Source organism: Emys orbicularis, chromosome 15 (genome assembly GCF_028017835.1).
Source record: "Emys orbicularis isolate rEmyOrb1 chromosome 15, rEmyOrb1.hap1, whole genome shotgun sequence".
Classification (NCBI taxonomy): Eukaryota; Metazoa; Chordata; order Testudines; family Emydidae; genus Emys; species Emys orbicularis.
The window spans coordinates 11,882,072-11,953,711 of record NC_088697.1 but is presented as its reverse complement, the minus strand read 5'-3'; the positions used below and the strand labels follow the sequence as shown (position 1 = coordinate 11,953,711).

The following is a 71,640-nucleotide window of genomic DNA, read 5'->3' as shown; positions in this document are numbered from 1 at the left end:
GAGGCCCAGCTGGGAAGCAGGGGGGCTCAGGGCTGGAGAGAGGGGGCAGGCAGAGCCCACCTGGATGCAGGGGAGACTGGGATGTGCTGTGCTGAGGGAGGCCAGGCCTGAGAGTTTCCTGTGCTGTGTTCAGACGCTCAGTAACCCCTCCTGTTTTACGCTGGCTGAAAGTCGCTCCGGGCTAGAGAGTGGGGTGGCATTATTCCCTCTGGGAGTGGAGGCCCGGGGGGTCCAGAGCGAAGGGACTCCCTGAGGGGGCCCACGGCAGAGACAGACGTGCTAAGGCTCAGAGAGGTGCGGCTCCAGGAGGTGGAGGGGCCTGACCCCGAGAGAGAGTGGACCCCCGAGAAGGGCTGTCGCACTGAAGGGGGCACCCCCCATGGACCGCATGGGGCCAAGAGTGGGCACGATCTGTGAGTCCGTGACATTAGGCTTGTCAGGGTTTGCTGTAAATCAATAGATGGTCGTAAATGGGGACTTCAGCTGGCGGACTGAAATGAATGAAAAACAGAACCATTGGTAACAGGCAGCTGGCACACAGCCTTCCCCACCCCTCTCCCCGCCCCGCCCACCCCCGATTCATTTCCAGCAGCTGTGAAAATAAAAAGTGAAAAAGAGAAAGAAAATAAAAATCTGAAAAATAACCATGGATATTAATTGTCACCATTAGAAGAAAATCACTGAATTCTGCCGAGTGCAGTTATAAATAGGGTGACCAGACAGCAAGTGTGAAAAATCGAGACAGGGGGTGTGGGGTAATAGAAGCCTATATAAGACACAGCCCCAAATATTGGGACTGTCCCTATAAAATCGGGACCTCTGGTCACCCTAGTTAGAAACCCATCTCTGAAGACAGCCCTGCGTCACCAAAGCAAGAGCGTGTACATATCTGCTGTGAGAGGCAGGTTTGTTGAGAAGTGTTTTGAAAAGAAGGGGGGGAATGGGGCTGACTTTCTTATGGAGACGCGTACACTACGTATTATGGCCACATTGCAGAGTCGTGGGACTCAACCTTTCTAGACAGCCGGGCCCCGTTCAGGTCTTACGTACCCCCACGTCTCACCTCGCTTAAAAACAGCTTGCTTGCAAAGTCAGACATAAAAACCACAAGAGTGTCACCGCACGCGATTACTGAGAAAACACTGACTTTCTCGTCTTGATCATACAAGTATAAAATAAATCCATTGGAATATAAATATTGTACTTCCATTTCGCAGTGGGTCTCAAACTTTTGTCCTGGTGACCCCTTTCACATAGCAAGCCTCTGAGTGCGACCCCCCTTATAAATGAAAAACACTTTTTAATATATTTAACACTATTATAAATGCTGGAGGCAAAGTGGGGTTCGGGGTGTAGGCTGACAGCTCGTGACCCCCCCATGTAATAGCCTCACAACCCCCTGAGGGGTCCCGACCCCCAGTTTGAGAACCCCTGGCGTATAGTCCAGGGGTCGGCAACCTTTCAGAAGTGGTGTGCCGAGTCTTCATTGATTCACTCTAATTTAAGGTTTCACGTGCCAGTAATACATTTTAACGTTTTTCAGAAGGTCTCTTTCTATAAGTCTATAATATATAATGAAACTATTGTTGTATGTAAAGTAAATAAGGTTTTTAAAATGTTTAAGAAGCTTCATTTAAAATTAAATTAAAATGCAGAGCCCCCCGGACCGGTGGCCAGGACCCGGGCACTGTGAGTGCCACTGAAAATCAGCTCGCGTGCGGCGTTCGGCACGTGTCCCATAGGTTGCCGACTCCTGGTCTAGTATATAGACCAGTATAAACAAGTCATTGTATGAAATTTTACTTTGCTAGTGCTGTTTAGGCAGCCTGTTGGAAAACAAGACAAATGTACCCCCCCCCCGGGAAGACCTCTGTGTATCCCCTGGGGGGTACTGGCACCCCGGCTGAGAACCCCTGTTGTAGATGCCTTAGGGTGAGTTTCACAAAGCTACTTGCGCGGCTAAGTCCCAGCATTGTGTAAGCAGGGGGACGGTCCCGCTCTTCTGGGCGACTTTCCTGGCTTCTGAACTACCCTGGGTGGACGTGGCTAGTGAAAGGATCTGAGCCTTTACCCGGAGGCTACCTGCTAGGGGCACGTCCACCCTCCAAGTGCCGCCAGAAAAGCCCGAGCGGAGGTCTCTTCCCCAGCTGTAGCTCTGGCTTAGGGTGACCAGACGCCCCGATTTTATAGGGACAGTCCCGATATTTGGGGCTTTTTCTTACACAGGCGCCTATTACCCCCCCCCCCCTCCACCGTCCAGGGTTTTTTTTACACTCGCTGGCTGGTCCCCGGGCTCTGGCTTCCCATCTGCGCTGCCCCCCAGCCAGGCACCAAATTGTAACATCCCTCCAGTGGGTCCCTGCCCCTCTCGCTGCCTGGGCTGGGGGGTCTCCTGCCTCCCATCTCCCGCGTGTCCCAACCCCCCTGCGTGGGGCCCGGGGGCCGGGCCAGACCCGGGAGGAGCCGCCCCTTCCTGCCCCCCCCCCCCCGCCCGGCCCCTTTGTGTGTTTGCAGCGGGCCCATGGCCGGTCCCGGGGGCACCGCGCGGGGGCTGCTCCGGCCCTGCAGCCCGCGGGGCAGCGCGGTGGGTCCGGGGGTGGCGTGGGGCGGGGACACGCGTGGGGCGGACACGCGGGGAGGGGCCCGGAGCCCGGCTTGGCTGCGGAGCTCGGAGCCCAGGCGGGGCCCGGGAGCAAGGGGAGGGGGCAGCCGGGGGGGGATCTGGGGGTCAAGAGCCGGGCGGGGGGGTAGGGCTGGTGCTGGGGTCGTGGGGCGGCTCGGAGCTGGGGTTTGGGGGGTGTCGGGGGGCAGATCGGGGACTTTGGGGGGTGTCAGTGGGGGGCAGAGCTGGGGGTTTGGGGGGTGTCAGTGGGGGGGCAGAGCTGGGAGTTTGGGGGTGTCAGTGGCGGGGCCAGAGCTGGGGGTTCGGGGGGTGTCAGTGGGGAGAAGAGGGGGAGTTTTGGGGTGTGAGGGGGGAGGGTGGGGGGGGTTGGGGTGTCAGTAGGGGGCAGAGCGGGGAGTTTGGGGTGTGTGAGTGGGGGGCCAGAGCTGGGGGCTTGGGGGGTGTCAGTGGGGGGGCAGAGCTGGGAGTTTGGGGGTGTCAGTGGCGGGGCCAGGGCTGGGGGTTTGGGGGGTGTCAGTGGGGGGGCAGAGCTGGGGGTTTGGGGGGTGTCAGTGGGGGGAAGAGGGGGGAGTTTGGAGGGTGTCAGTGGGGGGGCAGAACGGGGAGTTTGGGGGGTGCGAGTGGGGGGGCAGAGCTGGGAGTGGGGGATGTCAGTGGCGGGGGCAGAGCTGGGGGCTTGGGGGGTATTTGATTTGCAGGGGTGGGTCCATGTTCAGATCTGGGTGTGGGGGCGTTGCAGACGGGGAAGTTGGGGGCAGTGTCTGAAGCTGGTTGCTTGGGAGGTGGGTGGGCGCAGGGGATATTGGGCGCTGGCGGGGGGCGGGTTGGGCTGCACCCCGGTCACTTCTCCAAGGGGTCCTGTGTTTTCCCTGGGAAACCTGGGCCCCTTTTATTTCCCCCTCTCAAATCTCCCTTGTTGAGGCTGAAGAAGACCTGGGGTGAAAGTCTGAGTCCCAGGGACTCTGCTTGGGCATCTGCAGGGCGGGACGGGAGCCCTTTGCAGCAGCGTGTAACCCCCTCCCCCGCTTCTTCCAGGAGCCCCCACCAGAGCGCCCGGCCCCTCTGCCAGACGAGGGAGAAGCCGCCAAAGCCAAGGAGCAGCGGCAAAGCGAGGAGCTGCTGGTAGGTGCCCAGGGCCCCCTGCCCCTCAGGTTCACCTGGGATCCCAGAGCCCTGAGTGACGGTGAATGCAGGGCCCGGCCTGCCGGCCTCAGCCGGAGACCCATCCCCACGGGAGCCCCGGGAGAGGCAGGGTCAGGCACGGGGGTGACATGATGCCCTTAGGGGGCAGGAGGCTGCTGGGCAGGAGAGGGTCAGTCTGTGTGAGCCCAGAGCCCCTGCCCACGGGCTGGCTGCACGTCACAGCGACCGGGGATCCTTTCTAGTGCCCGGGGGGATGGGGAGGAACTGTGGGCTGCAGAGATGGAGGATTTAGCCCAGGGGAATTTGATGAGGTTTGGGGGGGAACAGTCCCCCCCTGTGAGCGATGTACAGCTCACCCCTGCCCTGAGCCCTCCACCTTTCCTGGGGTAAATGAACTTCCCATCCCCCAGCACAAGAGGTCCCGTGCTCTGGTAAATAACTCCCCTACCTGCCGGGAGGTGCATTTCTGTTTCTCCCCCGGTACCGACCCGCCCTCTCCCTGTGGCTGCAGAAACAGACGGCAGCCGAGAGGCGGAAGATCGTCTGGGAGTGGCAGGAGCTGCGAGGGTTTCTGGAGGAGCAGGAGCAGCGGCTGCTGGCCCGGCTGGAAGAGCTCGAGAGAGCCATTGTCCAGAGAAGGGATGAGGGCGTCTGCAGCCTGTCCCGGGAGATTTCCCTGCTCAGGGAGAGGGGAGGAGACGAGGGGCAGCAGCCGCCGAGCCAGTCCCTGCAGGTCAGACTGTCCTTGCAATGATCATATGCAGCGTTTCTATGCGAGCATCTCAGCCCCGGACCCCAAAGCGCTTTACAGAGTGGGCTCAGGGGCATTATCCCTATGGGACAACGGGGGGAAGCGGGGCAGAGCCCTGACCGAGGTCACACAGTGAGTCTGTGGCAGAGGCAGGGATGGGACCCAGGAGTCCTGGATGCTGCAACCCCAAGACCTTCTCTCCTGCCCTGGAAATGTCTGGCTGCATTTGCACCTGGAGGGTGAAATCCCCTCCCCGATGCAGAGGTCCCAAGCCAGGCTTAAGGCCCCGCTCCCACCAGGTTAATGGGTTACCGGGGTCAGGAGGCTCTCAGCCCTGGGGGGAATTTTACTCAGAGGAACATTTTCTTCCTGTAGAGTACGTGGGCAGGAACTTTCTCCCAGCCAGGACCCCTAGGGCTGCTGAAAACAAACAGCCCTGCTGGGGGCATGGGGGCGGCAGCTGCTCTCTGAACATGAACCTGAGAGTCTGAAATGCCCCAAACGCCCGCGACTCCGATGGTGGCCACCTTGCCGAGCAGGAGGCCTCCCCAGCCTGCAACGCCCCCCCTGACGGCCTCTCCTTTCTCTCCCTCTGCAGGGTGCCGGGAGCCCTGGGAGCAGGTGAGTCCCCGGCTCTATTTCACTCCCACTCATGCTCAGTGACGCTTGGAAACTGCACTGAATATTGCATTTCCCCCGCCCTTGCACTGTGACACGCTGGCTCGGTGCCTAGGATCACGTCTCCCTGTCTCTCTGGCCGCTAACGAGGTCCCACCAGGGCTGTCCGATATATGGCCCATGGGCCAGAGACCCGGCCTGTCTGTTGTATTTTTGTGGCAGCATCGCGTAGTCACAGTGTGCAGAATCTCAGCTTTCCATTTATTTTTTTTAAGTAAGTTTCTATCCCTCCTGGTTACAAAGAAACCCTCCCAAATGCAGAGGGGGACGCTGTTGTCTTTCTAAAAAGAACGAGGCGTCCTTGTGGCACCTTAGAGACTAATAAATTTATTTGGGCATAAGCTTCTGTGGGCTAAAGCCCACTTCATCAGATGCATGCAGTGGAAAATACAGTAGGAAGCATGCATGCATCCACTCCATGCATCCGATGAAGTGGGCTTTAGCCCAGGAAAGCTTATGCCCAAATAAATTTGTTAGTCTCTAAGGTGCCACAAGGACTCCTCGTTCTTTTTGCTGATACACACTAACACGGCTGCTACTCTGAAACCCGTGGTTCAGACGGGTGTGACCTCCCCTGTCCTCCGTTCATCTCATTGGAGGGTCAGCTGAAATAACGACGCTTTAATGTCAACATTCAGTATGCCATGGCTGGTCACTGGGGGAACGGGGCGGGAGTGGGAGTCAAGCCCTGGAGGGGTGGGAAAAGGGAGTTCCCGTAGGGAGGGAAGAACAGAGGAGAGACACAAAGACAGTGAAGAGCGAGAAATGGAGAAAGGAGGGTGGGAAAGGGAAGGGAAGGAAAGGTAGAAATAGCAGGTGCAGGAGGGGACTATTTTCCCACACTGAGTGATACCGATCGTGACAATCAAGGACTTAATAAAGAACAGTAACTAATTGTTGGTGTGGGGATCAGGCCCATTTCTCACCCCTCCTTTCCCCAGCAGGAAGGACGGGGCGTTTCAGAAGCCGGAGCCGGGGTTTGCGGAGCTGGAGAAGAGACTCGGCGATTTCTCCCTGCAAAGCGCCCACCTGCAGGAGGTGCTGCTGGGATTCAAAGGTGAGTTGGAGTCTGGGGGTGGCGTCTCCTCTGGTTAGAGCGACCCTCATCCTGGGGAGAGTCGGGGACTCTAGTGATGTCACTGACCCCGGGCTCCAGCTCACAGCCCCAGCTCAGCAAGTCGCCCTTCCCCATGGAGCAGCCCTGTGGGGCTGGCTCTGTCTGCAGCGGCTGCATTATTGGCCTCTGATCTCTGTCACCATCTCGTAGTTAACAGCAGTTACATCAATAACCAATGGGAACCTCCCCTGAATTCTCACCTCTCCCGTCCTCTCCTTCCCCTAGAGACGCTGCGGCTGGAGCTGGGGAGCGACACAGGTACGTGTCTGCCTCTTACGGGCTGTGGGGAGGTTTCAGACCCATAACCATGTTAGCGACAGGGGGACGCTGCCTCCAGCCCCGACGTGCAGCTGGAAATGGTGGAACAATGTGAAGCTGGGTGCGCCCCGTGACTGACTCACTCCTGCTGTGATGTCAGATGGGGATTCAGAGCGAATCCGGATCTCGGGGTGTGTGTGTGTGTGTGTGTGTGTTCCCTTAGGGGCAGCAAGGAACAGTCACCTGAAAGGTATGAGATAGGGTGAGACAAGGATGAACTGTCCATCTGCTGAGCATCCCGGCAGCTTTTAATGAGTGACTGAAGATGGCCACGGGGGGGGCAGCGAAGTCTTAGGTGAAGCCCAGCTGTGTCCTGTATCGACTGACCTCAAATGCAAAATGGGGCTGTGACCGTGTGTGCAGACGGGCTATGAATGGGAAGAGAGCACTGTGCTATACATGGTCTAATTTTGAATGAGAAGGGAGCTGCTATCGTTATGTCTGTGTTTCTCACACTTTTCCCAGTGGTGATCTGTTGTATTGATTTTTCAATGCTTAAAAGGTTAAATGTGTTTATAAACTTTTATACTGTTTAATATTAAAACAAAGAAAGTTTTCTTTCTTTCTTTCTTTCTTTCTTTCTTTCACAGAGGCTTTGCTTTTAGTTTTCTTTTGGTAAATTCTTAAAAAGCATTTATTTTAGCTGAAAGTGTCATGATTGAGCGTGAGTTAATATTTTCACTTGCCACGCTGTTTAGTGCACTGTTTGTTTGGCAAGTGTGTTTGTTTTATTATTGTTTAGACAATTTGGTTTATTTGCATGTGTGTTTTTTTCCTCTGTTTTTTAAATAAATGGTTCATTTATTTTTTTTGAACAAATTGAGTTAGTTTAAAATGTCTGCTTTGTTTTCTTTTAGCGTTTTAGAATTTATTGTTATGACAGGTATGAAGATAAAACAAGCAACTACTCCTTTGAATTTGTACATAATATGAAAGTTGACACGTTAGTTTTTATAGCTGATTTTAAGGCTAACAATACAGCAACCATTTCAGGATACTGGCTGGTGACAGAATTTAGTTTAATTTTAGAGATTTAGAAAAATATATATTTTTATATTTGCACCAGAATGCTGGCTCCTGTTTTGAAGGAAGGAAGGAAGGAATAGCTATTTATATATGCAAAGGGAAAATTGACACAAACATTTACTTTATAAGATTGTTATTGCAACTTTTGTGGACAAATAATAATGACTTTTTCGTTAATTATTGTCTCAAGATTAGTGTCCTGACATTGATGTAGTCAGGTTAATTTTTTTGCTTTTAAGAATGTTTATTTTTAACACTTATTTTTTACTTTTTATTTTATTGCTGGAATTTAAGAGGTTACTTTGGCACTTGACACTTTACTTTTTTTTTATTTGTTTAGATTTTTGGTTTAGATTATAGGTTTCGATTTTTTTTATTTGTTTTGTTTAGATTTTGAAAGAATGGTGGTTGGCTTGAATAATGACATTTTAATTAATGATGTCATTGAAATGTCGTAGACCTTAAATTGTTACTAGTACTTTTTATAGTTTGAGGGGTGTTTTAACAGTACTTAATTGTTTATTTACATAAGCAGCAGCTTGGGGTTTTGAGTTTATTTTTTGATGCAACTCAGCACTTACACTATGTTCTATCCATGCAATTTTTAAGTTCATTTTTTTGCCTTTTTGAGGGTAAATTAAGCAAAGGGTTTGAGTTAATCTTGTTTTTAATTGTTGTATGGCCTGATTTTTGTGCAGGTCCCCAGTCCCAATCCTGACGTACTTGTAGTAATTTAGGGAGAGGTCTGGTAATTTTTTGCATATGCTGGGATGAATTCCCTGCAGGAACTGTAGATCCCCAGAAAACTACAGATTGGAGTGGGGGTTTAAATTCATTAGAGTTTGCACTTTATGTACTTGGGGTCTTAGACCCTAAGCAAATTTTAAAGCCAGAAGACCTTACCCCTTTTTTGGATCATTGACTTTTCCCCCAACATTTTTACGTGTTTTAGCAGATATTTGTTGGTTTTTACATGCTTTTTTAAGGTTGAACTAAACATTAAAACAGTATTTACATAAGTAGTTATGCCTTTTTCTCTCTCTCTTTTTCACACACACAATTCAGCCTGGTTTTGGAAAACAATTACTTTTGAATTTTTTTAAAATTCTTTTTGTAAGATTGAACTATTAGCAATTTTGTTAAGTTTTTCACTTGTGAGAAATTATGGGCCACTTTTGGGGGAGGATTTTTTTGATTGTTGAACTGGTATTGTATGAAAATTAAACAGGATTTCATTGTTGTTTTTTTTAATTTAACATTAATTTTTGCTGTTTAATTAGCAAGGCATGGGGAGATTTTTTGAATAAGTCAAACTGAAAGTAAGGTTCAAGATAACAGCCTCTCTAATAAAATTTTCAGGGTTTAGTTTTGGGATTATACCAGTTGTGGTGACTGATGGGACAAAGTTTTGTCATTTCCATGTGGAAGAAAACACTGTATCAATTAAATTGTGCAGGACGTTTACAATGGATTATGCCCTACAACAAAAGCATTGCCCTCCTTAGAATTTAAGAGATGAACATTTTAAACTAATATTAAGCTAATTTCCTGGAAATTTTGAGTGTTCTGGAAATACCTCCTCGGGCAGTGGTTCCCAAACTTTAACAACCTGTGAACCCCTTTCACTAAAATGTCAAGTCTCACGAACCCCCTCCTAAAAATGAATATTTCCAGGGATTTTCTCCTTTACCTGAGTATAGCTTATAAAAGCAGTGATCTTGGAACTATAAAATTTGTTGTTATGACATGCTTATTACACACTCTTTATTATTAATTATTATTTATCATTACAGTATTTTTATTACATTATGAAAACGGCAACACTCTTCCAAGATCTCACGTTCGTAGCTTGTATCACTTTGAATAAGCCTGTTATAAGACAAGGCTCCTAGGTTTCATCAAGGAGTATCAGATGTGAAACAGCACGAAGGGATTTAAGAAGCCAACTCATAGAATCATAGAATTCTTCTGCTCTACTCTGCGCTGATTAGGCCTCAACTGGAGCAGTGAGTCCAGTTCTGGGTGCCACATTTCCGGAAAGATGTGGACAAATTGGAGAAAGTCCAGAGAAGAGCAACAAAAGTGATTAAAGGTCTAGAAAACATGACCTATGAGGGAAGATTGAAAAAACTGGGTTTGTTTAGTCTGGAAAAGAGAAGACTGAGAGGGGACATGATCACAGTTTTCAAGTACATAAAAGGTTGTTACAAGGAGGAAGGAGAAAAATTGTTCTCCTTAACCTGTGAGGCTGGGACAAGAAGCAATGGGCTTAAATTGCAGCAAGGGAGGTTTAGGTTGGACATTAGGAAAAACTTCCTAACTGTCAGTGTGGTTAAGCACCAGAATAAATTGCCCAGGGAGGTTGTGGAATCTCCATCGCTGGGGATTTTTAAGAGCAGGTTGGACAAACACTTCTCAGGGATGGTCTAGATAATACTTAGTCCTGCCTTGAGTGCAGGGGACTGGACTAGACGACCTCTCGAGGTCCCTTCCAGTTCTTTGATTTTATGATTTACAGAGCGCAATCATAGGCCTCCTCAGGTTTCTTTTTGCTAGAGTAAAGAAGCCCAGATCTTCCAGTCTCCTCTCATAAGACAGGCCCTCCATTCCCCTGCTCATCCTCATAGCCCTTCTCTGCCCATGTTCCAGTTTAAATTCATCTTTCTTGAACGTGGGTGACCTGCTTTGTGTAAAGGCATTTCAAAGGAGGTCTTACCAGTGCCTTGTGTAGAGCCTTTCATGCTTCTCTGTCTCTACTGGAAATAGAAACATTTGTCTTTTGCACAGCTGCATCACACTGGTGGCTCGTGGTCACTCTGTGATCAACCAACACACCCAGGTCTCTTTCCTTCTCTGTCACTTCCAACTCATGAGCCTGGCCCAGCGTGTAGCAGAAATTCTTATGATTAGACACTATGTGCATGACCTTGCCCTTTGTACTATTGAATTTCATCCCGTTTCTGGATAAAATTCCAGTCTTCGAGGCCATCCAGATCTGCATAATGTTCTGATCTGCCTCTGTTTTGACGATGACTCCCAACTTAGCATCACTGGCAAATTTCATATCATTTACTGCATCAGCACTGGGCAGACTTTAAAACAAACAAAAGGAAGTGTTTCTTCACACAACTCCCAGTCAACCTGTGGAACTCCTTGCCAGGGGATGTTGTGAAGGCCAAGACTATAGCAGGGTTCAAAAAAGAACTAGATACATTCATAGTGGATAGGTCCATCAATGGCTATTAGCCAGGACGGGCAGGAATGCAAAACCATGCTCTGAAGTGTCTCTAGTCTGTTTGCCAGAAGCTGGGAATGGGCGACGGGGGATGGATCACTTGATGATTCCCTGTTCTGTTCATTCCCTCTGGGGCACCTGGCATTGGCCACTGTTGGCAGACAGGATACTGAGCTAGATGGACCTTTGGTCTGACCCAGTCTGGCTGTTCTCGTCCTATACCTGCCTATGCCTAGTCCCTGTACTCCAGGAGAAATGTGCTTCCCTCAGGGACCATGTCAGGGTTGTAAAAGGTCTCCGTGGGTTTAGCCCTGGTGGGAAGAGTTGTGTATGTTCTGTAATAAAATAATAGAATGACTGATTATTTTCCCAGGGAAAGCGCTAGGGGGAATCAAGATGTGACATGAACTAAGGTGCCTTCTGAACTCTCACCTGTTCTCCCTCTCACCCCGACAGGCTGTAGAATAACACCCACGTTTAGTGCCAGATTGCCTCATCCTCCCAGGAGAAGGAGAAGGGGAAGGGAAATGGCTGCGGAAGAGGAGGCTCAGGTAGGGACCACAAGGGAGTTGTCGGTGTTTTCCTGCTGGAGGGAGAGGGGCAGCAAACACAGAGGCGTTTGGGGCTTCTGCGGGGTTCAGTCTGGAGGTGGGGCAGGAAGTCCACAGGCTGGAGAAAGGGAGGGGATCAGGGGGTGACAAACCTGCTGGGACTTGTTTTACTTGGGGACTAGATTATAGAAACAGACCCCCAGGGGTTATGGTGGAGATTCCTTATTTGTGGAACAGAAAACAACCCCCTGACCTGGGGCCGGGAAAAACAATCAGGTTCTCAGTGTTGGAGCACGAACCTAGTACGCGGAGATAAGAAGGAGGCACCAATGAGACACCCCATCCCCTCCCATCCAGCTGCTGGCAATGGGGAGGGTGTTCTGATTCCCACCAGGGAGTTGTCTCTGGTTCCTGCTGGGGGCTCCATCCCCTGTATCAGCCTATGGCTAGTAGGTGTGTGATGAGTGTGAGGACCCCTGTCCCCTCTCTCTGCTGGGAGGGGTGAAGGGCGCTCACTTTCTCCCCTCACCCTGATGCCTCCTGGCTGCTCTGAAGAGGGTGGGACTCTGGGCCTCCCAGAGCTTCTAATTAATTGGCTTTGCTGCCTCACGAAGAGTGGGGCTGTGAGTGGGGCAGCAGGTACTGAGTGGGGGCTCTTGCTCTTTCAGGGGCCAGTGATCTTCGAGGAGGTGGCTGTGTATTTCACCGAGGAAGAGTGGGCTCTGCTGGACCCCGCTCAGAGAGCCCTCTATGGAGACGTCATGCAGGAGAACTACGAGAATGTGACCTCACTGGGTAAGGATTCCCATCCCCTCGGTTCTTAGAAGGGGAAATGCAGAGTTAAGGTTCACGTCACCTCACAATGTAACCTTAACTCTGCCCTGTTTCAGCATCACCCCGACATGCCAGTGACACACACACCAGCTTTCTCCCCTCCCCTGCTACACAACACTGCGGGAACAGAGCCCAGGAGCAGAACAGCACAAATTCTAACATCGTCTTTCTACTAAGGCAAAACTTGGGTTTAGCTCCATCCTTGCAAACAGAAGCTGCTTATGCTCAAACACGGAGCCTACTTCACACAAACCATCTCAGACTTGTAAAATGTTACCCTCTCTTTACCGTCACCCCGAGAATTCCTTCTGCGTCGTCGCCTTCACGTACCCCTCACTGAGCCCTGGAGACCCCTAGCGTGTATCCCACCAGAGCGCTGACAATCCCCCTGACAAGAACGCACCCTTCTGCACCTTTAGTGACACAGCCTACAACACTGAGCACTGAAATGGGGCAGACTCGGTCCCTCAGGGTTCACCTGCACCTCTCTGCATACCACAGTCACAGCTCTGCCAGGCTGCTCCAACTAATCCCTCCACCATCCGATTACAGCTACAGCTGACCCAGGGCACACAGCCGGAGGGCATGCGGATAAATGCTGGTATTCCCATCTCTGGATCACAACACAAACAGTAGCATGTTCCCTTAGTCCTTCCTCATATTGATTATAGATTCATAGGTTTTATGGCAAGAAGGGATTATAAATTCATCTAGTCTGACCTCATGTGTAAGAAGACAAAGAATCTCATCCAATTACTGTGGGATTGAGCTGAATAGCTTGTGCCGGACTAAATCATCCTCCAGAAAGTCATCAAGTCTTGACATGAAGATTTGGAGTGATGGAGAATCGGCCACTTCCCGTGGTAGTGTGTTAACCTTTGGAACGGGGGCCACAGCAGGAGCTTTGCTGTGGCAATCCCGGTCACCCTTAAAGGTTGGGAATCCCACATCTCCTATTATCACTTTTCCACTTCTTATTACTATGGTGCTATAAAACAGAGGAAGACATCAGTGACAAGAACTTTCATCCAAGTCCGGACACAAAAGAGTCCTTGTCTCTGCATAAAAGATGAAGGACTCAGCTCCCAAACAGCAGGGCCTGCGGACCCCAGTTTGAGAGATGCTGCACTGACATAAGAACATAAGAGCGGCCAGACTGGGTCAGACCAAAGGTCCATCTAGCCCGGTGTCCTGTCTTCTGACAGTGGCCAATGCCAGGTGTCCCAGAGGGAATGAACAAAACAGGTAATGATCAAGTGATCCATCCCCTGTCACCCATTCCCAGCTTCTGGAAAACAGAGGCTAGGGACACCATTCCTGCCCATCCTGCTAATAGCCATTGATGGATCTATCCTCCATGGACTTATCTAGTTTTTTTTTGAACCCTGTTATAGTCTTGGCCTTCACAACATCCTCTGGCAAGGAGTTCCACAGGTTGACTGTGCGCAGTGTGAAGAAATACTTCCTTTTGTTTGTTTTAAACCTGCCACCTATTAATTTCATTTGGTGAAATTCTAGTTCTTGTGTTATGAGAAGGAGTAAATAACACTTCCTTATCTACTTTCTCTACACCAGTCATGATTTTATAGACCTCAATCCTATCTCCCCTTAGTCGCGGGTCAGCATCCCCACCAGCTGATGCTGAGTTGACTAAAGCCACAACAAAGTTTTCTTGCCTCAGTTAAACTCCTGATGTGGTCACCCAAACAGACAAGAGTTCAATTGTGGGCAACAAAAGCAGAAAACGGCCCTGTAGCCTTTGCACTCCAGTTCCCACCCAGGGCAGATCAGCCCTGGACTATATGGCATGGCCTTAATTCACTCTGCGCAGGAGTTGGCTTATCTAGAGATGCGATGATCAAGTGAGGCGACATCACAGTCCCCAGTGGCTGGGAGTGTGGCTGAGAGACTCAAAATATGAAGAATCTGACCTGTGATGCCAGCCAGCTCCAGGGCTATGGGCTGGGGGGCAGAGTTAAGGTTTCATAGTAGGGATAGCGTGAACTTTAACTCTTCATTTTCTGGGTTTCAGAGATTTAAATGTAGCCACCTTCCATCTGGGAGGGCGCGTGCAGAACTGGGCAACTTGAACTCTGCATTAAAGTTGTTTATGATCATTTAATTTCTGTGTTTTAAACAAATGAACTTCCTCCTACCGCCACTATAACTGGGTCTGCACTAGAGATTTTGCTGCCATATCTGTGTTCGTTGGGGATGTGATCTTTTCCGCAGCCCTAACGAACCGAGCTATGATCACAAAACTTTTAAGTACAGATCAGGCCAGAGTCTGCATTTTAGAGCAATTTAAAAACATTTCTCGTAACTCCAAACTGTTGGTATCATGGAACTCCTGCAGAATGAAAGACCAATGCACAACCCACGTGGTCTGAAAGCGATCAGTGGCTGGACTCCAACTCCAATGAATGGGTGTCGCTTAGGTGGAACGGCCACAGTATGTCCTCTTAAAACCAGTTACTGTGGCAGCACATTGATGGAAAACCTCTGGCTGTTAACAGAGCCGTAATCCACGATCATTTCAGTCTCTTCGACTCCTCCGTTTGGCTCGCGCCGATCTGAATTTCCAAACTCCACAGCTTTTAACTTTGTCAATGTTGCTTCCCCTGCAAAAGGCAGTGGCTGCTGTGTATTAGATGAGCTATATACCCAGGGACTCAGATCAATTGGTGGTATCAATTAGAAGTATCGTTTGAGCCTCAGGGGAGTGCAAGAGCATGTTGTAAGAACAAGGTGATTTGTAATCAGCTTCTTGGATGGGGGGTGCTGTGTCTCAGGAAACTCTTGATGAAATAACCCCTTTTTTTGGACCACTCACCCTGCCCGGAAACACCGCGACAAGCACCAACTTTCAGCGCAATCTGAGTACGAATATGGATGTTAGCGCCATTAGAATAGACAACCTTTAAACAGGAAAGTCATGCAGAATCTTAACAATAGCACAGCTGACGCACCCCTCTAATAACTTCGCAAATGCATGGAGGATCTAGTGGTCAGGTTCTTATTCAAGAGTCCTTGGGAGGAAGGAGTCCAGGGAGCAGTGGGAGAAGATGACGGGGAGCTGGTGCTCGTAAGGGTGCCACAAAGCGGGGAGGTCTGAGAGTAGTGGCAGGAAGGGAAGGGCTGTGTGGAGGATTAGGACGAGAGGGAATCAGAGAGGGTTGGGTCCAGTGGAAGAAAGAGGAAGGTGGGAGTCAGGGACAGGAGGTCCTGGGAAGCGGTAACGGGGTGGGTTGGGGGAGTGAGAGACCGGGAATGGGGGGAAAGGGGTGGAGGGCCCAGCAGTGGTGAGGGTGGGGAAGGATTGGGTTATTTGGGAGTGAGAAAGACTGGGGCAGTGGGAGGAGAAGGAAGGGGTTGCAGTGGGGAAGGTCTGGTAGGGGTGGGAAGGGAAAGTTTGAGGAAGCAGAGATTTAGAGCATTTCGCTGAGACTGTTTTTGCCAAAGTCTGTAACGACTTCGCCCTAGGCAAAGCTGAGAACCAGCCCTCCGTCCCCCTCCTCCTTGGCCTGTCAGCCACCTCTGACCCCACCGACCATGCTGTTCTTCTTGAAATCTTGTTTTCTCTTGTCCCCTGATTTTCTTCCTACCTCTCTAATCTCTCCTTCATCATGTCCTCTGGAGGATCCCCTTCATCCCCACTCTGGCTTGCTGTGTGTGTTCCTTCTCCTCTTCTTCCTTCTACACCTTATCTCTGGGCAATCTCCTCCACAAACACAAATTCTACTACCAGCTCCATGCCGATGACTCACAGATCGACCTCTCTGCTCCCGACCCGTCTCCTTCTGTCCACGTTAAAATCTCAGCCTGTCTCTGTGACATCTCCTTGCGGGTGTCTTAACCATCAACTCCGGCTGAACGGATAAAAAGACTAAAACAGAGATCTTAAAATGTTCCCCACGCAATCCTGACACACCTGTCTCTATCCCTGCAGACAGCACCAGCATCCTTGTCACTCAGGCCCCTAAACGGGGAAACATCTCTGACATGGATGTCCCTATAGGTCCTCACATCCAGGCTCTGTCTACATCTTGCATTTTCATTCTGCATACGGTTCCTAAGGATCTCTTGCCCAGGCTCACCTCTCCTGTTTCAAATACGGCAGCGTCCTTTTCGCTGAACTTGACAAATGCCGTCTTGCCCTGCTCATGTTCATTCAGAAGGAAACAGCTGCAAAGCTGCCTCGTTCCCCTCAAACGCCGAGGAGGAAAAGGTGAAAGAATTGGGGATGTTTTGTTTTTAGAAAAGAAGACTGAGGGGAGACCGGATAAACATTTTCCAATGTGTTCAGAGTCATTTTAAAGACGATGGGGATCAGTAGTTTTCCATGTCCACCAGGGTGGGACAAGAAGTAGGCTTGATCTGCAGCAAGGGCATTTAGGTTCGATACTAGGGAAAGTTTTCCAACTATGAAGATAAATAAATATTGGAATAGGTTACCAACAGGAGTTGTAGAATTCCTGTCATTGGAGGTTTTTAAAAACAAGTTAGACAAACACCTGTAAGGGATGGTCTAGGTGTATTTTATCTTGCCTGAGATTGGGGGTGGAGTGGATTAGATGCCATCCTGAGGTCTTTTCCAGCTGTACATTTCTATACTTTTAATGATTCATTATCCTAGCCCTTCACATTGACCATGTCTCCCTGCAGAGAATATGGGCATTTCTGAAGGTTGTTTTTTTTTAATGAAAAATATGCATGACTAAATTTCCCCTCTCACTTTCCTTTGTGGCCCAGTGGATGTGAAGGAGTGAATTCCTCTTCTGGGACAGGGAATGTAATGGCTGTTGGCGTAACATAGGCCTGTCTGGGTTGGCATGGATACACTGTTAAGAAGTGTCCACATATGAATGGAGCCCCCTGGAGCGACATTGGAAAACTGAATGACTGGCTATTAACTTGTAATGCGTGGGAGCCAACGTGGGAACACACCACGATTGCTACATGGGACAAAGGGAGGAGGCCTTGAACAGACTGAGACAGGGAGACAGAGATGAAATTGAGCAGCTTTGGAAAACCTGAGCAGATGATTCCGACAACATGAACTCTGAGTGAAGTTTTGCTTTACCAGATTGACGCAAGGCTGTTTAAATCCCGTGCCTAGTAAACATCGGCTTGTTTTGGAACGGCCGTCTTGCATTGCTGCAAATACCGACTGATTGCATCACGCCTCAAGAGCGAGCGTCTCCATAGGGACCGGCTCCATGGGTGCTCCAGGCCTGGAGCACCCACAGGGAAAAATAAGTGGGTGCTCCGCACCCACTGGCAGCCAAGCTCCCCCCTTCTCGCCTCCTTCTCCCACTGTGAGCGCGCCGCGTCCACGCTCCTCCCCCTCCCTCCCAGCGCTTCCTCCCAGCCCCTGCTGCCTAACAGCTGTTTGGTGGCACTTAGGACTTTCCGGGAGGAGGGGGGATGCGGCGCGCTCAAGGGAGGAGGCGGAGAAGAGGCGGGGCAGGGTGGGGACTTTGGGGAAGGGGTGGAATGGGGACGGGGCGGGGCCAGGGGCATCGAGCACCCACCGGGAAGAGGGGAAGTCGGAGCCTATGAACATCTCTACCAGGAGCCTGAACTCGTTTGGATTCACTTAAGAACCACAATTACAGACTGTTACAGACTAGGGACCGAGTGGCTAGGCAGCAGTTCTGCAGAAAAGGACCTAGGGGTTACAGTGGACAAGAAGCTGGCTATGAGTCAACAGTGTGCCCTTGTCGCCAAGAAGGCTAACGGCATTTTGGGCTGTATAAGTAGGGGCATTGCCAGCAGATCGAGGAACGTGATCATTCCCCTCTATTCGACATTGGTGAGGCCTCATCTGGAGTACTGTGTACAGTTTTGGGCCCCACACTACAAGAAGGATGTGGACAAATTGGAAAGAGTCCAGCGGAGGGCAACAAAAATGATTAGGGGGCTGGAGCACATGACTTATGAGGAGAGGCTGAGGGAACTGGGATTGTTTAGTCTACAGAAGAGAAGAATGAGGGGGGATTTGATAGTTGCTTTCAACTACCTGAAAGGGGGTTCCAAAGAGGATGGATCTAGACTGTTCTCAGTGGTGGCAGATGACAGAACAAGGAGCAATGGTCTCAAGTTGCAGTGGGGAGGTCTAGGTTGGATATTAGGAAACATTATTTCACTGGGAGGGTGGTGAAGCACTGGAATGGGTTCCCTAGGGAGGTGGTGGAATCCCCTTCCTTAGAGGTTTTTAAGGCCCGGCTTGACAAAGCCCTGGCTGGGCTGATTTAATTGGGGTTGGTCCTGCTTTGAGCAGGGGGTTGGACTAGATGACCTCCTGAGGTCCCTTCCAATCCTAATCTTCTATGATTCTGATTCTATGAAACTCCCTGACTGGCAGTGGTCTCAGCATCTTAGCCATTGCCATGTATGAGATGATATGTGAGGGGAGGGACAGGCCATGAAAGGTCTTGAAAGTGAAGAGAGGCAGGTGATGTTAAATGCAATAGAGATGGGGGAGCCAGTGGAGGGACTCAAAGACAGGGTAGCAACATGGATTTACAGGGTGTTTGATGACCCAGCCTTTTATAGAGTCTCCCTCTTGGGACTGCCCTCTTTGGGATATGACTGCATCAGGGAGTGAGATGCCTTTGAGTCTGGGTTTATAGACCTGTGTAAGCGGGTCTCACACTAGTGTATTAAAAATAGCGGTGGAGACATTGCTTCGATTTTGCAGCTCAGCCTGGAGCCCAGGATCTCAAGCCCACCCACCCCCTCAGTTTGAGAATCCAAGCTACAACGCAATCTGCAATAACTGCGCAGATAGTTTCAGTGCATCACTGGGAGTCTGTGGACCGACCCCGGCTACGTACTAGGCTTAGCTTTTTCCTGAGGGCGAGCCCCACCGTTCCACTTCTCTGAGACTGGGCCTTCCAGCAGCAACACCCCTTTTCTCATTCATAGAATCATAGAATATCAGGGTTGGAAGGGACCTCAGGAGGTATCTAGTCCAACCCCCTGCTCAAAGCAGGACCAATCCCCAACTAAATCATCCCAGCCAGGGCTTTGTCAAGCCGGACCTTAAAAACCTCTAAGGAAGGAGATTCCACCACCTCCCTAGGGAACCCATTCCAGCGCTTCACCACCCTGCTAGTGAAATAGTGTTTCCTAATATCCAACCTAAACCTCCCCCACTGCAACTTGAGACCATTGCTCCTTGTTCTGCCATCTGTCACCACTGAGAACAGTCTAGATCCATCCTCTTTGGAACCCCCTTTCAGGTAGTTGAAAGCAGCTATCAAATCCCCCCTCATTCTTCTCTTCTGCAGACTAAACAATCCCAGTTCCCTCAGCCTCTCCTCATAAGTCATGTGCTCCAGACCCCTAATCATTTTCGTTGCCCTCCGCTGGACTCTTTCCAATTTGTCCACATCCTTCTTGTAGTGTGGGGCCCAAAACTGGACACAGTACTCCAGATGAGGCCAATGTCAAATAGAGGGGAACGATCACGTCCCTCGATCTGCTGGCAATGCCTCTACTTATACAGCCCAAAATGCCGTTAGCCTTCTTGGCAACAAGGGCACACTGTTGACTCATATCCAGCTTCTCGTCCACTGTAACCCCTAGATCCTTTTCTGCAGAACTGCTGCCTAGCCATTTGGTCCCTAGTCTGTAGCAGTGCATGGGATTCTTCCGTCCTAAGTGCAGGACTCTGCACTTGACCTTGTTGAACCTCATCAGATTTATTTTGGCCCAATCCTCTAATTTGTCTAGGTCCCTCTGTATCCTATCCCTACCCTCCAGTGTATCTACCACTCCTCCCAGTTTAGTGTCATCTGCAAACTTGCTGAGGGTGCAGTCCACACCATCTGTGGGAGACCATATCAAAAGCTTTGCTAAAATCAAGGAAAAACATGTCCAGTGCTTTCCCCATATCCACAGAGCCAGTTATCTCGTCATAGAAGGCAATTAGGTTAGTCAGGCACGACTTCCCCTTGGTGAATCCATGCTGACTGTTCCTGATCCCTTTCCTCTTCTCTAAGTGCTTCAGAATTGATTCCTTGAGGACCTGCTCCATGATTTTTCCAGGGACTGAGGTGAGGCTGACTGGCCTGTAGTTCCCCAGATCCTCCTTCTTCCCTTTTTTTCCTTGTGTCCCCCATCTGTCTGAATCCATACGTCTCTTGTCTGATTCTTAGACTGTTGGTGCCTTGGGGGCAGGGACTGTCTCTTTGTTCTGTGTCTGTAGAATGTCCCACACATTGGGGTCCTGGTCCCTGGCTGGGGTTGCTAGGCACAATAGTAATAATAATAATAATTATAGAAATAATAATAATGGGGAGGCACCAAGTAGTGGAAAGGAGGGTGTTGGAGAGGTGAGAAGGGGAACCCTAGAACCACAGGGCTAGAAGGGACCACAAGGGTCATCTCATCTACCCCTCCCGCCCCCCCACCAAGATGCAGGATTTATTGTGTCTAAACCACCCCAGACACACAGCTTTCCAGCCTGATTGTCTGGCTGTGTGTGTTCACAGCAGAAATGGGGATAGTTAAACCCCTCATTAAGCAGAGTGTCCTACACATCTGAGCACCTGGGAGGTGGCCCCAGCATATTACTGCTTTAAAATGGTCTGGAGTTAAAAGAATAGAACGTTTTATTGTGACGAATGTCCCATGAATTCCCCTGATCTCACTTGTTTTCTTTTCTCTAAGCAGAGTTTCCAGTTCCCAAATCTGATGTGATCTCCCAGCTGGAAGGAGAGGTAAAGCCAGGGGTCCCAGATGTCCAGGGCTCAGAGGAAAGAGAGATTTGGAGGGATGCCCACACAGGTGAGGAATCATGAAACCAGTTCAAAAGCTGGGAGTGCCTCAAGGAAACAGCTGGGATTCCCTACAAGGAGCTTATGAGCTCTCTGAGTTCAGGACTGCTCCAAGCAGCTGTCATAGCTTCATGGCAAATATCGCTCATGGCTTCCTACCCATCCTGATTGACCCCTGGCAGTAGCTCCTGTCTTGACCTCCCCTCCCATGGGCTGTAGAAGTAGATTTTCCATGTGTGGGAAAGAGTTTGGTGGGATTCGGATCCTGATTTTTTTTCTGTCTCTCTAGCACTTATTTTGGTTTGCCCTCGCCTTTTCCATCCCTGTTTCTGAGGTTTCTCTCTCTTTCTCAGCAGGTAATGGGATGTTGAATGAGAACGAGGAGCAGAAACCTCAGCAGGAAGATGCTGAGCAAGTGGGACCATACGTGGGGTTATCGCAAAGCTCCAAAGGGGATGTGTCCATGAGTCATGAGCAGGGAACAGCCTGTGAGAGTGAGCACAGGCCAGAGAGAGAGCAGGGAAACCAGACAGGAGAGAACATGAGTATATCCATTGATTACTGGGAAACTCCCAAGGACCAGAAGGAAACCACAGCCCAGAAGAGAAACCCTACAGGAGAGAGAAACAACATATGCACTGAGTGTGGGAAACGTTTCAGTAGCCGCTCACACCTTAGAGAACACCAAAGAATTCACACAGCGAAGAGATCCTATGAGTGCGGGAAAACCTTCCCGCTGAGCTCACGGCTCATTGCACCTCAGAGGCTCCACACAGGAGAGAGACCCTCTGAATGCTGTGAGTGCGGGAAAACCTTCACTCGGAGTTCGTCCCTTATTGCACATCAGAGGATCCACACGGGAGAGAGACCCTATGAATGCAGTGAGTGCGGGAAAAACTTCAGTAGCCGCTCAGGCCTTTTTGACCATAAGAGAAGCCACAGCGGGGAGAGACCCTATGAATGCTGGGAGTGCAGGAAAACGTTCGCTCGGCGCTCACACCTGATTACACATCGGAGAATCCACACGGGAGAGCGCCCCTATGAATGCCACGAGTGCGGGAAAACCTTCTCTCAGCTCTCAGTCCTTATTAGACATAAGAGAACCCACACGGGAGAGCGTCCCTATGAATGCTGCGAGTGTGGGAAAAGCTTCACTCAAAGCTCATCCCTTATCACACATCAGAGAATCCATACGGGAGAGAGACCCTACGAATGCCACGAGTGCAGGAAAAGCTTCGCTCGAATCTCTGCTCTTGTTACACATCAAAGCACGCATGCGGGAGAGCGCCCCCTTATGAGTGCGGGAAATGCTTCACTCGGAGCTCAACCCTTATTAGCCATGAGGGAGTCCACACAGGAGAGAGACCCTATGAATGCTGGCAAACCTTCACTTGCTGCTCACACCTTATTACACAGAGAATCCACATGGGAGAGCGACCTTATGAATGCTGCGAGTGCGGGAAAAGCTTCAGTCCGAGTTCATCCCTTATTATCCGACATCAGAGAATCCACACAGGGGCGTGATCCTATGACTGCTGTGAGTGTGGGAAAACCTTCACTTGGCTTATTGCACATCGGAGAATCCATGCAGGTGTGTGCCCCTATCAATGCTGCTAGTGCAGAGGAAGTGTCGCTCAGCGCTCAGCCCTTCCTGCACGTCGGAGGATCCACACAGGAGAGAGACCCCAAAGATGCTTCTTGGGAGAAAAGCTTCCGTCAGCCCTCAGCCCTTATTTACCATCCGAGAATGCCCCAGGGAGATCAAGGTTACAAAAACCTTGTCTAGAGCCAACAAAACATTGTTTTTCTTTAATACTTTTGCTGATTCCCACATCGTGGCCTGTCAGGCTGTTTGAATCATTTGCCTCACCGTGGTCTCTCAAATCTACCAGTGAGTTGCCCTCTTGTGCCTTTTAAAGCTCGCCATTCTTTGGGGTGAGTCCTCTTGCTCTATCAACTCCTTTGTCTTATGAGTCATGGGAGTGTGTCCCTCTCCTACCAGGAATGTCCCACAGCCCCAGGTTGGGGTGTTAAGGCTGACAGCAGTGAACTCCACTGACATAAAATCTACCCGATATTGCCAGGTAAAAACACAACTATTCTTTCAGTAAAAACATAGTCTGTGTATAATGGCTGCGATTATCTAGCACACTTCCTCGTGGCCTGACCTAACCTCGATCAGTTCTCCTAGTCTAAACAGTCCTGAAGCATCACATTTACACGAAAACAACGAGGAGTCCGGTGGCACCTTAAAGACTAACAGATTTATTTGGGCATCAGCTTTCGTGGGGAAAAAAAACCCACTTCTTCAGATGCATCTGGCCGCAGGGTGCTTTGGGAAGGGTTTGCAGTGTCTCATGGAGCAGGCACATTTGTACTGTTCCTCTCACTGCAAAGTAATTGTTACAGTCATCTAATTCCCTCTTTGTGGACAGATTGTCTCATTCCCAGTTGTTCTCACGTTGCCTTGGGTTGTGCTGAATGCGGGGAGGGGGTGTATTGCTTTTCTTCTTTAAAATATATTTAAATATAACAAAGAACAGGAGCAGGAAAGAAAGTGTTGTTTCAGCCTCTGTGATACAAGAAAGAGAGGTGGTGAGACCGCCTTCCCCAACACCCCAGAAGTGTTTCCTTCTTTCTGAGCCATGTTGAGTTTTTCACGTTCTACCCTGCCACCTCCCGAAGTGTCACGCGATGCCGTGGTCTCAGCTCTCTGTCCTTGGCAATTGCCCTTTGCTTCTAAATTTGGGGTTGTCTACATTTAAAACACTGATGTAGCTCCTCAGTGAAGACAACCTGCACCAATGGGAGGGCTTCTCCCATCGGCGTATACCTCCCTTAGGGTAAGTCTACACTGGTAGGTTTCTGCGCCACGAGTTACACCCCTTTTATTAAAACGCTGGAATTAAAGCGCCATTGCATGTCCACACTGTGCTCCTTGTGACGCTGGAGCGCAGCCACATTAGCAGCTCTTGCAACGGCACAGACAGCAGTGCATTGTGGTCGCTGTCCCAGGGTGCTTTGGGAAGGGTTTGCAATGCCTCGTGGGGCAGGCACAGCATCACATAAGGCAGGTTTCCCAATCCCATTGTTCCATGGGCATCCTACTACATTGACTGAAGGGTGGGGGAGAGTGTGTGACAGGGAGTGTGTGTGTGTGCATGGAGGGGGGAGAGAGACAGTGTGTTTGCGGGGGACAGAGTGTGTGTCAGCATGCTGTCTTGTAAGTTCAGACAGCAGCAGGAAGCAACCAGTCCTGAATCATAGAATATCAGGGTTGGAAGGGACCTCAGGAGGTCATCTAGTCCAATCCCCTGCTCAAAGCAGGACCAATCCCCAACTAAATCATCCCAGCCAGGGCTTGGTCAGGCCGGGCCTTAAACACCTCTAAGGAAGGAGATTCCACCACCTCCCTAGGGAACCCATTCCAGTGCTTCACCACCCTCCTAGTGAAATAGTGTTTCCTAATATCCAACCTAAACCTCCCCCACTGCAACTTGAGACCATTACTCCTTGTTCTGTCATCTGCTACCACAGAAAACAGTCTAGATCCATCCACTTTGGAACCTCCTTTCAGGTTGAAAGCAGCTATCAAATCCCCCCTCATTCTTCTCTTCTGCAGACTAGACAATCCCAGTTCCCTGAGGGAGAGGGAGACCCTGACATCAGCCCCCGCCTCCCTCCCTGGGCTCTCTGCACAGCAATCTCTCTCTCTCGGTCTCTCACACTCACACACACACACACACACATGCCTCTGTGTTCAACAGCATGATCATTCCACATTAGTGGTTTGCTTTGTGACCCGGAGCAGATCAGCACAGCATGCCAAGGCTGTCAGAAAAGGTGCTTTGAAAGGAGAGGGGCGCATGTCTCCAGGGGCAGCCGACTTCAAAACAATGAGTAGAGCGCTCACTGGAGGCCTTATGGGACAGCTCTGGAGGCCAATGACAGCGCAGTCAAGTGTCTACCCTGGCAATAGAGCGCTGGACCTTTTCACAAATAGCCTGACGGCCCTCGTTGAGGTGGGGGTTTTTGCAGCGCTGTCGCTGAGGAGTTTCTGCGCACAAAGTGGCTTGGCAGTGTGTGCACGTCTGCAGTTTGAGCGCAGAAAGCTGCTTTCCTGCGCAGAAACTTGCCCGTGTAGTCAAGCCCTAAGAGGTGATCGCTAGGTTGACAGGAAAATTCTTCTATTGACCTACTGCTATCTACACTGGGGGTTATGTTGGTTTAACTGCTTCACTCAAGGGTGTGGATTTTCCACACCCCTGAGTGATGGAGTTATACTGACCTAATTTCCTACCGTAGACCAGACCTTGGGCTCATTAAAGCTGGAGATGAAAGCGTCACAGACCTGGGAGATGAATTTGAATGGATCCCAAACTCTGTGATTATTCAGAGTATAAGCCCCAGTGTGTATCTATTGGCAAAGCCACTTCTGGGCTTTTTACTGCTGAGTTGGTATTGTTTGCAGACAGGAAGGTTGGGTGTTTTTCTCCACTACGATGCTGCTAACTTTTGTAAATAAGATGATTCAATAAGTGCTGAGAGACGTAGTTTTGAATGGATCAGAGGAGAATGCTATGGGAGAATCTCTTCTCCTGATTCTGAGTCATATATATCACCTGCTCTGGAACTTCATTATATATGAAACTGAAAGTGTCTTATACTTCTCTGTGATGTGGGTTTTTCTCTTTTTTTCTGAAGTCTATTTGCTCCCATAATTGGCTATTAGTTTCATTTGACTGAATGAAGCTCAGATTTATTAGGGTCTTTAACCAATAACCATTTAATAAAATAATCATTTCTTATGTTGTTTTTGCTTTTCTCCCGCACCTCCACGATGATTTGGAGGAAACTCAAGTGCCGTTCAGTCAACAGGAGAGAATACGGCATGCTATTGGGCATGCTACCGAGGAAATCTCCATTCTGAAATGGTGAACAGCTGCACACCCCAAATTGTACAACTAACAAAAGTAAACTGCATATGATTACACTGTTGTTCAGTTCTTTGGGTCTCAGATTCCCCAAGGAGAGAATTCCTCAGTCCGTGATTTGGAACTTGGCAAAATACCCTTGTATTTGATTCCCAAAATAGTTGTGGTCTAGGTCCTTCAAGAGTTTACTCCTTAATATATCTCCGAGCTAATCCTATGATATGGATAATGATGTCCCTATCTGTGTAGATGTGGAGGACGTAGAAATCGCATTTTTTCTGAACACATCTTTTGTAGATGCTGCAAATGTGTATAAAATGAAATCAGTGTTGAATGTGAGATAGCTGCAGAACGTCTATTTTTGAATAGATCCCCCACCTTCCATGGTTTACAGGGATTCGGATCCAGGCCTGTTTCTATTCCCGAATTCAGACCTGTGCCACCACATTAAAGAAAGAAATTGGGCATGTTTGGGGAATATTCCTCATGGCTACTGAAAAGTGCCTGGTTTGATAAAGGAGTTTACTTCAGCGAAGTGTACATTTTCCCTCAAGAAGGCCAAGGATTTGGCAACAACTCCAGTCTTATTAGCAGGTACACCGTGGATGGTTTTCACCCCAGAGAAGGACACCAGGCTGATATAGGCCCCGATAAAACTGTTTTTTATAACACAGCTCCCTAGTTCAGTGGAATTTATTGTGGTCCCAAAGGATGCTATGATTAAACCGGAAACATTGGAAAAAATAACCCCAACTATACATACAACATGATGGGGGCTAATTTAGCTACAACAAGTCAGGAAAATGATCTTGGAGTCATCATGGATAGTTCTCTGAAGATGTGCGTGCAGTGTGCAGAGGCGGTCAAAAAAGCAAACAGGATGTTAGGAATCATTAAAAAGGGGATAGAGAATAAGACTGAGAATATATTATTGCCCTTATATAAATCCATGGGACGCCCACATCTTGACTACTGCGTACAGATGTGGTCTCCTCATCTCAAAAAAGATATACTGGCACTAGAAAAGGTTCAGAAAAGGGCAACTAAAATGATTAGGGGTTTGGAACGGGTCCCATATGAGGCGAGATTCAAGAGGCTAGGACTCTTCAGCTTGGAAAAGAGGAGACTAAGGGGGGATATGATAGAGGTATATAAAATCATGAGTGATGTGGAGAAAGTGGATAAGGAAAAGTTATTTATTTATTCCCATAATACAAGAACTAGGGATCACCAAATGAAATTAATAGGCAGCAGGTTTAAAACAAATACAAGGAAGTTCTTCACGCAGCGCACAGTCAACTTGTGGAACTCCTTGCCTGAGGAGGTTGTGAAGGCTAGGACTATAACAGGGTTTAAAAAAGAACTGGATAAATTCATGGAGGTTAAATCCATTAATGGCTATTAGCCAGGATGGGTAAGGAATGGTGTCCCTAGCCTCTGTTTGTCAGAGGGTGGAGATGGATGGCAGGAGAGAGATCACTTGATCATTGCCTGTTAGGTTCACTCCCTCTGGGGCACCTGGCATTGGCCACTGTTGGCAGACAGGATACTGGGCTAGATGGACCTTTGGTCTGACCCGGTACAGCCATTCTCATGTAATTATCCTTTACCATTTGGATCCAAAGTTTCATGAGGCTTAGAGAGAAGTGGTGCCTTTGATGTAAAGGAACTGGATTTGACATAATTCGCAGCCATCTTGTGCACTTAGAAAGAAGCAAGAACACCACATAGGAATAATTTGGCCTTGCTTAGGCAGACAGAACAAAAACAGCTGCACACTGCAGTTTTACGAAGTAAAAATAATAAAGTGAAAGGACAAATTCAGAAGAAGGGGGAAAATGTAAAAAACTGACCTTGAATCTGGTTGTCTGTGTTGGTAAGGTCTTTTGCTAAAGCTGCTTTGCAGTTAAGGAGAATAATGAATTGTTGCTAGAAAAATTGGTAGCCTATTAGGGGCTATTATAAGTTATGTGCTTTGTCAAAAGAAAATGTATAACAAGTTTAGTTCGAAAGTGTGCATTGAAGCAGTCCAAGATGCTTTTCTTTGGGCAAGGATCTGGCACCTTAAGTGCTCAGCAACTGGACAGAAGGAGGGCTCCGGGAAGGCTGGTTGTGGATTCCTCAAAAGCATTTCAAACGTTCGGTAAATATAAATGTTTTGACTGCTCTAACTCTACCGCTCCAGCATATATAGATGTGTGTGTGCTTCAAACCTAATAAAAAGCCGTTTTAAATAAAAGCACTTTTGTTTGTGCCAATCATTTTATCACAAGGAGGAGCTGTGTCCCCGTTGATTTATTTCTGACATCACCTGAAGAAAAGCCGTTAAGTTACCATTGCTTTGGGTTCTGAAAAACCTGGGTCACAGATTTGGCAAACCAGTTGCCAGGAGTGATGGAGAGGAGGGGACGATTGGTACAAATGGTTTATTTGTTTGCTGTGCAAGAAGGGAGTTGCACCCTGTAATGTCGCCATTTCAGAGTCCACAAGTCAATGTATGGATACATTCCAGTACTGGGAGTCAGGGCCCAGGTCTGGTAGCCTGGTTGAGTAAGAAATTATGTCAGGAGGAAAGGGAACATCTGGAAAGAAAGAACAGCTGGAAATGATTTTGGGAAACAGCTTGACTGGTTTTGTACAGGAACATGGTAATGGTCTTTTGGAAGCCTGGAAGCTTTACCGGCCCCAAGACATTCCTGCAACACTGTAAGCAGATGGTAGTTGTCATAAATGTAAGGGGAAGGGTAGCAACCTTTATGTATGCAGTAGCATAAAATCCCTCCTTGGCAGCTGTACTGAATCACTTTACCTGTACGGGGTTAAGCAGTTCAAATAATCTAGTTGGCACCTGACCAGAAGGACCAATGAGGAAAGAAGATACTTTCAAATCTGGGGGCGGGGGGAGGATTTGGTGTTTTGTTCTCTTTCCGGATGGAGGGAGAAGCCAAGCAGGTACAATATCTCCTGAAAATATACCTGGAATAATCCATCTAAAACCACAGAAATTGTAAGTAGGGCAAAGAAATGCATTAGGTTATCTTTTGTTTTGGCTTGTGAATTTTCTTATGCTACAGAGGTAGTTTTATTCCTGTTTCTTGTAACTGTGAAGCTGAGCCCGGGGGGGGGGGGGAGGGGGAGGAATCCTCTGTGTTTTAAATCTTTTTATTACCCTGTAAAGTTACCTTCCAGCCTGATTTTGCAGGTGTGTGATTCTTTTATATTTTTTCTTTATAAATAAAGTTCTTCTTTTAAGAACCTGGTTGATTTCAGTGTCCTGAAGACAAAGGGTCTGGTCTGGGCTCACATTGCTAAGGCAACTGGTTGGTATATTATTCTCAAGCTCCCCAGGAAAGGGGGTGAATGGGATTGGGGGGATATTTGGGGGGAGATAGGGCTCCAAGTGACCCTTCCCTGAATTTTTGTGTAAGTCACTTGGTGGTGGCAGCAATACCATCTAAGGACAAGGAAAGGAATTTGTGCCTTGGGGAAGTTTTAACCTAAGCTGGTGGAATATAAACTTAGGGGGTCTTTCATGCAGGTCCCCACATCTGCACCCCAGAGTTCAGAGTGGGGGGTGGAACCCTGACGGTAGTAATAGTAGTAAATAAAAAGACAGATCAGCTCAAGGCAAGAATAAAAAACCTAAATAAAAATAAAATCAAAAGAATAAAATAAAATAACTCCCCCCCCCCATCTACCCTAAAGACAGCACAGATCATGACAATGCAGAAGCAAGTATGTAACAGTGAGCGAGAAAGTAATTGGTTGGAACAGGAAGTATCTGCATTGAAACGGCAGACACTTGAGAGCGAAACAGCTGATAGTGCCGTACTGAAGGATTCCCAGGGGAGACCACAGGAATTGTAAAAGACAAAATGGTGCTTTCAAAGCCATGTTGGGAGATCAGAAGGGAACAGTGGCAGTGATTAGAGAAAGTCATAAACTGGGAAGGGCAGGGGGATGCATCAGAAGAGGATCCCGACTTGTATCCTTATTATAATTCTGAAAGGAATTATCTCCATGAGCTTCCTTTTATCATGGGCCCTTCCAGGCAGTTTCTGTACGGTCTCTTGCTTGGAACACTGGAAGAGTTGCAGAAACCCACATCCATAGCCCCCATAATAAACACCAGGGTGTGGAAGGTTGGTCCCCAAGGGGGTAATCAAGGAGGGGAAGAATGGGTAGAGGTCAGACTCTTCACCCCAGGATAGGGCAGCAGGGAAATGGGCTTAGGTTTCCCTTCCTTCCGCTTCTTTCTCCACACCCCCATCCTCTCTTCCCCTCTCTGTTCATTCCCTCTGGGGCACCTGGCACTGGCCACTGTCGGAAGACAGGATACTGGGCTAGATGGACCTTTGGTCTGACCCAGTATGGCCATTCTTATGTTCTCCTTCCGCTTCTTCTTTCTCCACATTCCCCTAACTTCCCCCACCCTCTCCACTTCTTTTTTGTTTTATAAGTTAAGGGTTAATGCCGGAGCTGAAAGTATTTCTACTGTCCTTAAAGCTATGGTTGCCAAGCAATAGGAATGTTAACTCTGCTACTGATCCTAATGATTGCCGGAAAAACAGTTTTAAGAAAAATAGTCAATTAAAAAAAAATAGGCTCAAAAATTGCTGTTTCTTTTTATGGCCGTAAGGGGATTTGTGGCTCCTCATGAAGCAACCCCATGTAAAGCAATAGCTCTCCCAGGTAAGAGTCTAAAGGAAGGCAAGGGGAAAAGGACAGGAGAAGGGAGACAGGCGCCAGGGTACAGCCCCTGATCCCTGGCAAGTGGAAATTTGGAAACAGCTCCTAAGGTACAAGCCAAAGGTACCCAAAGGGAAGAACCCAAGTGCACCTCCCACCACCTCTCCTTAGGGAGGCCGGGTGCCCCTAGCTCCCCCATAGCAGCACATTTGGATGCAGATAGGTGGGGGGAGGTTTATGTAGAGTTTGAAGGAGAGGCATTCGGACAGAATGTGTTGTTAAATACAGGTGCCACTTAATCCTTAATGAGCACCCAAAATAAAAGCCTGTTTAAATCTCCAGCTGGAGTTAAGACCTCACCGGGATTTAATGAGGCAAAGTGCTTTGTTTCCTTGTGCAGAAGGATTCTGTATTGTGTGGGGCAAAGGAAATTAAGGGGCAATTTGGCTTAATGGATTTCGGAGGAGAAGGGATCCCGGGAGTGGGTGTCTTGAGAGAATTAAAAGTGATGGTTGATTTTGCTACCAGGGTCCAATGGGAAACACCTCCTAGGAACCAGGGGAGATTTCAGCAAGCTACTGGATAGCAGCCTTTAAGGCATCTGAAGAACGGATGTGGCCCCCATGGCCATTGCAGAAAAACACCAGGAGCTATGGGCCAAAAATAAAATCGAAGATGGTAAAAGTAAAACGAATGCAAAATTCCTAGTTACAGGTTCCGATTTGCCTCCCCAACAGCAGTATAGGTATCCAAAGAAGGCAGAAGCCAGCCTGAAAAAACCCACACACCGCAATTGACTGGCTTTTAAGCCAATGGGTTTTATTAGAACAGTCAAGCCCCAATAACGCTGCCCTCTGGCCATCCTTAAAAGTGACAGCAGGACCTGGAGACTGATTTCCACCACCTTAATTGGGTGACCGCATGGATGGCCCCCTTAGTGGCTAAGTATCAGGAGGTGATGACCTCCATTGTAGGAGGAGCTCAGTGGTTTTCAGTTTTAGAGTTGACCAATTTTTGTATTATTATTATTATTGTTATTTGCATTATCCCTTTACATCAGGACAGCTATTACAAATTTTCTTTTACTTTTCAAAGGAAGCACTTGTGTTTTGCCAGGTTCTCGTGGGCTGGAACAATACATCTATTATTTGTCATGCTTAGGTACTTAAAAGGTGGGATGCGATGCCTGATAAAGACAGTGTCATTTCATATGTGGATAATATCCTGGTTTGCACTCAGAGCTGTGGGGGGAAAAAACTGGAGGTATTGCACAGGGTATTACAAAAGCTTCAGGAAGCTGGGTTTAAAGTAAGCCCAATTGTGCTCCCAACAAGTAAATTACCTTGGAGTCACTCTGGGACAGGAGGGACATTCCCTTGACTAACAGAGACTGGAGTATTCTTAAACTCCCAGTTCCCACAGATGTAACTGATCTTAGATCCTTTCTGGGAATGGTTCATTTCTCCCAAGGTTTCATTGAGGGATTCTCAAAAAAGACAGCTCTGCTGCCTGAATTGTTGGAGGAGGGAGCACAGTAAGACTTGGGCGCCCAACAGCAGCAAGACATGGTCTTGTTAAAACAGGGCTTCGTTCAGGCTCTGGCTTTAGCATATCTCCGGGTGGGACAGTTATTTGTGTTGCAATTGGCAACGACTAAGAAGGGGATGGGAGCTGTACTAAATCAAAACCCTGGTACTGATTTAGTTGGTGTTGGTCCTGCTTTGAGCAGGAGGTTGGACTAGATACCTCCTGAGGTCCCTTCCAACCCTGATCTTCTATGATTCTATGATGTACTGGGCTCTGTCCTGTGGCATATGCCCCTAAACTTTAAGTAAAGTAAAAAAGAAATTCACCCCATGTAAAAAGAAGGTTTTGGCTCTAGTTTGGGCTTTGCAGTATCGGGACGATCTGGTGGAATTGTTCCCTATGTTACTAAAAACTGCCCACTCGTCAAGAAAATATGTACTCACTGGCAAAATTAACAACAATCCCAGCAATCCCTAAGCAAATCAGAGCTAATGAATTTGCTGAGCTCCAAGTGGGTGTTCAAAGCACAATTATAAGTTCAAAAGGCCCCTCCCGGAAAAAAAAATATTCAGACAAAAATGGGTCTGAGTAAAAACTAAAACGTTTAGCTTACATGTTTAGTAATACCTCCTGATATATATATATATATATATACACATACATACAGTGGTGAGCTGGAGCAGGTTGTTAAATTTAGAAGCCCTTTTAGAACCAGTTGTCCCACGCGGGACCAGCCCAGTCCTGCTCCGGCCGAGCGACTCCGGCCCAGGCGGAGAGACTTCGGCCCCGGCCCAGCCCAGCACCCCTGGCCCGGCCTCCAGTGCAGTAAGGGGGCAGGGAGCAGGGAGAGGGTGTTGGAAGAGGGCAGGGGAGTTCAGGAGGGGGGGTGGATAGGGGTCGGGGTGGTCAGAGGGCAGGGAACGGGTTGGATGGGGTGGTGGGGGGCAGTCAGGGGCAGGGGATCTAGGGGCACTCTGGGGACAGAGAGAAGGGGTGGTTGGATGGGGCAGGGGTCCCGGGGGGTCATCAGGAATGAGAGGAGGGGTTGGATGGGGTGGCAGGGGGCAGTCAGGGGATAGGGAAGGGGGGTAGATGGGGCAGAGGTCCCAGGGGGGCATCAAGGAACGTGGGGGGTTGGATGGGGCAGGAGTCCTGGGGGGCGGGAGGGGGCCACAACCCCCTCGTGGGGTGAGGAGGAGGGAACCGGTTGTTAATTTTTTGGCAGCTCATCACTATATATATATATATATATATATATATATATATATATATATATATATATATATATATATACACACACACACACACACACACACACACACACACACACATATTGCTTTGTCATTTTAATTATTAACCGTGTAAATGCTAAACATATCTTAAAAGGATGCACTCCTTTGTGCTGCATTTGAATTGCAAACCTGCTCTGTTACCGCAAAATTCAGGCCGAAGGCACCCCACAATGGCCTTCCCGTCCTACCAACTCAATTATCAGCGTGGTCTACTTTGGTGGGCAACAGGAGGTGGAACAGACTAGCTCTGTTAACCCTTCGGAGGACACAGATACAGCATTCCACTCAAAGGATTAAAACACAGGAAGTAATAACTTCAAAACATAATTTTTAGCACAATATTCTCTAATATATGTATTAGACTTATTGTAATCAAGAAGCCTCAGTACAAACCCGATTAGTACATGTGCATATTCAAATACCCAATCCTATGATATTCAAATATGCAATACTATAATACTACACAATGAACACAGTTTTAATTGGTTACATTCTGCATGTAATGGCGTGTCACGTGCAGAATGCTGACAGCAAGGCATTAAACGTTAAACATATAGACACGTACACACAGAGACATCCAGCTTTATTAACTCAGGCATACACAAACACACTTCAATTGGAGTCTAAAAATCATTAGGCTTACTTCTCCTGATGGCTTCACTCCCTCTGTAAAGATCCTTCTGCTCTGTCAAAACCTGGTGCTGCCACTGCTCCTGCTTCTTCTCCCTTGGTTCTTCTGTGATTTTAGCTCGTTTTGTTGCTTTCCTTCTTCTGATCTCTTCTTCCTTTTGCTCTGGCGCACCTTCCTCTCCCTCCAATGAACAGACAGAAACCTGTCAGCATTGTGTCTTAAATACAATTATCCCACCAATCAGCTTCGAGTGCTTCAGAATGTGGACCTGATTGAAAACCTGCTCCTTGAGAGCTGGACTTGTTTGAAGACCTGTGTTCTACCTGACGGACCTCTCCTTTCAGGTGTTCGGAGTGACCTTTGTTTCAGCCCAGTCTGCCTGCCTGCCATTGGCTGAACATTTCTTGCAGACGCTATTTTATTTTCCCTCACTGTGCCCACTTAAAACGATATTCATTATTTAAATTCCTATAATTACCAATCAAATTCCATACTTATATACACCGTAACATTCTGCCCACTCCAGATTCACTAATTTACATGAGCCCAAATCACTCTTTCTCCCTGCTTCAGCTAATGACGACAGATGACAGACCAGCGCCACTGATGCTGGACCTGAAAAATCCTCTGTATCAGCTCCCTTGGCGTTGTGACTTTGGAACCTGTTGTGTTTGAGGCATATGGAGAAACTTCCTGTAAATAACCATGGAAGTAACCAATACCGGAGACATCATTACTAATCCCAATATCCTGGCAAAACAAATCACTCTTTTAGGCCCGTTGGACAAATATAATCCCACTTCAGTAAAATTAAAAGGCTTGGATATGAACAAAGTAAATATCAGCATGGGAATGAGTGAGAATCGGGAATGTATCATGCTTTGGCTTGCAAATGCTCTATGCTGGCATTTACGGAATCCCTACCACTTTGCTGGTAATCACACTATCTTCATGTATACACAAGGGGCTAGTGCAGGGGTCGGCAACCTTTCAGAAGTGCTGTGCCGAGTCTTCATTTATTCACTCTAATTTAAGGTTTCATGTTCCAGTAATACATTGTAATGTTTTTAGAAGGTCTCTTTCTATAAGTCTATAATATATAACTAAATTATTGTTGTATGTAAAGTAAATAAGGTTTTTAAAATGTTCAAGAAGCTTCATTTAAAATTAAATTAAAATGCAGAGCCACCCGGACCGGTGGCCAGGACCCAGGCAGTGTGAGTGCCACTGAAAATCAGCTCCCGTGCCGCCTTTGGCACACGTGCCATAGGTTGCCTACCCCTGGGCTAGTGGGAGGAGCAGATTTGTTAGTGGAAGGAATTAAAGGCTACCCAGGTGGGTACAGTTGTCACTAGGTGGGAACTGACAGTCTGTTGTTTAATTGTAGTGAGTTGAAGTGCTTTCACTTGTGAAATGGCATGCCTAAGCAAACAGCTCCAGGGAAAAAGCCAATTCATTTTAGGCTAAAACCATCTCTTTCAGCCCCAAACATGGAACATGGGGAGGCAAAAACTACAAACAGTGAAAATAAAAGGGCTTTTTTTGTCCTGCACTTTAAAAGCCCTGAGTTCTTAAAAAAAAATTATAAAAAAAAAACAAAAAATATTTAAATAATAGAGTAGTTAAATAATACCATGGTCCTAATCAAAAATAAAAAAAATTACCTATAATAAAAAAAAATCTAAAAAATCACTATATTTATTTTACTAATATCAAAAGCAAAAATAAAATACAATAATTTCCCCCCATTATAGGCACAGAGAGGGAGAGAGAGAGCGCGCCTTAGATAGGGCCTTACTGTTAATCAAATCGTAATAAGGCCCATAAACCACAGGGTATCAGTAACAAACAAGTCCAGGGTAAAAAACAATAATATTACAAACCTGCTTAAATAACCTAAAATTAAATATAAATGCACTAAAAATAGCTTGCAGCCACAAAATATATGTTTAATTTTTTTTTAAGAAATAGTCATTATGCCATTTATCAATTTGCAAATAAATCTGTATTAGTATATGTGGGTAATAATTATGTATGTTTTAAAAGTTAATGCCAAGAGCCAATAATTATGTGTATTATGTACCTCATAATCCACATAAAATATTTTTGCCATATTACAGCTATTAAAAAGTAATTTTAAATGCCTAAATTAAAATATTGTCAATTAAAAATGAAATACACATTCTATTCAAATGTAATGCCTGTACCCATTGAAATAAATTTGGGCACTACCATTTTAAAATTATTTACAGGTTGCTAAATAAAATCATAGTCACTGTCCATTACTCCCCTCAAAAAATTAAATAAATAATTTAAAGGATTAGCAAAAATTTAAAATAGAAATGGTAAAATAACATTGTTGGAATGGCCCCCATGGCATTGGGGATTTTTAATTTGGCCTTACATCCAATTGTGGGACTCCTAATGTTTCAGGTGTTTCTTTTATTCTTGGCACTGACGTACTGCATAGTAAACAAAATTAACTGGCTGCAAAGCTTGTGGTTTTACAGACCCTGGCCCTTTCCTAAGAAAGACCATATAAAATCTGGCCACTAACAAGGCAAAAATCAGAGGCAAAAGTTAAGGACGCAAGCGAAAAGATCTTTGCTCGGTCTCAATTAAAAGCCGTAAGCCTATACTGGCCCGCCTCACTAGTAATCTACTGAATGCATTATAAGTGAAGGTCTTCATGTTATAAGACCTTCAAGGAGGGGAATGTTATCAGAGAACTGGATTTGCACATGCATCTGGTGGACTTCGCCCCCTATAAGCCTGAAGCAAGAACACCACAAAGGAATAGTTTGGCCTTCCTCAGACAGACAGAACAAAAACAGCTGCAAGCTCCATTTTTACTAACTAAAATAAAAAAGAACAATTTCATAAAAGGGGGGGGTATGTAAAAATTACCTTAATTTTGGTTATCTGTGTTTGTAATTTTTTATTTTTTTTGCTAAAGCGGCTTTGCTAATAATAATAAAAAATTGTTATTGGCTGTTGCTAAATAAAATGGTTAGCCTATCAGGGGCTATTATAAGTTATATGCTTTATCCAAAAAAAATCTATAAAAAATTTAGTTAAAAAGTGTGTTTTACAGCAGTCCACGGCAGCTTTTCTTTGGGCAAGAATGTGACACCTAAACTCCCCAGCAACCGGACACAGGGAGGGTCCCCAGAAGGCTGGCTGCTGATTCCTCAAAACCATTTCAAACTTTAGGTAAATATAAATGTTTGAAATGCTCTAACTCTACTGCTACAGCGTGTGTGTGTGTGTGTGTGTGTGTGTTTGTGTGTGCTTAAAACTAATAGAAAAGTAGTTTTAAATAAAAGCACTCGTTTGTGCCAATCATTTATCAAACGGCAGAGCTCTGCCCCCGTTAATTTATTCCTGATACCGCCTAAATAAAATCAGATTAGTTACCACTGCTTTGGGTTATAAAATTACCTGGGTAACATCTTCTGAGGACTTTCTTCCCCATGAATCCCAATCTGGCTCCCTTGTTGGATAACAAGGGATTTCATGCTGTGAAAGTAAAGGTTACCCATGAAGGGATGAATGTGTCAGGCTCCAAGTTCAGAGTGCAGGATACGCAAACATTGAGTATTGATTCTATGCTTTTGTCGTTTCATTTTGCTCGTGTCATATGCAATTGCACCACTTCTCTCCCCCCCCCCCCCCAATCTCTTGCTATTTTGAAAGATTACAAATTGTGAAAACAGAGTACAGGTGCCTTTTCTCATGATGCAAACCTTTCTGCATACTGTAAGATTCTTTCCACCAACACTTTCGGCAGAAGACCAGCGATCAATGAATTCACAGAAGTGGAAGGCACCTATGTTGGGATAAACTGTAACTTTACTAAAGAGTTCACTTGGTGGATATGGGGATGAAAAGAAACTAACACATATGATAAGATGTTGTAAAACCTTGACTATGTTATTTTTACAAATAAAAATGAAATTAAACATGGACGTTAATTATTGGTTAAAGAGTAAGAGACTAATTATGTGATAACCCGAATTATATTGGAACACTAAAAGATATAGTTTTTCTTTTTGTTAGTAATATAGGAAAGGTTCACTAATCCTGAGACGTTTCTTTGATGCAATTTACCCCCTTAGGACTAAGGAGTTCTGAAATAACTCATTCAAAAAGTTGAGGTGGGGGTTGTGTGATAGACACAATGTATACAAGAAAACAGCCCCAATATAGACTCTGGTTATTTCTAATTCAAATGGAAATTATGTAGATACACTTAACAGTAAATTATCTATTAAGAGGAAAACTGCACATGACCGGGGTCCCAGGGGAGCCAACTGCGGTCACTCAATTAGGGTGAACTGCGAAGAACGAGACAGACAATCCCCAACACTTAGATTCATAGATTCATAGATTCTAGGACTGGAAGGGACCTTGAGAGGTCATCGAGTCCAGTCCCCTGCCCGCATGGCAGGACCAAATACTGTCTAGACCATCCCTGATAGACATTTATCTAACCTACTCTTAAATATCTCCAGAGATGGAGATTCCACAACCTCCCTAGGCAATTTATTCCAGTGTTTAACCACCCTGACAGTTAGGAACTTTTTCCTAATGTCCAACCTAGACCTCCCTTGCTGCAGTTTAAGCCCATTGCTTCTTGTTCTATCCTTAGAGGCTAAGGTGAACAAGTTTTCTCCCTCCTCCTTATGACACCCTTTTAGATACCTGAAAACTGCTGTCATGTCCCCTCTCAGTCTTCTCTTTTCCAAACTAAACAAACCCAATTCTTTCAGCCTTCCTTCATAGGTCATGTTCTCAAGACCTTTAATCATTCTTGTTGCTCTTCTCTGGACCCTTTCCAATTTCTCCACATCTTTCTTGAAATGCGGTGCCCAGAATTGGACACAATACTCCAGCTGAGGCCTAACCAGAGCAGAGTAGAGCGGAAGAATGACTTCTCGTGTCTTGCTCACAACACACCTGTTAATACATCCCAGAATCATGTTTGCTTTTTTTGCAACAGCATCACACTGTTGACTCATATTTAGCTTGTGGTCCACTATAACCCCTAGATCCCTTTCTGCCGTACTCCTTCCTAGACAGTCTCTTCCCATTCCGTATGTGTGAAACTGATTTTTTCTTCCTAAGTGGAGCACTTTGCATTTGTCTTTGTTAAACTTCATCCTGTTTAACTCAGACCATTTCTCCAATTTGTCCAGATCATTTTGAATTATGACCCTGTCCTCCAAAGCAGTTGCAATCCCTCCCAGTTTGGTATCATCCGCAAACTTAATAAGCGTACTTTCTATGCCAATATCTAAGTCGTTGATGAAGATATTGAACAGAGCCGGTCCCAAAACAGACCCCTGCGGAACCCCACTCGTTATGCCTTTCCAGCAGGATTGGGAACCATTAATAACAACTCTCTCAGTACGGTTATCCAGCCAGTTATGCACCCACCTTATAGTAGCCCCATCTAAATTGTATTTGCCTAGTTTATCGATAAGAATATCATGCGAGACCGTATCAAATGCCTTACTAAAGTCTAGGTATACCACATCCACAGCTTCTCCCTTATCCACAAGACTCATTATCCTAACGAAGAAAGCTATCAGATTGGTTTGACATGATTTGTTCTTTACAAATCCATGCTGGCTGTTCCCTATCACCTTACCACCTTCCAAGTGTTTGCAGATGATTTCCTTAATTACTTGCTCCATTATCTTCCCTGGCACAGAAGTTAAACTAACTGGTCTGTAGTTTCCTGGGTTGTTTTTATTTCCCTTTTTATAGATGGGCACTATATTTGCCCTTTTCCAGTCTTCTGGAATCTCTCCCGTCTCCCACGATTTTCCAAAGATAATAGCTAGAGGCTCAGATACCTCCTCTATTAGCTCCTTGAGTATTCTAGGATGCATTTCATCAGGCCCTGGTGACTTGCAGGCATCTAACTTTCCAAAGTGATTTTTAACTTGTTGTTTTTTTATTTTATCTGCTAAACCTACCCCCTTCCCATTAGCATTCACTATGTTAGGCATTCCTTCAGACTTCTCGGTGAAGACCGAAACAAAGAAGTCATTAAGCATCTCTGCCATTTCCAAGTTTCCTGTTACTGTTTCTCCCTCTTCACTAAGCAGTGGGCCTACCCTGTCTTTGGTCTTCCTCTTGCTTCTAATGTATTGATAAAAAGTCTTCTTGTTTCCCTTTATTCCTGTAGCTAGTTTGAGCTCATTTTGTGCCTTTGCCTTTCTAATCTTGCCCCTGCATTCCTGTGTTGTTTGCCTATATTCATCCTTTGTAATCTGTCCTAGTTTCCATTTTTTATATGACTCCTTTTTATTTTTTAGATCATGCAAAATCTTGTGGTTAAGCCAAGGTGGTCTTTTGCCACATTTTCTATCTTTCCTAACCAGCGGAATAGCTTGCTTTTGGGCCCTTAATAGTGTCCCTTTGAAAAACTGCCAACTCTCCTCAGTTGTTTTTCCCCTCAGTCTTGATTCCCATGGGACCTTACCTATCAGCTCTCTGAGCTTACCAAAATCCGCCTTCCTGAAATCCATTGTCTCTATTTTGCTGTACTCCCTTCTACCCTTCCTTAGAATTGCAAACTCTATGATTTCATGATCACTTTCACCCAAGCTGCCTTCTACTTTCAAATTCTCAGTGAGTTCCTCCCTATTTGTTAAAATCAAGTCTAGAACAGTTTCCCCCCTAGTAGCTTTTTCAACCTTCTGAAATAAAAAGTTGTCTGCAATGCAGTCCAAGAATTTGTTGGATAGTCTGTGCCCCGCTGTGTTATTTTCCCAACATATATCCGGATAGTTGAAGTCCCCCATCACCACCAAATCTTGGGCTTTGGATGATTTTGTTAGTTGTTTAAAAAAAGCCTCATCCACCTCTTCCACCTGGTTAGGTGGCCTGTAGTAGACTCCTAGCATGACATCACCCTTGTTTTTTACCCCTTTTAGCCTAATCCAGAGACTCTCAACGCTTCCATCTCCTATGTCCATCTCTACCTCAGTCCAAGTGTGTACATTTTTAATATATAAGGCAACACCTCCTCCCTTTTTCCCCTGTCTATCCTTCCTGAGCAAGCTGTACCCATCCACACCAACATTCCAATCATGTGTATTATCCCACCAAGTTTCAGTGATGCCAACAATGTCATAGTTGTATTTATTTATTAGCACTTCCAGTTCTTCCTGCTTATTACCCATACTTCTCGCATTTGTATATAGGCATCTAAGATACTGGTTTGATCTTTCCTCCCAGTTTTGTACCAAGCCAGATGTACTAAGCCAGCACAAAACAGCTTCTCTAAGACCTCACTAGTTACCCAGAGCTGAGAACCCAGCTTTGCTACAGGGCAAGTCAGGGTCTGGCTCCATTCTCTATCCAGCTGTAAGCTGGCGCAGACTCACCCAGCGGCGCCTCCTGCTGGTCATCCATGAGAATTAGCTCATCCCAGCTCCAGAGTGCCCTCTGCAGGCTGGTGAACCGCCTTACCGCTGGCCCCCCCGTGTCCCTCCCAGGACCCCGGTGCCCCTTTCTCCGGGTTGCTGCCCCCCTGACAGTACCCCCACACTCTGGGTCTCCCCACCCAGGGGAATCCCCACCCACTAACCCCACCTCGCCTCAGTGTAAGGCTACTGCCAGTCACCATCTAGCCCCACTCCCTGGGGCAGACTGCAGTATACGCCACTCATCACAGGCAAGGTTGGGTTTGGACCTGCTGCCTTTGCCTACCCCTGGGCTGCCCTTGCAACCCAGTACCTAATAGGCCTTATGCTAGGCCGCAGCCTGGGGTTTTCCAGGCTGGAGCTCCCCAGCTCCTCTGCCTTTCCCCAGCCCTGCTTCACTCAGGTACCCTGTCTCTAGATCCCTGCAGCCAGGTCCGTCTCCCTCTACAGCTAGAGAGAGACTGTGTCTGCCCCTGGCTTCCCTGCCTTTATAGGGCCAGCTGAGGCCTGATTGGGGTGTGGCCCAGCTGTGGCTGCTTCCCTAATCAGCCTAGTAGCTTTTCCCCTGCCCCAGCCCTCTCCCAGGGCTGTCTTTAAACCCCTCTGGGCAGGAGCGGGTAACCACCCCACTACACAAGCCCATGCTGCTATTTATACCAACAAATGCTGCATTTGTAGACAAGTTAAATCAATCCCAAAGTCCCCTTTCATCAGCCCTAGAAATTAATTTAAACTTATGTTTGGCCTCAGAGAGTTAGACAAATGTGTCTGTTAACAGAGGGGATTGAGTTCAATCCCCTGTCACCATCAATGTGCAAACCAGGAGCCTGTTGCTTTGCATTCCTGATGTTGTGGCTCCATCGTGTGGCCATTCGGTGTCAGTCCTTTTAAATAAACAATGTTTTTTTTCATAGAAACAATATTTTCGTCATACAGACACAGGAGTAGATTAATCTACAAAGGGGAGTAAGAGGAGGCCCTGAGATATAAACCTTGGTATCAGAGGCCCGGTGTGAGGCCTAAGGCCTGAACTAAAGTAATGGTCAGGGCTTTGCTAACATAAAGCAAAGTTAAGCTGTGAGCCAGAGGCAGGCCCTGCTCACAGAAGCTGGCAGGGAAAGGGCTGATGCTGCAAAAAGAGACATACCTAAAACCAGATATCAGAACACATATTATACTGGAACATTCCACAGATAACATGGAACAGGCCGACCCATCCCAATGACAGGGGCAAAAGGGTAAAATGATGGATAGAGTTGTTTTGATCGAACCAACATGTACAAGGTGAGAGGCGGCACCTTACTACGTAGAGGGGTTGTACCTTGCTGCGTAGAGGGGTTGCACCTCAATACATCAGGAGTGATGTATAACTTGTTTGTACCTGTGTATAAGAATGTATCCCTGGGGCGGTATCTTTGTCCAGCCGAGGGGGCAGTGGAAAGTCCCGCCACTGACTGAGCTGAGTCCATTGCCGAGCGGCACTTTCTAGCAGTATGCCCAGTAGACTAAGTAATCTATGGGGAACTGAAATTGTGTCAGGGTCGCAATAAACCTGGCCGAGGTGCGTTTGTACCTTACTAGACTTTGTGGTTATTGGGGGTTCTCGTCGGGTTTGCTGTGTCAGCTATCTGCGCAGAGCTGGGGCAGCACACAGAGGGAACACACGCACGCACGCAGCCGAGTGATATCAACAGGAGAAAGCAGAAGCACCACCCCGGTAGCATCTGACAACAGGAAGGTGATTCCAAGGCAGTTCTGGAGGGAGAAGGGAACATTTTCAGCATTACTAAATTATTGTGTTGTACCTCACACACACACAGAGTGAAAATAAACTTCATTATTTGAGCTACCAACACACATCACAAGAATGAAATAAACAACTTTATGTTCAATGAGTTGGGTGCATTTAAATAATATTAAAAATATGTTCCGGGCAATGCATGGAAAAGTCAGTGCCTTGAACAACTCACTTGATATAGTTAAGGTACCACATGATATTTAAAGGTTTCAGAGTAGTAGCTGTGTTAGTCTGTATCCGCAAAACGAACAAGAGTACTTGTGGCACCTTAGAGACTAACAAATTTATTTCAGCATAAGCTTTTGTGGGCTAAAACCCACTTCATCGGATGCATAGAATGGAACATACAGTAAGGAGATATATATACATACAGAACATGAAAAGGTGGGAGTTGCCCTACCAACTTTAAGAGGCTAATTAATTAAGATGAGCAATTATCAGCAGGAGAAAAAAAACTTTCGTAGTGATAATCAAGATGACCCATTTCAGACAGCTTGACAAGAAGGTGTGAAGATACTTAACATGGGGAAATAGATTCAATGTGTGTAATGGCTCAGCCATTCCCAGTCTCTAGATGTACTTAATTATTCATGTGCTGTGCCTTTTACACACGCACACAAGACACAGAAGAAACTGAATTATTTGAATTATCCACATTCCCACTTTCTCACGGCATGTTAGTTCTGAAGGTTGTTTTAATTTCCTTGGAACCAGAAATGGGGAACGAGAACACTAGAGTCAGTGGAATTACAGCAGTAAGGGATTAGTCTCATTATTTGTCACTAACCAAAGGCTCTGTTAACAGACCGTTAATGTTAGTGAATGGCCCTGCAATTAGTTAGCCCTGCAATTAGTTAGATGCAGACACACCCAGCTCTGTGGGTGGTAAAGTTACAGAGACTCTGCCGCTGATCATGAAATAGAAGCACATTATCTTTAAACGGCTGCCCTTTCAATGCCTCTGAAAGTTACAAAAAACAATGATCTGGGTTAAAGGAAAGTTGCCATTTCTCAGAGCCCCAATTTCTATTGTTTCAAAGTAGCAGCCGTGTTAATCTGTATCCGCAAAAAGAACAGGAGTACTTGTGGCACCTTAGAGACTAACAAATTTATTTCATCATAAGCTTTCGTGGGCTACAGCCCACTTCTTTGGATGCATAGAATGGAACACACAGACAGAAGATATTTATACATACAGAGAACATGAAAAGGTGGAAGTATGCATACCAACTGTAAGAGGCCAATCAATTGAGATGAGCTATCAGCAGCAGAAGAAAAAAAAACCTTTGAAGTGATAATCGAGATGACCCATAGAAGGTGTGAGGAGAACTTAACATGGGGGAAAAAAATTCAATTAGTGTAATGACCCAACCATTCCCAGTCTCTGTTTAAACCTAAGTTAATTGTATCTAATTTGCATATTAATTCACACCTTCAGCCCCCAACTAAAACCTCTCCAGTGCTTCATCAAAGATCTACAACCAATCCTGAAAGATGATCCCTCACTCTCACAGATCTTGGGAGACAGACCAGTCCTCGCTTACAGACAGCCTCCCAACCTGAAACAAATACTCACCAGCAACCGCACACCATACAACATAAACACTAACCCAGGAACCTATCCTTGCAACAAAGCCCGATGCCAGCTCTGTCCACATATCTATTCAAGTGACAGGTTTCAGAGTAGCAGCCGTGTTAGTCTGTATCCGCAAAAAGAACAGGAGTACTTGTGGCACCAAATTTGTTAGTCTCTAAGGTGCCACAAGTACTCCTGTTCTATTCAAGTGACACCATCATAAGACCTAACCACATCAGCCACACCATCAGGGGCTCGTTCACCTGCACATCTACCAATGTGATATATGCCATCATGTGCCGGCAATGCCCCTCTGCCATGTACATTGGCCAAACCGGACAGCCTCTACGCAAAAGAATAAATGGACACAAATCTGACATCAGGAATCATAACATTCAAAAACCAGTGGGAGAACACTTCAACCTCTCTAACCACTCAGTGACAGACTTGAAGGTGACAATTTTGCAACAAAAAAACTTCAAAAACAGACTCCAAAGAGAGACTGCTGAACTCGAATTAATATGCAAATTACATACAATTAATTTAGGATTAAACAGAGACTGGGAATGGTTGGGTCATTACACTAATTGAATTTTTTCCCCCCATGTTAAGTTCTCCTCACACCTTTTATGGGTCATCTCAATTATCACTTCAAAGGTTTTTTTTTTTTCTTCTGCTGCTGATAGCTCATCTCAATTGATTGGCCTCTTACAGTTGGTATGCATACTTCCACCTTTTCATGTTCTCTGTATGTATAAATATCTTCTGTCTGTGTGTTCCATTCTATGCATCCGAAGAAGTGGGCTGTAGCCCACGAAAGCTTATGCTGAAATAAATTTGTTAGTCTCTAAGGTGCCACAAGTACTCCTGTTCTAATTTCTATTGTGTGTGTACAGGAAGGTTTGAATGTGTCACAGGCAGTTTGGTAAAGCTTAGCTATTTTATGTTTGTAACTGGCTCTTGTCCACCTTTCAGTCACATGCAAAGGGAACTTACCAAATGTCACACATACTAGCCCATTCCTCCCCCTATGCAATCTCTGACCAGAATGTTGGAATGAGGCAGAGAACTGGGAAAGTATCACAGTAGGAATAAATGAAAAACTGTGATTAATCAAAGCTGAGATGCAGACACAGCCTATTGTACATCTGGTGAGGTCACAGGGACACACTCCGGCTGGCGCTGGTTCTGAAATAACAGCAGAAGCCGATCAGAGAGAATGAACTCATGTAGGAGCTAGGGGCAGCTGCCCTGTCTGCGCATCGCTCACCTGGAAGGTGTTTCACAAAACACAGCACCTCCCCTTTGGAAGAGAAACACTTCCCCTCACTGCCACCACTTCATTATACTATCCATGGGGCTGTTTGTCCTGCAGGACTTTGATGTCTCTGGGTGGTCCATGGTGATCCACAAATAGGGTGACCAGCCAGCAAGTGTGAAAAACCGGGATGGGGGTGGGGGGTAATAGAAGCCTATATAAGAAAAAGACCCTAAAATCGGGAGTGTCCCTTTAAAATCGGGACATCTGGTCACCCTATTAGAGGAGCAGGAGTTATCCCCATGGAAATCTCTTCACTTCTTTCTCAGGGCCACCTTCTTAGCCCTGGCTTTGGGTGGTTTGAAGTTGGCTTTAGTTTTGCTCTCTACTGTCTTGATTTTAGGTGGGATCTTGACCACCTTCTGGGGCTCAGCGGCTTAGACCTTTTGAGGGCTTTTCTCTGCTTTTTTGGTCCCTGATGAAGTCAGCACATACTGATGATTATTCCTAGACATGGGCATGGTGGCCTTCCTGGGGATCTTGGCAGCTTTAGTCAGCTCCTTGGTGGCTATTTTCCTGCTCAGAGCCACTGTCTTCTTCTCATGCCTTGTCCTGGGGGCCCAGCTGCTGGCTGAGTGTGAAGGAGCCAAGGGGCTGCTGACTTCAGCCTGCACCAAGGTGGCTTTGCCCATCAGACTCCTGAACCCCAACTGGATGTGGCTCTTGTTCTTCTGCATAGCATAGCCCCTGGAGAACAGGGATCTGCACATGTGTATTCATATTATGCCTTTGTTTAATTGATGAAAAAATAATCTAGACACTTAGGGGACTGGAAGTGATTTCAGCTGATGGACAGATTTGCAAGGTTTTTATACATTTACAGAGAAAACCATTGAGTGTTTAAATTCATTTCAAGCATCGCCGTGCAGTGGAACTCATGAGCATACTGGAGATGGATATGAAAATATATTTCCATTAAAAAAGGGAACTACCAAGAGAGTATCTGGATTTAAACCAGAGACCTCTTGAGCTGCAGTCAAATGCTCTATCACTGAGCTATACTCCCTCTGACAATGTAGTCTTGGACCTAGTCATCTTGAGGATTATGAAGGACACACCCTAGTTCAAAGAGTTCATGTTACATTTCCAGACATGGGTGGTTTTGAAAATGGGGTTTCATTGAATTTTATATATACACATAAACACCACAGCTTGCACAATCCCCACACCTGCTCAGTCTCACCAGAGCAGAACAACTATTGAGGGACCACACCCCGCTACCCAGCTGTGTGCCCTTTAACCTCTTCACCATTACTCCAATCCCTTAAAGGCACAGGGCACATGTAACTTGAACCCACTAATAATGACTTAATTCCCAAAGAACTCCATTCTGACCAGAAGCAGAGAGCTCCCAGGAGTATCAGCCACACCCCTGTGCCCTGTAGCAGAGACGGGCTGTGGGAGTGTGTAAGGCCCATAGTGCACAGGTCACTTTTTATATTTTGCACACTTGTGGTCCAGTGGGAGAATTCTTGTCTCCCATCCAGCAGGCCTGGGCTTAATTCATGGCCAGGGTGGACCTGAGCTTTATGCTTAGATGTAGAAATTGCAGAATTTAAGCTTGAAATAGGGGCTGGTTTCCCCCCATAGCATTTCACATCTTTACATCCAAACACAATGACTTTCTGAGTGATCTGTCCTTTTTCAACCATAAGGTGTTGGGGTCCATGTAGGACTCACTGGGTAAAATTCTCTGGACTGTTAGGCAGCAGGTCAGACCAGACGTTCACAGAGGTTTAACCTGCCTTTAAAATCTATGAATAAACACAAAATATGGTGTCATATTAACCCTCAGAAGCTGCTTCTCCCCTATCCAGATCCCCAGCAAAGTGCAATCCAAAGAAGAGGGCTGTTTATGAAGGATAGAAAAAGGATAGCCTTCTCCCGCTGGACGAATCAGACTCCAACTTTGTTACATGCTGAGTTGGCTTCCTTTCCTACTCCAGATGGTCAAGCCGTGCGTGGTAGTGTACTCCCATTAAAGACTACCTTAGACAAAGTAGGTTTGAATCCTATTTCTGATAACAGGCCTATAAGAAGGCCACTTGGATTTGAATCAAGGACCACTGGATCTGCCATCAAACCCTACCACTGAGCTATCCCCCCATAACAATGCTCTGCTGGACTCAGTCATCTCCAGGACTTTGAAGGACAGACCTTGCTTCAGCAAGCTCCTTTTCTATTCCCCAACCACAGGTGGTTTTAAAAATGGGGTTTGATTAAACGTAATAAATACCACCACTTGCACACCCACCAACATAGCTTCTCCCACTGACACAACTACCGTCTCTTGGGGAAACCGATTAACTACACCGACAGCAAAGCTCTCTCCCATCAGCATAGAGCATCGGTTCTCAAACTGTGGGTCAGGACCCCAAAGTGGGTCGTGCCCAGCGTTCCCGCTAATTTTTCATGTCTATGTGCGGAATGAATTTTGTTATGTGCACCAATATGGAGGTGATGTGTGGTAGGGGTGGGGCCAAGGGGTTCAGAGTGTGGGATGGGGCTCAGGGCTGGGGTGCAGGGGGGGTGATGGCTCTGGCTTGGGGTGTGGGCTCTGGGGTGGGGCCAGGGATGAGGGGCTCAGGGCTGGGGCAGAGGGTTGGGGTTGGGGGGGGTGCGGGTTCTGGGGTTGGGCTGGGGATGTGGGGTTTGGGATGCAGGCCATCTCTCACTGCAGCAGCTTGGGGCCAGGAGAGAGGCGCCTCTCCCTGACTGTGGGAGCTCCAGTGGGGCTGGGCCAGGCTGGGGGAGGGCTCCTCTCCCTCGTCAGCGGCAAGTCCGGGGCAGATCCACGCTGGGGCCGGTGGGGAGGGGTGCGTCTCCCCACTGCGGCAGGTCCACACTGAGGAGAGGTATCTCTCCCCGCTGCAGCCCTGAGCCCCTGTGAAGGGCTTAATAGGTGGCCGCGCAACTTACAGGGAACGTAGGTCGTGACCCTGTTATCATGGGGTCACCAGGGCTGGCGTTAAACTTGCTGGGGCCTGGGGCTGAAGCCAAAAGCCTGATCCCCACCACCCAGGAATCAGCAGCAGCAAACCGTTCTGTACGTAGCAGGAACCAACACAAAATGTGCTTTAAAAGGAGCTGTCTCCTTCCTGCTGGGGTGAAATTTGTCATTAGGGTCATTGATTTTCATTTCCTTTCTCTGAGGGCAGAGATGGGGTTGGTGCTACCTCAGGCTGGGATGTCGAGCCCACGTCTCCATCTGTCCGTCACTCTGGGAACCTGTCTCTGCTCACAGGCTGCCTCCAGCCTGTCCAGCCAGCTCCTGAGCTCTGTGGGGGTGAGTCATTTCGCATAAGTGGCACCTGGGAAAACACTCCTGCCAGATGCATTGGTGGTATAGTGGTGAGCATAGCTGCCTTCCAAGCAGTTGACCCGGGTTCGATTCCCGGCCAATGCAGGTGTGCCCTTTTCTTGGCTGGGAATTGGTTTAATTTCAGTCACATTGTATCAGTTTATCAATGGAACGAGAGAATTAATGTCCCAAATCCCAGCAGGTCATTCAACACCCAGTGGCGGAAGAAAGGGGCGGGACTATACAGTGCGCTGTTCGAGTCATCCTGGTATTACAATGTTTGGTTTATTTTTTTAAAATGTTTTCTTTACTTCCCTCTCCTGTTTAGATTCAGAGCCTTTAAGGTCAGAAGGGACCATCGTGATCATCTGGTTCGACCTCCTGCACCTTGCAGGCCAAAGGACCCCACCCACACACTCCTGTAATAGACCCCTAACCTCTGCTTGAGTTACTGACATCCTGAAATCATGGATTAAAGCTGTCAAGTTACAGAGAATCCACCATTTACACTGGTTTAAACCTGCAAGTGACCCATGCCCCATGCTGCAGAGGAAGGCGAAAACCCCCAGGATCTCTGCCAATCTACCCGTGGGGAAAACTCCTTCCCAATCCCAAATATGGCCATCAGTGAGACCCTGAGCATGCAGACAAGACGCACCGGGCAGACACCTGGGAAAGAATTCTCTGCAGTAACTCTGAGCCCTCCCCACCTATTATAGACTTATAGACTTTAAGGTCAGAAGGGACCAATATGGTCATCTAGTCTGACCTCCCGCATGATGCAGGCCACATAAGCTGACCCACCCACAACAGAATCTTCCAGCCTGCAACCCCTGCCCTATGCTGCGGAGGAAGGCGAAAAACCTCCAGGGCCTCTGCCAATCTACCCTGGAGGAAAATTCCTTCCCGACCCCAAATATGGCGATCAGCAGAACCCCGAGCATACAGGCAAGATTCTACTGTCCCATCTCCGGCCGTTGGAGATATTTGCTGCTAGCAATCACAGATCGGCCACATGCCGTTACAGGCAGTCCCATCACACCACCCCGTCCATAAACTTATCAAGCTCAGTCTTGAAGCCAATTCTGTTTTTTGCCCCCACTGCTCCCCTTGGGAGGTTGTTCCAGAACTTCACTCCTCCGGTGGTTAGAAATCTTCACCTAATTTCAAGGTTAAACTTGTTGATGGGCAGTTTATATCCATTAGTTCATTACTAGTGGGGGCATGTGATAGTGTGGGGGAGGGAGGGAGAAAGACTGGAGAACTGACAGTGAGAGCCAGAGAGATTCCCTGTTCCCCGATCACCCATCTCTGGGAGGAACCAGTTGGAATTGCCCTTGGGAAGCTGCCACTAATAACTCAGGTGTAAAATCATTATTCCGTTGGAATCAGATTAAAGACTCCTCACACCCGGTGTCAGAGTCATCGACATGGCTCATTCCTGGGATGTCACCGGCCACAGCAATGCAATGAGTGGAACCAAATCCCTTTCCAGAGCCCAGGCACACACAGAAATTCTGGGGCTTTTCGTCCCTAGGCTTCTGGCGCCATCGTCGGGCCCCTTGGTTTCACTCCTTTCTGTTCAAACCTTTAGCTTTCTGCACAGAAATGTTAATTCCCTGGGAGAGACTCGGGAGCGTTTCTCTGTTTTGTGTTATTAAGGATTGAAATGTTCCCCAGGTTCCTCGGTGCCCTGTGCTGGCCTTGACTCATCTAGGGAGGATAACAACATTTCATTGCACTCATGTGATTTGTAAACCAGCACCAGCCCAAACTGGTCCTTTTGGCAAAGCCGCCCCATCATGCTGCGTAGCTAGGTGGAGTAGGCAGGTCTGTGCAAACTCGGTCTGTTCCTGAAGTCTTTCCCCCCGGCTCATCACTAGATGTGAGGGGGGAGCTCACTCAGACCCTGCTTACACTTAGTATTTAAAAACTCCTTATTGGCCCTACCTCTGCTGGCCTTAGATTTCTCCTCCTGTCCTTTACTTGACAGCTCAGATGAGGTGGCTGAGTGGTTAAGGTGATGGACTGCTAATGGATTATGCTTTGCATGCGTGGGTTCAAATCCTATCCTTATCAGAGGTCTTCTCTCTTCCTTTACAAACAACCATCTTCCCCTTTGGTACAATCACAGACCAAACCATTTTGCTTCCTGCAAACAAAAGCAATCTCAGGAACTCAGACCCCCCGCTTAAAATAAAATGTCTAAATACCAGATTTCTAAAAGAATTCTCTAGTCCTGGATTTCTTAGCTTTTATCTCAAAAGGTGACATCCTCATCATCTCCCGTCCCCAATCTCCCTCCTTCAGTCCCATCACCCCCCCATCCCCGTCTGCCCCTATCTCCCCCCTCAGTCCCGTCTCCCCCATCTTCCCCCTTTCCCCCCGGTCCCGTCTCCCCCCCCATCCCATGTCCCCCCATCTCTCCCCTTCCCCCCCGGTCCCCTGTCCCCCCGGGCTGGGGGCTCTGAGCTCGTTCCCTTCAGGCTCCGGCCCAGGGGCTGCCCCTCCCCCCTGGGCAGGGCGGAGCTAATGACGGGCCCCGCCCCCAGCGCAGACCCCGGGAGAGGGGGAGGGGCAGGCCCCGCGTGGGGCGGACACGCTCCTGCCGGGAGGAGGGCTCGGGCCTGGTTCACCCCCTGCCGGGGAGGGCCCCGCACTCCCCGCGGCCGGAGCGTGGCGGGGCCGTGAGCGGCAGGAGGGGCCCGGAGCGGGGGAGAAGGGGGGATAAGGGGCGGGGCTGTGGAGAACCCCACCCCCAACGGGGGGGTCAGCGCTGCCTCCCAGCCCCGCTCGCGCCGCGCTCCAACGGCCGCAACCGTCACGTGTCTCCTCCCCCCTCGCGGCGCCCCACGGGGTGCGTCACTTCCGAGCCGCTGCGGGGGGAGCTGGTAAGAGCCGAGTTGGGAGGGGCGCGCGGCCTGGGCCCGAGACCCCCCCAGCCCTGGGCCAGGCCGGAAGCTGGGGCGGGGGGTCCCGGTGCGGCCTCCGTAGCGATGGGGGGGATCAGTGGGGGGGGGTTGAACTGTCAGGGGGCGGGAAATTCCCAGGGGAGAAAAGTGTGTGTGTGTGTGTGTCTGTAATTGTGTGAATGTGTGTGTGAGAGAGAAAGAGTGTGTGTCTGTGTGTGGGTCTGGGTGTCTGTGGGTGTGGGTCTCTGGGTGGGTCTGGGTGTCTGTGGGTGGGTCTGGGTGTCTGTGGGTGTGGGTCTCTGGGTGGGTCTGGGTGTCTGTGGGTGGGTCTGGGTGTCTGTGGGTCTGGGTCTCTGGGTGTGTGTGTGGGTCTCTGGGTGGGTCTGGGTGTCTGTGGGTGTGTGTCTGTGGGTGGGTCTGGGTGTCTGTGGGTGTGGGTCTCTGGGTGGGTCTGGGTGTCTGTGGGTGGGTGTGGGTCTGGGTGTGTGTGGGTCTCTGGGTGGGTCTGGGTGTCTGTGGGTGTGTGTCTGTGTGTGGGTCTGGGTGTCTGTGGGTGTGGGTCTCTGGGTGGGTCTGGGTGTCTGTGGGTGGGTCTGGGTGTCTGTGGGTGTGGGTCTCTGGGTGGGTCTGGGTGTCTGTGGGTGTGGGTCTCTGGGTGGGTCTGGGTGTCTGTGGGTGTGTGTCTGTGTGTGGGTCTGGGTGTCTGTGGGTGTGGGTCTCTGGGTGGGTCTGGGTGTCTGTGGGTGTGGGTCTCTGGGTGGGTCTGGGTGTCTGTGGGTGGGTCTGGGTGTCTGTGGGTGTGTGTCTGTGTGTGGGTCTGGGTGTCTGTGGGTGTGGGTCTCTGGGTGGGTCTGGGTGTCTGTGGGTGTGTGTCTGTGTGTGGGTCTGGGTGTCTGTGGGTGTGGGTCTCTGGGTGGGTCTGTGTGTGGGTCTACTTAACTCCTGCTCCTCCCCCCAGCCCTGATTTTGCCCCTCCGCCCCTCTCCTAACACGGCCTCCAGCTGCTTCACCCTCCCCCCTCCATTTCCGCCCCCGGCTCAGACTCTGGCCACCCCCTGCTCTGTGTGTGTGTGTGTGTGTGTGTGTGTGTGTGTGTGTGTGTGTCTGCTTAACTCCTGCTCCTCCCCCTCAGCCCCTCTCCTAACCCTGCGTCCAGCTGCTTGACCCTCCTGATGAGTCCATTTCCGCCCCCCCCACCCCCGCTCCGATTTCCCCCTTTTTGCCCCTGTCAATAGCAGCCACAGACTCTGATGGCAAGGAAGGGCAGGGGCTTCAGCAGATGTTACTGAGCATGCTCAGTGCCGGGTAAGTGGCGAGCACTTTACTACACTACACCTGGCCCGTCACCTGTCACTTTCGGGGGGGGGGAGCTCAGGGCCCGAGGGGGAGCTGGTAAGAACCGAGCGGGGGACTGGGCCGGGCCCTCCCTACCGAGATCCCCCCAGCCCTTGGCCAGGCCGGAAGCTGGGGCGGGGCGGTGGGTCCCGGTGCAGCCTCCGTAGTGATGGGGGACAGAGGGGGGGTTGAACCGTCTCTGGGGGGCCGGGAAATCCCTGGGGGAGAGTGTCTGTGTGTCTGTGTCTCTATGTGTGTGTGTCTCTGTGTGTTGCACCTGCCCATCCCCCACTGCTGCCCCCTTCCCTGCTCCAGGGTCCTTCCAGCTTCCCCTCCCTGGCCCCCTTCAAACTGCCCCCATGTGAATGGGGGGGGGGGGAACCGTCACTGTTTGTGTGTGTTGGACAGTCACATAAAATCCCTCAAACTGCCCCCTTCCCCTTCCCCTCATTTCATAGCCACAGAAAATCCCCCCCTCCCCCCGGTCTGGGGGTTTGTCTCTCCTGTTATCAAATGCGGAGTTTGTGACCCGTTTTTCCCACAACTCTCAAAGATGGATATAAAATATCCTAAAATCCCCCCTCCCCCACCCCCGGCCACTTTCTCTCTCGTTGTCTACTTCTACTTGAATGGGCCCTGAGTGTTGTGCCCTGTCTCGCTAATGATAAAACACGAACCACAGCTCAGATTTACCCCTTTGCTCTGATTCTTCAGCGTGACTAGACATTTATTGCAAATGTTGCCTCTTTTCTCTCTGTTCATTTATCAAATAGTGTTGGTGTCATGGAGTCCCTGGGCGATGCTCTGGCACTGCTCCGGCACTGCTCCTACGGAGCCCGGAAGGACTCTGGTGAAGTCTCCTCTCTCAGAGCAGACTGTCTCCAGGGCAAGAAGCTTACACGCCTTCCACCTTCCTGGGTCTGACCTCGGATCATTCAGCATCCTCTGCCCCACCGTGCGCTTCCCACAGCAAGTCCGCCCAGGCGGGGTCCTGGGGAAGCCAGAGGGTCCTGCACGCACCCCCACTTCGCAGTCAGACGTGACTCTCAGCCAGCCGGGAAAACAGAGGTTTATTAGATGACAGGAACATGGCCTAAAACAGAACTGGTAGGTACAGAGAACAGGACCCCTCAGCCGGGTCCATTTTGGGGGGCAGTGAGCCAGACAACCACGTCTGCACCTCACTCCACATCCCCAGCCAGCCCCAAACTGACTCACCCTCCAGCCCCTCCTCCTCTGGGCTTTGTCTCTTTCCCGGGCCAGGAGGTCACCTGATCTCTTTGTTCTCCTACACCTTTAGCTATCACCTTGCAGGGGGGAAGGGCTCAGGCCATTTATGTGCACTGACCCTTTGCTCTGCAACAATCACACCCCCTGATTCCCACCACCTAGAGACTTAAGAACTGCATAGGGGAAACTAAGGCACCCCTACAGTATTCAGAGGAAACATTGAGAACAGTCCCACTTCGTCACAGTTGGGAAATACACTCAGATTTTACCTGTGATCAACAACTGACATATGCTGTGGAGTGTAGGTTTTTTGGGGTTGGGTTGTTTTTTCCCCCTGAATTGCCTGACATTATGTTGTGGTGGGGATTTTTCTCTATGTTATATCTTTATATGTATATATTGCATAGCATCCTAGAAATGTAGGGCTGAACAGGGCCTCAAGCTGTCATCAAGTCCAGCTCTCTCTGCTGAGGCAGGACCCAGTATATGTAGATTATCTCTGACAGAGGTTTGTCCTACCTGTTCTTAAAAACTTCCAGGGAAAGAGACTCCACAGTCACCCTTGTAAGACTATTCCAGAGCTGAACTACCTGAGCTCTGCGTACACCCACACAGATTTTAGTGGTGAGCAGCTCTGGAGAGAGGAGACCCTAGTGAGTGGGCAGCTGGGTAAATAGACTAAAGTTGGGAGGAGAAACATTGACGTGTCCAAGGTCACCCAGGCTGTCCGTGACAGAGCTAGACATAGATCCCAGTTCTAGGGCTGTTTTGGGTACTGAAGGTCTCTGCCACGCTGGTGTTTTAGGCATTGGTGCAAACCCTTAGTATAGACAGAATTTACACTAGTGCACTCTGATTGGCACTGGTGCACCCTGTCCCCGTTTGAAGGCTTGGGGTGGGGGGAACAGTAACCTCAGTGAGGCCTGGGGCTGGCTGACCAGTGCAGCTGGTAACGGAGGGGCAGCAGTGAGTGCTGGAGGTATGAGCCAGGAGCACAGCCCCACAGGACTGGACACCGACTTCCCCTGACCCAGGACACCCACCCCCAGCTGTGTGCAGGGACGGCAGCTGAGCTGCCCTGCCAAGACAACCTGTGCATCCGTGGACAAACCACCGCTTCCTGCAGCCTAATACAGTGGGGTCTGGGGACTTCTCCAAGCTGTGGGTGACGGGGCTCTGGAGTTACCGGGGTCTGTTCCTGGCTCTGTCACTGACCTGCTTGGTGACCTGGGGGAAGTCACAGCCCCTCTGTGTTTTCCTCCTACCCACTGTCTACTTGGATTGGGATCTCTTTGGGGCAAGGACTGTCCCTCTCTCTCTGTGCAGTGCCCAGCACAATGGCGGTGCTGATCTCAGTCAGGTTCTCTCCCATGCGCCCTGATCTCTGGCGCCCTGATCTCCATCAGTGTCTGTGCAACGCAAGGCACAGTTTATAGACTCTCAGACTTTAGGGCCAGAAGGGACCATCATGATCATCTCGTCTGATGTCCTGCCCTTCTCTGCACCTGTTCCATTTTGAATTCATCCTTCTTAAACATGGGAGACCAGAATGGCTTAAAGTATTTCAGATGAGGTCTCATTAGTGCCTTGTATAACAGTACTAACCCTTCCCTGTGTCTACGGAAATATCTCGCCTCATGCATCCTAGGACTGCATTCACCTATTTCACGGCCACATCACATTGGCAGCTCATAATTATCCTGTGATCAACCAATACACCGAGGACTTTCTCCTCCTCTGTCACTTCCAACTGATAAGTCCCCAGCTCATTGCAAAAATTCTTGTCGTTAGTCCCTAAGTGCATAACTTTGCACTATTAATTTTCATCCCATTTCTATTACTACAGCTTTCAAGGTCATGCAGATCTTCTTGGATGATATTCCTGTCCTCCTCCATGTTGGCAATCCCTCCCAGCTTTGTGTCGCACTCCCAGTTTTTGCGCCAAGGTCACTAATAAAAATGCTGAATAAGATTGGTCCCAAGACTGATCTCTGGTAAACAGGGGGAAAATACACAGAAGTGCCTCTACCCAGTCCTGTTGACTTCTTGTCCCAACCCCCCATGAGTTCTGGCCTCTTGGTCAACTTGGCTCCCAGTCCCACATCAGCTGTGACCTCTCCCAGCCTAACCCATTTCTACTGCACTTCTTCATCCCCCTCGTCCAGGCAGGGGATTGGTGCTGCAACCCATAAGGCACCTGCGTTAATCACTGTCTCACATACTGGGGCTATTTCGATTTCAGGGAACAATTTGCCGGATGATGAAGAAGTTTGGCAGCATGTGACCTCCAGAAGGAGAAAGAGGAGCGTCCGTGTACCAGCAATGGAGATACAGGTGAGCAATCCTTTCCATGTTCTCTCTACAGGTACTAATGCGGAGAGTGGAGTAGATGACCCATCTGAGGGAAGGGAGCGGAAGGAGACTCCACCGATTGGAAGGCAAAAGATGCACTGTCCTAGGGATGGGGGTTCCACGACCACCACTCCCAAGAGGAGGAGGAGGGTGGTGGTGGTTGGGGACTCCCTCCTCAGGGGGACTGAGTCATCTATCTGCCGCCCCGACCGGGAAAACCGAGAGGTCTGCTGCTTGCCAGGAGCTAGGATACACGATGTGACGGAGAGACTGCCGAGACTCATCAAGCCCTCGGATCGCTACCCCTTCCTGCTTCTCCACGTGGGCACCAATGATACTGCCAAGAATGACCTTGAGTGGATCACTGCAGACTACGTGGCTCTGGGAAGAAGGATAAAGGAGTTTGAGGTGCAAGTGGTGGTCTCGTCTATCCTCCCTGTGCAAGGAAAAGGCCTGGGTAGAGACCGTTGAATCGTGGAAGTCAACGAATGGCTACGCAGGTGGTGTCGGAGAGAAGGCTTTGGATTCTTCGACCATGGGATGGTGTTCCAAGAAGGAGGAGTGCTGGGCAGGGACGGGCTCCACCTAACGAAGAGAGGGAAGAGCATCTTCGCCAGCAGGCTGGCTAACCTAGTGAGGAGGGCTTTAAACTAGGTTCACCGGGGGAAGGAGACCAAAGCCCTGAGGTAAGTGGGGAAATGGGATCTTGGGAGGAAGCACAAGCAGGAGAGCGCAAGAGGGGAGGACTCCTGTCTCATACTGAGAAAGAGGGACAATCGATGAGTTATCTTAAGTGCCTATACACAAATGCAAGAAGCCTGGGAAACAAGCAGGGAGAACTGGAAGTCCTGGCACAGTCAGGGAACTATGATGCGATTGGAATAACAGAGACTTGGTGGGATAACTCACATGACTGGAGTACTATCATGGATGGATATAAACTGTTCAGGAAGGACAGGCAGGGCAGAAAAGGTGGGGGAGTTGCATTGTATGTAAGAGAGGAGTATGACTGCTCAGAGCTCCGGTATGAAACTGCAGAAAAACCTGAGTGTCTCTGGATAAAGTTGAGAAGTGTGAGCAACAAGGGTGATGTCATGGTCGGAGTCTGCTATAGACCACCAGGGGGATGAGGTGGACAAGGCTTTCTTCTGGCAACTAGCAGAAGTTGCTAGATTGCAGGCCCTGGTTCTCATGGGAGACTTTAATCACCCTGATATCTGCTGGGAGAGCAATACAGCGGTGCACAGACAATCCAGGAAGTTTTTGGAAAGTGTAGGGGACAATTTCCTGGTGCAAGTGCTGGAGGAACCAACTAGGGGCAGAGCTTTTCTTGACCTGCTGCTCACAAACAGGGAAGAATTAGTAGGGGAAGCAAAAGTGGATGGGAACCTGGGAGGCAGTGACCATGAGATGGTCAAGTTAAGGATCCTGACACAAGGAAGAAAGGAGAGCAGCAGAATACGGACCCTGGACTTCAGAAAAGCAGACTTTGACTCCCTCAGGGAACAGATGGGCAGGATCCCCTGGGAGAATAACATGAAGAGCAAAGGGGTCCAGGAGAGCTGGCTGTATTTTAAAGAATCCTTATTGCGGTTGCAGGAACAAACCATCCCGATGTGTAGAAAGAATAGTAAATATGGCAGGCGACCAGCTTGGCTAAACAGTGAAATCCTTGCTGATCTTAAATGCAAAAAAGAAGCTTACAAGAAGTGGAAGATTGGACAAATGACCAGGGAGGAGTATAAAAATATTGCTCAGGCATGCAGGAGTGAAATCAGGAAGGCCAAATCACACTTGGAGTTGCAGCTAGCAAGAGATGTTAAGAGTAACAAGAAGGGTTTCTTCAGGTATGTTAGCAACAAGAAGAAAGTCAAGGAAAGTGTGGGCCCCTTACTGAATGAGGGAGGCAACCTAGTGACAGAGGATGTGGAAAAAGCTAATGTACTCAATGATTTTTTTGCCTCTGTCTTCACAAACAAGGTCAGCTCCCAGACTGCTGCACTGGGCAGCACAATATAGGGAGAAGGTGACCAGCCCTCTGTGGAGAAAGAAGTGGTTCGGGACTATTTAGAAAAACTGGACATGCACAAGTCCATGGGGCCGGATGCGCTGCATTCGAGGGTGCTAAAGGAGTTGGCGGATGAGATTGCAGAGCCATTAGCCATTATTTTTGAAAACTCATGGCGATCGGGGGAGGTCCCAGATGACTGGAAAAAGGCTAATGTAGTGCCCATCTTTAAAAAAGGGAAGAAGGAGGATCTGGGGAACTACAGGCCAGTCAGCCTCACCTCAGTCCCTGGAAAAATCATGGAGCAGGTCCTCAAGGAATCAATTATGAAACACTTAGAGGAGAGGAAAGTGATCAGGAACAGTCAGCATGGATTCACCAAGGGGAAGTCGTGCCTGACTAACCTAATTGCCTTCTATGATGAGATAACTGGCTCTGTGGATGAGGGGAAAGCAGTGGATGTGTTATTCCTTGACTTTAGCAAAGCTTTTGATACGGTCTCCCACAGTATTCTTGCTGCCAAGTTAAAGAAGTATGGGCTGGATGAATGGACTGTAAGGTGGATAGAAAGCTGGCTAGATCGTCGGGCTCAACGGGTAGTGATCAATGGCTCCATGTCTAGTTGGCAGCCGGTTTCAAGCGGAGTGCCCCAAGGGTCGGTCCTGGGGCCGGTTTTGTTTAATATTTTTATTAATGATCTGGAGGATGGAGTGGACTGCACTCTCAGCAAGTTTGCCGATGACACTAAACTAGGAGGCGTGGTAGATACACTAGAGGGTAGGGATCGGATACAGAGGGACCTAGACGAATTAGAGGATTGGGCCAAAAGAAACCTGATGAGGTTCAACAAGGACAAGTGCAGAGTCCTGCACTTAGGACGGAAGAATCCCATGCACAGTTACAGACTAGGGACCGAATGGCTAGGTAGCAGTTCTGCAGAAAAGGACCTAGGGGTCACAGTGGACGAGAAGCTGGATATGAGTCAACAGTGTGCTCTTGTTGCCAAGAAGGCTAACGGCATTTTGGGCTGTATAAGTAGGGGTATTGCCAGCAGATCGAGGGACGTGATCGTTCCCCTTTATTCGACATTGGTGAGGCCTCATCTGGAGTACTGTGTCCAGTTTTGGGCCCCACACTACAAGAAGGATGTGGAAAAATTGGAAAGAGTCCAGCAGAGGGCAACAAAAATGATTAGGGGCCTGGAGCGCATGACTTATGAGGAGAGGCTGAGGGAACTGGGATTGTTTAGTCTCCAGAAGAGAAGAATGAGGGGGGATTTGATAGCAGCCTACAACTACCTGAAAGGGGGTTCCAAAGAGGATGGAACTCGGCTGTTCTCAATGGTGGCAGATGACAGAACGAGGAGCAATGGTCTCAAGTTGCAGTGGGGGAGGTCTAGGTTGGATATTAGGAAACACTATTTCACTAGGAGGGTGGTGAAGCACTGGAACGCGTTACCTAGGGAGGTGGTGGAGTCTCCTTCCTTGGAGGTTTTTAAGGCCCGGCTTGACAAAGCCCTGGCTGGGATGATTTAGTTGGGAATTGGTCCTGCTTTGAGCAGGGGGTTGGAATAGATGACCTCCTGAGGTCCCTTCCAACCCTGATATTCTATGATTCTATGAGTTACTGACTCTGGGAGGTGGGAGAGAGGAGAGGCTGAGAGGGAGTTTGCTCCCCACACTCTGTAGAGCCATGTTCAACCGTGGTAGCCTCCATGTTACCTCATCCTCCACCCTCCCCTATGTGTCTCTGCTCATGTGTCAGTGTGTCACCTTCTGATCATAATGCCTCTGGCCTCAGCAGAGCTCCCAGACAGGAGCTGCATCACAATGGGGTTATGGTACTGAGAGTAAAATACATCACAACGAGGGTGTAATTATCCTCAAAGCAAGCATTACAGTCCAGGAAGTGAAAGAATTGAAGTACTTCATTACTTAAAAGTACGCATGAAAGGATTGGATTTTTATTAATAAATTGTAATAAATGTTGATTTCACTTTACACACACATGAAAAATTATGTATATAGGTAAAATACAGAAATGCTTCTGGAGAAAGGTGAGTTTGATTTACAGATATTTACACTGTATATTTTGCTCGTGACTTTGACAATTTGTGTTTGAACAGTTATAAAGATTTGGCTTTTTGAATCTCAACATTTACTGTAATTAAATAATTCTTGTCTGACGACCCCCATAACTTCCAAAAGGTCTGAACATTGAAATTGTAAACATTAAAAAAGGGCTTAAAAATAAATATCAAAATCATCTATTGAAATGAAAAGAAAGAAATAGACAAAATGAATTTTGCCAAACCCACCAAACAGCAATCGCAATATGCTAGGGGATGGAAATTCACAGCTAAGACACCCAACCTTAATTCTGCCCCGTAGTGACACCAGGCAATCGCCATAGGGCTATGAATAAGGCATTTTACTGTATAAAGACCCAGATTTGATTATACCAATTTGTAAAGACACATGAGATCTTTCCCTCAGGGTATCACCTTCAATGGGTTGTTTCTCTTATTGGTAATTCCCAGAAGTCAATAGATAAATAATGTTCTATCAGTTATGAAGTGGCTGTTTCAGATTTCTGGGGAGTGTCTATAATTTTGCACTAGGGGCCAGGTCCTTGGAGAGACGAAGCCTTGGTTTCATTTTAACTTGTGCATGTTCAGCAGCTGCCAGAATTTGGTTCAAAGTATTTCCATGTTTCCCTGGCCTGTTCTTAAAAGTGCTGCTATAGAAAGTGGGGAAGGGCAGGAACTCACTGCAGAATCAGTAGCTGAGTCCCTTAGATATTTATAGCCCATCGGAAGAAGGACGGGGATTGGTGGGTGTCTGGGGATTTAATAATTAACACACAAATATCATTCTTAATGAACTTTCATCTTCTAATTCCCATAACCCACTAATTATCCCTGGCTGCCCCAGGGAGTCTGGGGGAGGAAGTACTAGTAACCTCCTTTGGCCAGTGTGGAACTTAAGGCACAAGGATCTTTCACATCCCAGGGTGGGGAAGGACCCTCTGGGGCTGGCTGCAGTCTCCTCTTGCTGCTGAGAGAGGAATGGGGTGGTCCCTCATAGAGAACACATACACACCCATGGGCAGGTGGGAAATGTAGTTTCTTCCAGGGAATTGAAACTGTTTGGTTTAGAGTCCTGAGCTCTGTCTTTCTGTTTGTCTCCTTCTGCCACTTTCAGATCTCTTGGAGAGACAAGGTGGGTGAGATGATTTACTTTAGAACCAATTAAAAATTCCTCTCTTTGATATCCTGGGACCATCATGGTTACAACTCTTTTCCCTTTGTACCACCTCCCCCTCAGCCGAGACTGTCCCATGTGATGGGGAAATAAGGGTTCAGTCCTGTCACTGGATTGGGTCTTGCCAGCACTAACGGGAGTGAAAGCCTGTGTGCATTAATGACAGCAGCAGCTCTGGGACTCGGAGACATAGGGAGAAGAGATGGGAGTGAGCAGGTTATGTTTGTGCAGAGTGTGAGTTACTCATGCAGGAATTCTGTGCCACTGCGTACGCGCAGAATTCACATCCAGCGCAGAATTTCTTTTTTTTTGCATGAAGAAAATACATTCTGCCCGAGAAGTGCTGCAGTTCTGCCTTTCACCCACCAGAGGCCCCTGCGGCAGCAGAACAGCCAGCAGCCAGCTGGGTTCATCCTGGTGGGAAATTGTTGCCCTGAGCTGTACCCCAAATGGGAAGAGAGTTAGTGGGTGCAACTTGGGAGAGTCCTGAGACATGGCTGCCCCTGGGGGTGGGGACAGGGTGGTCATTCTCTACTCGCAACAGGGTGTGGAAGGGGCACAGGAGGAGCAAGTGTCCCCTGTGGAGACTGCCCAGCCCCAGGTTACCCAGTCCCAGCCGCTTCTGCCCCCCACCATACCCCAAACCTCTTCACCCCTCAGCTGCCAGTCTTCCCTCACTGCTACCCCTTCCTGACTGGCAGAGAACCTTTAACTCTAGCCCCTTCTCTTTGCTTCTGAAAGTTGCCTTGCCCAGGGCTTTGCTGCCTGTGTGAATGGCAGGTAGGGATGGGGAGCCATCACTTTCTGGGTATTGTATCCTATGGGACTAACCTGCTTGCTTGCATATATATATCTTTTCTTATAGTTTAAGTATTTGATTTATTGTAATAGGTTTATAGATTTATATTAAAGTAAGTTTTGCTGCAATGCAAGAGACCTACAGGCCATATCCTGTATGTTAAGCTAAGACAAAGTTAGCATATGTATATTAAGAACTTTTTACCTTGAAAATAAAGTTGTCCTATATCTTGTTACCTAAATAGATAAGTACCCACGCCTATGTCTTTTAGCTAGACCAATAGACAATGGCGAATGGCATGGGGGGGGGGGTTCAATTTGTACCCACAGACTTAACAGGTACACCACAAAGAAACTTATGTGCGTATGTACATGTCATCAATACTCACAAACATACTAGCCTATGGAGTAAGTGTAGCCTAACATTTTGTGTGTGAGGAATGAAATTTGGGCATAGGAGGAAGGATTTCTGGCACTTGTGCCCTAAAGAGGTGACCCACCTCACTAGAGTATTCTATTTCTACTCTATCCCTATTCGTCTTCTATTCTAGCTACTAAGACTACTACTATTCGTAGGCTATTCTTGTTCTTCTTAAACTTTAAGTTTCAAGGGAACTAGGCTAAGCTTGGTTTCCCTAAGTTTTATTCTTAGTTTGTTTATTAGGTTTTGATTTTCAGTTCAAGTTAGTCAAGTAAACCCTAAGTTAGTTTTAATAGCTCTTAGCATTAATTTCCTCTAAGCACTGCCTCCCCCACTCAAGAATTGAAAAACCTGAACTGCAAGGCTGGTCCTGTGTCTCTTACCCCCAGGTTATCGAGGGAAGGGTGTGAGTATATTAACCAAAAGTTTGTTGCATATAATACTATATTAGCAAATGTATCTTTTGAATAGCAGTAATGCAGTTGTAACTCTGGGTATTTTACCATTTACTTACTATTTCATTAATTGTAATAAAAAGTCTTTACGGCTGCATCTGCCTCAGTGTGAGCTTCCTGTCATACCCTTTGTAAATTCTGGGGAGCCTGATTCGGGACAAGAACTTTTATCTTCTGATCAAACAGATTGGCGAGCCTAAAACCCAGACTATGAATATTATTAATTTAATTAAATAAAGACATTAAAATAATATTATTAGTACACCCTAAATCAGGCTACAGACTGGCAAGCCAAAGCCAGGCATCTCGAGGAGTGTCTCACAGGGATTGCAGGTATCCACAGACCCCTGAAAAGCTCACCTGAGACATAAGTAAAGAGTCAAAGTTACAGAGAGTTAGAAAGCAAGATTGTGTGTCTTGCTAACTCACTCTTAGGCCTGGTCTACATTAGGCGTTTATGTCGAATTTAGCGCCGTTACATCGAATTAACCCTGCACCCGTCCACACCACGAGGCTATTTAGTTCGACATAGAGGTCTCTTAAATTCGACTTCTGTACTCCTCCCCAACGAGGGGAGTAGCGCTAAATTCGACATGGCCATATTGAATTAGGCTTGGTGTGGATGGAAATCGACGGTAATAGCTCCGGGAGCTATCCCACAGTGCACCACTCTGTTGACGCTCTGGACAGCAGTCCGAGCTCGGATGCCACACAGGAAAAGCCCCGGGAAAATTTGAATTCCTTTTCCTGTCTGGGCAGTTTGAATCTCATTTCCTGTTTGGACATCGTGGCGAGCTCAGCAGCACTGGCAATGATGCAGAGCTCTCCAGCAGAGATGGCCGTGCAATCCCAGAATAGAAAGAGGGCCCCAGCATGGACTGATCGGGAAGTCTTGGATCTGATCTCTGTGTGGGGCGATGAGTCCGTGCTTTCCGAGCTGCGCTCCAAAAGACGGAACGCAAAGATCTATGAGAAGATCTCTAAAGCCATGGCAGAGAGAGGATACAGCCGGGATGCAACGCAGTGCCGCGTGAAAATCAAGGAGCTGAGACAAGGCTACCAGAAGACCAAACAGGCAAACGGACGATCCGGATCCCAGCCCCACACATCCCGTTTCTACGAGGCACTGCATTCCATCCTAGGTGCGGCCGCCACCACTACCCCACCACTGACCGTGGACTCTGAGGATGGGATATTGTCGACGGCCGCTTCCTCGGACATGTTAGCAGACGGGGAAGATGAGGAATGAGATGAGGAGGACGAGGCAGTCGACAGCGCTTACCAAGCTGATTTCCCCGACAGCCAGGAGCTCTTCATCACCCTTACAGAGATCCCCTACCAACCCTCCCCAGCATTTAACCCGGACACAGATTCAGGGAAAGGATCAAGCAGTAAGTGTTTTAAACATCTAAACATTTATTTTTAACAAAACTGGAATATTAAGAATAAGAATAATGTGTTCTTCATGATTTCTTTACCCTGGGCGCTTAAGTAATCAGTTCCAACTATTTAAAAAAAATCTAACAGTGTCCGGTTGTGCATGATTCTGCTGCCCAAGCTGCTCCACTCTTTAGTCCCTGCCACTGCAGCTATATTAAAATCCGGTCTATATGTCCGGGGATAGAGCTGAAATCCTCCACGGACATCTCGAGGAAGCTCTCCTGGAGGTAATGGGAAAGCCTGTTCATCAGGTTCCTGGGGAGAGCGGCCTTATTGGGTCCTCCGAAGTAGGAGACGTTCCCGTGCCAGGAGATCCTCAAGTACTCCGGGATCATTGCCTTGCACAGCATGGCGGCATAGGGCCCTGGTCTTTGCAGGCTTTCCCGAAGCATCCTTTCCTTATCGCTGTCCGAGATCCTCATTATTGTTATGTCGCTCATGATGACCTGCTTTGAATTAGGTAGGGGACTGTTAGTATTGGGATTGCTTGCAAGTTCCTTTACAGAACTGTAACCGCTGGTTTACAGCCACGCGGTGGAGGCGGGAGAGGGGCAGCATACAGGGATTTTTCCCTGGGACATCCGCGAGGGGGTGGGACAGGGCCAGAGTTCATGCTTGGCCGATTGCTGGCAGCAGAGACTGGCATTGCTTTCAATGTGAATGGAGGCCAGTGGTACTACTAAAGTTTTAAGCAGCCACAAGTCTACGGCTTACCATGTCTGCCTGCTACAGAAATTCCGGTGTCCTGCCCCGCTTCCCAGATCGGCAGTGCAAGACCCCAGGCACTGAAGGCGAGGTCCGAAAATTCGACCTTGTCCTGAGTGCGCATGTGATAGGTGCGGTGCATGGTCTTGTTCACAGAGAAAGACTATGTTCTTTGTTCACAACTACATGTATGTTTCGGAGGAATTCACTACCTTTTTCTCATTCCCACAGCCACATCTGCAACTGTCTCCCAACCCAGCCTGGCATCACACTCCCAGAGGCTAGCGCACATTAGGCGGAGGAAGAAGAAGACGCGAGAGGACATGTTCTCAGAACTAATGGGCTGCTCCCGAGCCAAGGCAGCACAGCAGAACCAGTGGAGGGAGAATTTGTCCCAAATGCACCAGACACACATGGAACGTGAGGAGAGGTGGCGGCAGGAAGACCAGCAGGCGACTCAAACGCTGCTTGGACTTCTGAGGGAGCAAACGGACACGCTCCGGCGCCTTGTTGATGTTCTGCAGGAACGGAGGCAGGAGGACAGAGCCCCGCTGCAGTCTATCAGTAACCGCACTCCCCCGCCACCAAGTCCCATACCCCCCTCGCCCAAAGTCCAAAGAAGGAGGGGCGGCAGAGTCCGTGAAAACTCTCACTCCACCCCTGCAGACTGCTCAAGCACCAGAAGGCTGTCATTCCCCAAAATTTGAAAAGTCCTTTCCTGCCCGCCTCACCCAAGCCCCCGTCCAAGTTTCACCCCACAGTTTCATGTGTGGTTGTTAATAAAAAATACGTTTCTGTTCATTACTGTTTCAATCATGTTCTTTTGTGGGAGAGTCTGTGTGAAGGGGGGGAAGGGGCTTGGTAATTGGACAGGACAGTCACCTTTAGCAGGGTACAGAGGCGGGGGCAGGTCCAGCAGCAGGGCACATACACAGTGCAGTGACTAGTTACCCTGGTCAGTCTGGGAGGTGGTTTTCATGTTCTGTGCGTGGGGGGGTGTGTTGCTCTGTGACTTTGTGGCGGGGGAGGGCAGTTACAGATCTTATGCAGCGGTCCTTGTCCTGGATCACAGAGCCACGCAGCAGGGGATCTATAACCCTCCTCCCGCTGCCATAAAGTCACATAGCCCCCACATACACGCAGTCCCACTCAGGAGGGCTGGCAGGCTCCGTTGAAACAACCAGTCCGCCACTGCGAATCCTGTCATTCCTGGAGTTTAGAAGGATCATTTGCATCAGTACACTACACCCGCTCCCCACCACAGTCTGCGTCCCAGGTTTAAAACATTCCCACGAAAACAGTAATAAAGACAACGGTGTTCATTAACAAAATAAAACTGATTTTATTTTTTTGGAAGGGGGTGGAGGGGGTCTGTAACTGGAGAGGATAGTCAACATTAACTGGGTAAAGAAACGGGGGCAGGTTCAGCTTCTCTGTACAGAACCTTAAAAGTCACTGGTTACCCTGCTCACTGTGGAACCTAGCTTTCAAAGCCTCCCAGATGCACAGTGCGTTCCGCTGTGCTCTTCTAATCGCCCGGCTGTCTGGCTGGGCGTAATCAGATGCCAGGCTATTTGCCTCAACCTCCCACCCCGCCATAAAGGTCTCCCCCTTGCTCTCACACAGATTGTGGAGCACACAGCAAGCTGCTATAACAATGGGGATATTGGTTTCGCTGAGATCACAGCGAGTGAGTAAGCTTCTCCATCTCCCCTTGAGATGGCCAAAAACACACTCCACCACCATTCTGCACTTGCTCAGCCGGTAGTTGAACAGTTCTTTTTCAGTGTCCAGGGCACCAGTATAGGGCTTCATGAGCCAGGGCATTAGCAGGTAGGCTGGGTCCCCAAGGATCACTGTAGGCATCTCCACATCCCCAAGACTTATTTTGTGGTCCGGGAAGTAAATACCTTCCTGCAGCCGTCTAAACAGAGCAGAGTTCCTGAACACGCGAGCGTCATGAACCTTGCCCGGCCATCCGACGTTGATGTTTGTAAAACGTCCCCGATGGTCCACCAGTGCTTGCAGCACCATTGAAAAGTAGCCCTTTCTGTTAATGTACTGGCTGGCCTGGTGCTCCGGTCCCAGGATAGGGATGTGAGTTCCATCTATAGCCCCACCGCAGTTTGGGAATCCCATCGCGGCGAAGCCATCTATGATGACCTCCACATTTCCCAGGGTCACTACCTTTGAGAGCAGTACCTTAACGATTGCGTTGGCTACTTGCATCACAACAACCCCCACTGTAGATTTGCCCACGCCAAAGTGGTTCGCGACAGACCGGTAGCTGTCTGGCGTTGCAAGCTTCCAGAGGACTATGGCCACTCGCTTCTGGACAGTCAGGGCTGCTCGCATCCGGGTGTCATTGCGCTTCAGGGCAGGGGACAGCAACTCACAAAGTTCAAGGAAAGTCCCCTTCCGCATGCGAAAGTTTCGCAGCCACTGGGATTCGTCCCAGACCTGCAGCACTATGCGGTCCCACCAGTCCGTGCTTGTTTCCCGTGCCCAGAATCGCCATTCCACAACATCCACATGACCCATTGTCACCGTGATGTCCTCGGCGCTGGGTCCCGTGCTTTCTGACAGGCCTGTGCTACTCTCAGACTTCAGGCCCTCACCGCGGTGCCGTAGCCTCCTCGCCTGGTTTATCTGCATCTGCCTCTGGTAAAGGTGGATGATAACCTGCGAGGCGTTGACAACGGCCATAACTGCAGCGATGGTCGCAGCGGGATCCATGCTCGCAGTGCTGTGGCGTCCGCGCTGGCACTGACCGGAAAATTGCGCTAACTGATTTCCCGCCGGCGCTTTCAGGGAGGGAGGGAGGGCGGTAGTGACGGACGGATGACGACAATTTCCCAAAAGCACCCTCAACCCTTTTTTTTACCCAGAAGGCATTGGCGGCTCGACCCAGAATTCCAATGGGCAGCGGGGACTGCGGGAACTGTGGGATAGCTGCCCACAGTGCACCGCTTCCAATGTCGACGCTTTCCCCGTTAGTGTGGACTCACAAAGTCGAATTACTGTCCTTAGTGTGGACACACACGTTCGACTTTGCAATATCGATTCTACATTTTCGATTTAAGAGAAATCGAACTACCCTCGTAGTGTAGACATACCCTTAAGAACACAGGAACCTGATTTCCTGTGACTGTGGTCCCAGGATTTCCTGTTTTGTATTGTGGTTTAATTTATAGTTTTAGATTATAGACTTTGAATTTAATCTTGCAAGATAAAAAGTAATATTATAAAGTAATAGTGTTATTATTTAAAGTTGTTATGTAAAATGATACACGCATTTAAGGGGCTTTGTTAAAGGTTGAAGTTGTAACGAATGGTACCAATAAGATATAAGCAGTAGCATCGGGCCCGATGACCCACACTAGGGTGGTGGGGGAGTTGATAAATCTATGTATTAAATTGCTGCCAAGAGGCTGCAGTAACTCAGAACTTGTATCGTTCTTCAATCCCCACAACTGTCCCGGGCTGCACCTCTTAGCTGTCTGCCTCAGTATCCCCAGCTGTTTGGCAGTTCCTGACAGAGGGAAAAGACCTCTCGATCAGCTATGAGCCATTGAGGGAAGAGAGGGGAACGCACCCCCACCCCTCTATCATTTACTTGGGACTTATTGAACTAGGTGTAAAACCGGTTTGGGATATTATTTCCTGTTGTTTCTGTGAAGGGACACCTTCAGTTACAGAGTAAAACAGCAGAGTGTTCATTATAGTTTATTACATAAGCTAGTGAAGTGTTAGAATTCAAATGAGTTCTATGTTATGTGTTAAGGTAAGCGGAGTAAGGGCAAAAGTAGAGACTGGTGGAGTTGCCCGCAGTATGGCTTTAGAAAACTTTGCCAGAAAATACATTCAGGAACATGAAGGAGGTTTAGAACAGCTGAGAAATAGCTGTTGATAGAGATGATCTCTAAGCATTGTAACCCATGGGGTTTTGTGAGTAATGTATTTGATGTAGAAACAGAGCAGGGGGGGAAAAGGCTAAACTGGTGAAGAGAATAGCTGTTGAATGTCTGCTTATAGCTTATAGTTCACTGAGAAAGAAATTGAATACAAATTAAAGTTACTCAGAAAGCCCAGCAAACTTTGGAAGCCAGCTTAAAATTGCTGGACGGCTATAAATCAGACCGTGGTCGGCTGTTGAAAAGAATCAAAGAGTTAAAAAAAATAGGAGATGTGTTAGAGAAGAATAAAGAATCGGTTCCCATCCCTACTGGCACGGTGGAACCGACGGAGACCAAAAAAGTCGGCAGGGCCAATTACTAGAAGTAGGGTGAGAAAATTAGCTCAGGCTGATACAGCCCCTTTCGAAGTGGAATTGGAGATTGAGTCGGCGGAGCCACAGGGAGAGTCAAAAGAGGAAATTAGCAGCGCAGAAGCGACCAGCCGTCTGCAGGTAGAAAAGGAAGCCCCAGGGTGGCACCGCAGAACGCAGAGTTAAGTGTCATCATAGAGGAAGTGACTAGTGATGTAAAGAATGAACTGAGCAGTGCAAAGGGGGAGGAACTATCCTCTTCTCTGTTAGTGTCTGCCCCCGATAGTGAAGACAGAGTGTCTTTAGAAACTGTGATTGTTCAGGGACTAGAAGATGCGGTGTCACAAGTGACACGAGTAGCTAGTCCCTGTGATGTAGTCATCTCTAACACAACAGAGAGAGATACAACAACCAAGGGATGCAATTCCTGCTCCTCTACCCAATGTTACATTGGCACCATATAGATCAGGAGATCCAGCCCCTTTGGGTCAACATTTATTGGCATTTGGGCAATCATCAAACATTGCCTAGGTCCCTAAAATTTCCTGGACCCTCTACACTCCCAGGGTTAGGGGAGGCCCTAAATTAGTTTGGTGTGGAGCCCCTGTTGCAATACTTCAGGAACCACAAGCTAATCCCACTGTGAGGATTGAGGGACCCGCAGGGTTAGGCCAAGGTGTTCCTAAATTCCCTAGGTGCCAGGGTTGGTGAAATAACCATAACCTATGTAGTAGCCCTGGACCTTCGAGTGGGCGTGCCCCTGGACAGGGTTATGTGTTTGGATCCCATATAGGGGCCCGGGACCGTGTTCCGTTCTTTTCAGATGCCGCACAGAACAATTCCCGCCTGCAGAGACCCACAAAGATAAGGACTCAGTTGTAATAATG

The 71,640-nt window shown here is 48.2% G+C and overlaps 3 non-coding genes and 1 pseudogene across 3 annotated transcripts; 3 read left to right on the top strand and 1 right to left on the bottom strand.

Moving 5' to 3' along the window:
* The first annotated feature begins 21,426 nt into the window (after nucleotides 1–21,426).
* On the top strand, nucleotides 21,427–22,679 carry LOC135889465 (zinc finger protein 436-like; annotated as a pseudogene).
* Nucleotides 22,680–47,200: 24,521 nt separating this feature from the next.
* TRNAC-GCA (transfer RNA cysteine (anticodon GCA)) lies at nucleotides 47,201–47,272 on the bottom strand. The gene has a single exon. It is a non-coding gene; the product is annotated as a tRNA-Cys (tRNA).
* Nucleotides 47,273–49,600: 2,328 nt separating this feature from the next.
* TRNAG-UCC (transfer RNA glycine (anticodon UCC)) lies at nucleotides 49,601–49,672 on the top strand. Its single transcript has one exon. It is a non-coding gene; the product is annotated as a tRNA-Gly (tRNA).
* Nucleotides 49,673–51,564: 1,892 nt separating this feature from the next.
* Nucleotides 51,565–51,646, top strand: TRNAS-GCU (transfer RNA serine (anticodon GCU)). The gene has a single exon. It is a non-coding gene; the product is annotated as a tRNA-Ser (tRNA).
* Nucleotides 51,647–71,640: the final 19,994 nt, after the last annotated feature.